At 39.5% G+C, this 72,089-nt stretch overlaps 1 long non-coding RNA gene across 2 annotated transcripts; it reads left to right on the forward strand.

The window, feature by feature from the left end:
- The first annotated feature begins 27,850 nt into the window (after window positions 1-27,850).
- On the forward strand, window positions 27,851-33,477 carry LOC135443273 (uncharacterized). 2 transcript variants are annotated; one of them, XR_010438937.1, is made up of 4 exons: window positions 27,851-27,977; window positions 28,097-28,153; window positions 30,738-30,856; window positions 32,503-33,477. It is a non-coding gene; the product is annotated as an uncharacterized LOC135443273 (long non-coding RNA). The 2 variants fall into 2 exon arrangements; XR_010438936.1 differs by lacking the exon at window positions 32,503-33,477 and adding an exon at window positions 31,436-32,297.
- The last annotated feature ends 38,612 nt before the right edge of the window (window positions 33,478-72,089 follow it).

Genomic DNA, 72,089 nt, shown 5'->3' on the forward strand with positions numbered 1-72,089 from the left:
CATAGCAAGAATTTTGCAAATTAAATAAAACCTTCCTTGAACCTCTGTGGAAAGCTTTTTTAGCTTCTTTCTTTACCTATTTGGGCATTTGAGAAGTAGGAACTCTGCCTTACTTGTGCTTAAAAGATTTCCTGTGTTGTTTTTCCCTTTCTTCAAGTCTTTTCAGATTGTTTCACAAGACCTTTTGTGGAACAAGACGTTGCAGATAAATATTCTCCAAGGTGTCTGTACCTGGGCAATTTCCTGGTGCTAATTAGACCCGTGTGCCTTTTTGCTGCTGTTGTGGAGCACACACATGTACTGCAGCCCTTGTGAAGTCAAGCTGCAGTGCTCATAGGATTAATCACATCTAACATTCACCAGTCCAGGACAGAAATTATTGCAACAAATGCCTGTTAATATGCAAATGAGGCCTCTCTTGCTTCAAGCATCATCCTGTAATTACTCAGCTGTTTCTCAAGTGTGGTCTATTGAATCAGCAATTTATGAAGATGGAATGGCATAACTTAATTTACTTGTGTAGCTTCATTAATGGTTAAGGGGTAGAAATAGGCATTGTGTCACTATTCACAAGTAGTATTTGTTAGCACTAGAAGTTGATATGGGTCATTTAATTTGTCTATGCAAATTCACTTGCAGTGTATTCTGAAATCAACAGCTCCTCAACAAGCTTGTCTCTCAAATGCTTCCTGCAGCAGAGGCAAAATTACACATTCCCGCTCATGGCTTGAGCATCTAAGTTTAAAGACAAGTTCTGAGAAAACAGCAACAGCTGGTGCTAAACAAAAATTAAATAGTTAGATTAATTGAGTAATAGCAATATTTGGTATGTCGTGAGGATCTTTCTGCATTCCTTGTTATTGTGTCACTGCTGAACGCAAAGTTAAATGAAAACTGTATGTATTTTAGAGGTTGAAACAACATATGTAGTCATCAAAATAAATGTGCGCTGTAATTTCATTCATGACTAATAGTATGTTAGGAATCTGAGTGCTGAAGACAATAATTGATAATGTAAATCACTAAAGGAGATATAATATATACAGGTTTAATTATTTTCTTTCAGTTACTTTGCACTGCTGAATATCTCAGCTATATAGGAATGGTGGGGAATGCAAATTAAACTGAAAAGTCATGTTCTAGAAACACTGATGTTTTATATCACAGATACTGTATTTTCATGAGATTATTCTGTGTTTGAACCACACTGCAGTGTTCCATTTCTGCTCTAGATCTCATCATTTTTTTTTAATATAGTTTTTCTGTTTACCACTTTCTTCAATTTCTTTTAAGATAATTTTGGCAACATTGTCTTGGTTTCTTTTTTGTGGTGAGGGTTTGGAAAGTATGTCTGTAAATTAAATTCTTCAGGCAAAGTGAAGGACAGCCTCAGAGTATACTCTTCTGGTATTAATAACCCCTTTGCACAGGAAAGGCAGATCTTCTAGAGATAATATATGGGTGTGTTGTGTTTTTCTGCCCAATATTTTTGGAACAAAAGCCTTCAAGTTTGTCTAAAAGTGATAGGGCACAGAAAGCAGAAGCAACTTACTTGAACTTAAAGGAATTTTTCCTTGTTAAACCTACATATACAGGATTAAGCTCTGAAAAAAATTTCTTCATGATTTCCCCCATCAATTACTTCTTCATTCCAAGAACTGGGCCTTTGATTTACATAATGTCAGATCTAGCTTTGAAGGTTATTCAACAGGAAAAAAAAGTGGAATCGGGCTTTAATTTAACTATAAATATTTTAAATATATTTTAAGAAGGTATAAAGAAAAGTGAGCCTGGTAATTAATCCCTGTTCTTGCTAAAGACAATATCAAGTTTTAAAAAGATACTTGAAATCCAGAGAACTAAGTAATAACCAACATTTCAGATCTCAGATCAGGGGAATGATTATTCTTTTCTTTCTGGTAAAGTCTTTAAAGCATCTGACTTTGTACTGGCAGTAGAAACACTCATTATTACATATGACAAAGAACTCTTTCTTTCAAAACATCTTATTAAACTGCCAGCTGAGTCTGGTACCAAGTTTGAGAGTGTGGGAATAATGACAGCCAACTGCTCAGCCATGTGCAGTGGGTGCTATCCCCATGAGAAAGGTCAGGGGAAGATGACAGGATGCCAGTTAATAACACACATCTGAAGCAATGATCCTCACAGGACCATCAAAACTGCAATGGATGTGGACAATTGTGTTTTGTCTTCTAAACCGAGCACTGGCACTCAGGTTTGTATCATCACAAAAGAGTAATATGAGATGGCATCAGAAAGAGAGGTCTTCTGTTTTGCTTGTTTTAATTACTGTCCAAGGAGAAAATGGCCTTTACTGATGTCTTAAACAATAAGTGTTCTGGTTTTCATAAAGGGTGACAGTGAAAAATGAGGGACAAGGAATTTGCACAGAATTTTTTTCATTAGAAAGACTTTTTCCTTGGTTGGACTGAATGTGGAGCTCTGACAACCACAACTATACATATCTCTTCATTATATGATGCTTTGTAGTAGCACTACAATATTTTTATTGCCAGCACTGAGGAAGGTGGGAAGTAGAAGAGAAATAGAGTTGTGCTGGGGAAGCTGGGAAATTGTGTAATGGGCCACAGGGTCTCAGGGGTATATGAAGTGTTGATTTGAGACTGAAACTGAGATAGGAAATCCCCCAGTGTGTTTTTAAAAACCTTCACTCCCCTCTTCTTTATTCCTCTTTCCCATCACTCCTCTGGCTATTTTCTTCTGTCCCTTCCTGAAGATGAGGACAGAGTTAGATCAGATCTTAGATATCAAGGAATGAAGATCCCTAGCAGGCTTCTTGGTCCCATACATCTCACCACATTCTCTACTTGTTGCACGTGTGACACTTTGCCAAATACAGTGACAGAAAGAGTGAAATGTCTGGCCTACCTGAGCTTGATTTAGTTAAGAAACAATGCTGCTTGAAAATTTACCAGACCAGATCCTAAAAGCAGAGAGGTGCCAGCCAGGCCATTACAATTCCCTTCACAAGGGGTCAGTGGGCAGGAGAGGGTTGGCTATAAGTGAAGATGTATTTTGTTCAGTCTTTTCTCATTGTAGTTATGAGGATGATTTGATTTTGTTGGGTGCCTGTACTGACCTCTGAGGCACTTGTTTTTGAGTGGAAACCATCAGAGAGCAAAATGGTGCTGAAATGCCCACCAGTTCCAATATCCCCTGTTTAGCTGCCTCCTTCCCCAAGGATCCACCAGCACTCACATGTCCAAGTACCTGGACCCTGATTCAGCACTGGCAGGAGGAGGGAAACAGCACCAATTGCAAGGACACAGTTCCAGACACTGCTTCAGCATCCTCCTGCCCTAGGAGCTGCAGGACAACAGCCATAGGGCTCACAGTGCTATGTGTTGATATGCATAGTGTCACCATCTAATAATTTTGTCATCCTAAAGTATAGTGGACAATTCAAATTGTGATATTCCTAGAATTCTTACAGTGCCATTGTCTATTATTATGCTTTTCCTAGCTTTGGCACTGACTTGCCTGGGGAAAATTACATAATCTTTATGCTTCATTTTCCTCCATCAGGAAGCTAATATAATTGCAGAATTACATTATGTTACAGTGCTATGGGGACATAATATGTCAAGTCTTGAAGCAGAACACCTGCCTCTGAGCAGAATAGTGCTGCATATCATAATCTCTTTCTCCTAGTGTTTACTGCCTCAGACACATTGCCCCTCCCACATAGCTTCTCTGCTACAGGACATACCAAGCTAGCTTGGATGTCTCTTTCCCTACAGTCATCAGACTTCCAACAGTTTTCATGGAATCGCAGAATATTCTGAGTTGGAAGGGATCCATAAGGATCATGGACAACAATTCTAAAACAAATGGCTCATACAGGGATCTAGCCTATGACCATGGATGACAATGTTAGAACCATCCTTTAACTGGCTGAGCTACTGGCTGAGTTGATTTCCAAGCAGATTGAATTGAGTGTTCAGTTGTGCAGAGATGGTTGGGCACTAAGAGGCATAACACTATACTCATGAACAACAGAGGCATCCAGACCTGCAATTCTCTCTTTCCAGATCTGTGTACTCACACAAACCTACACAAAACCAACAGCAGTGTTGTGCTACAATCAAAAGAAGGCTTTATTGCAGATAAACAGATAACAACTAACCTATGACCATAGGATATTGATATCCATTGCTGAGATTATAACATCCAGGTCAACACTGCTTGCATTGTAGTCTCACCTCCGTCTCCTCTAAACCATCATCTCAGCTTTTTCACAAAATTTCACTGAATTACTGCTACCTTGACCTACACAGAAAGATAGAAGGTTCATCTCATCACCTTCACAATAGGGGTGAGGTGTTAAATTTCTTTAAGCTGCCTCATCAGAAAGAACAACACTGGACAGTACCAATTTTACCATTATGGCTCTAAATGTCCTATATGCAAAACTGAGATGTCCTTGCCTTCCAGTGTTCTATAAAATGTAGCAGATGTACCACAGGTATGAAGGCAGCTATCTCTTTAGGAAACCAGTGGTAAAAAAATTTGTCTTCCACCATAATACCTGTGGGCCACTCATCCTTATGAAATCAACTGAATGGGTCTCCAGTTCTCCTAAACAATTTGGCTGTAACTTGGGACTACTTGAAATACACAAAAAATATGTCTGTTGACAGCTGAAAACTTTACTCAAAAAGACTCCTTTGGCATTGTATTGGGTTTGCACAGCCAGGTTTTGGTAGCAGGGGGGCTACAGAAGTGGCTTCTGTAAGAAGTTACTTGAAGTTTATTCCATGTCCAGAAGGGCCAATGTCCAAGGCAGCTCCAAGATGGACATTCCACTGGCCAAGGCTGAGCCAATCAGAACGTTGGCAACACCTCTGGGAAAACATATTTAAGGAAATAAAAATATCACCGTGCAGATGAAATTTCGGCCAGAGAAGGGTGAGAATATGTGAGAAGAACAACTCTGCTGACACCAAAGTCTGTGGAGATGGAGGGGGAGGAGGTGTTCCAGGTGACAGAGCGGAGGCTGCCCTGCAGCCTATGGTGCAGACCATGGAGAGGCAGCTGCATCCCTGAGCAGCCCATGGAGGAGCACAGGGATGCAGAGCTCCACCTCCCTGTAGAGGAGATCCACTCCAGAGCATGTGGATCCACCTCAGAGGAGGCTCTGACCCCATGGGAAACCTGTGCTAGAGAGCCTCCTATCAGGGACCTGTGGACCTGTGCAGAGAGGAGCCCACACTGGAGCAAGTTTCCTGGTAGGACTAGTGACCCCATGGGGGACCCACATTGGAGCAGGCTGTGCCTGAAGGACTGCGCTCCATGTAAGAGTGACCCACATTCCAGCAGTCTGTGGAGGACGGTTCCCTGTGGAATGGACTTACATTGGAGAAGTTCGCAGAATTCACAGAATTCACAGAATGACTAGGTTCGAAGAGACCTTAAGGATCATTGAGTCCAATCCATGCCCTAACACCTCAACTAAACCATGGCACCGAGTGCCATATCCTGTCTTTTTTTAAACGTGTCCAGGGATGGTGACTCCACTACCTCCCCAGGCAGACCATCCCAGAATGTTATGACTCTTTCCATGAAAAACCTTTTCCTTACATCCAACCTATATTTCCCTTGACACAGCTTAAGACTGTGTCCTCTGGTCTGTCAGTTGCTGCCTGGAGAAAGAGACCAACCCCCACCTGACTACAGACACCTTTCAGAGAGTTGTAGAGAGGGATAAGGTCATGGAGGACTGTCACCTTTAGGAGAGACCTCACTCTGGAGCAGGGGAGGGATTCCTCTTCCTGAGCAGTGGGAGAAGCAACGGGTGATGAACTGATCATAACCCTCACTCCCGGTCTCCCTTTGCTGCTGGAGGGGGATAGGTAGAACTAGGAGGGAGGGAGAACTGGGGAGAGGTATATATGAGTTCTGTTTTTACTTCTCATTTTCCTGCTCTGATTTTGCCAGTAATAAATTCAACTACCATCCCCAATTCAAGTCTGTTTTGCCTATTTTGCTACTTGGTGAGTGATACCTCCCAGTCCTTATCTCAAGTCATGAACCCTTCATTATGTTTTCTCCCCTCTGTTGTCACCAGAAGTGATGGAAAGGCTTTGGTGGGTGCCTGGTGTCCAGCCAGCATATACACACTTCATGCATGGATCCAACTCTGATTTTGGTCACAGACAGTAAAAATCTGAAGACACATCACCAGTGTTACTCTAGGGATGTTGTCTCATACTTCTTTGCAACTAAGAAATGTTTTGGCTTTGTGTTCTGTTCAGTCAGATATCTCATATCCTATTATTCTGCTATCAGTACGCAGGAAGAATTAGAGAAGTAAAAGAATACCTGTGAATTCATCATTCCTAAGGGAAACCCTTTTGTTTTATTTTAGATATTATTCAGATCTGTCATGGGATCAACGTCCTATACAGATGTACTGTGCTAGTATGATACAGAGCATATCTTGAAAAATCTCTGGTAAAGAGAGCTCTTAAATCCTCCAAATTAGACTCAGATATGCAGCCTGCCACAAATGGCAAATTAAGAAAAAAAGTGTAATACAACATCCAACTAATGAGAGCCCTAGAGTAGTGAGTACAACCAATTTAAACCAAGGGGTCAATGGCAGTCACAGCTTTAATAATTCTAGAGACATTTAATACTGCACAGGGATAGAAAACATCTTCAGGAACTTGTCTTTTATCAAAAAGAAAATTAAAAATCCAGCATAACTCCCAGAAACAGTGAAAGCCAAAGAAAAAGCCTACTTTTTTCGGTAACAAGGAGAAGTAATGAGAACCCATTCCACTTCTAAAACTAATATAATGGGGAACTTTGACAACTTGACTTCAGAAACAAGGTATTACAGAAAACTGTGCTACATTACATCATCACACATGAACCAGGGCCAAAACCATAACCTAGAAGAAAAATAGAGAGTGTTCTTCTCAAACAGTCTCAGAAATGATTCCTTGTCTTTCCAAGGTCAGCTTTGAGGAATGAAAGCAGAATAGGGAAAAGAAAAAGTAGAATGAGGAAATCTACCACATGCCCCACACTTTGTACATCCCTTGCAGATATGTGGGGTACCTGGAAGATGGCACCACTTTGAACTCAGCATCTTTCAACCCTACTAGGCTGAATACTAAGCTGTGCAATAGAATTCTCAGAGGATCCTCCTCTCAAGAGGATCTCTTGCTAGATCCAGAATTATTAGTACATTATTAGTTACTATATAAATAGTAATCACAAGATACCAAATACATAAGTAAAGGAAACTAAAATTGAAACCTTTGATGGATCCTTTCCCATTTTACCCATCCTCTTTTTTCTCATTATCATATTTCAAACTGTATAAATTTTTGATTGCTGTGATATAAATAAAACATAGCTTTATGCCAGAGATAATTCTAGTGCTGACTTCAAGTTCCCCCCTTCAGAGATCTAGTACTATCTCTGAAAGTTAACAGAGAATTGTAGAAGTTGAAATCTTAGTTTCACTTAAATGTAAGATTCAAAACAAACAGCAGGATTAAAGAAAAAAATTTCCATGTGTCTCCTTAAACATCCAAGTACTCCCTTTTGCTAATTTTAAATATTGGTTTTTGGAATCAAGCAGCAAAAGTGTAGTGCCTTCAGATTTCTTGTTAAATTTTGGCAGTCTGCTATCTCCACATGAGCATATTTCACAAAAACAAAACCCTGAATTATTATCTATCCATTGAGTACAAAGAGTTTATATAAAATCAGTATAACATATAATAATTATAGTATAATTTATATATCACCCTATTTTGTGCAGGCTTTTTTCCCCCTGGTTTATTATTCTGTCTAAATTTGGTCCTTAAATCAACCCTGTTTAATTTGTTTCCTTTCTTCATTAGCTGTCTAGAGCTTTTACAGTGTGTGAAATTCTTCTGGAGTTATTAAGTTACATATTTGCTTGAGACAAAATTGCCCTTCTGCTTTCAGGGGAAAAGAAATATAAGTTTCTACTTTAACCACCCTGAGATTTTTTTACTGCTGTTAATCAGACTGAGTGCATGGTTTCCTACAGAGCTGAACTGAGTCAGTCTACCTGAGTTTGCCCTCACAAAAAAGCCTCTTTATTTATGTGAATCACAGAAGCAGTGACGTAAAGAACTTTTCTTTGTCATTCTGCACAGTTTTCAGAATATCCTGTTGTGAACTGAAAATGAGCTGTTTAAAACAAATCACAATTTAGTCTCTATTATACCACTGTTATAAATTGGTCACACTTACCTAAAAACTAACATAATTCTCTTTCTTTGCCAAATGTTCCATGATTAAAGCAAAGATTTAAAACTAGAAATTTTCAAGATTAATTTTTAAAAGAAAAAGAAATTTATTTTTCAAATAAAAATATTTCAGTTATGACAATATTAGAAATCTATCCCCTCCCAATTAATTTTTTTAATTGATTGTTCTGTACTAAAGTACTGTAATCCAAGAATCAAGAGGATTTAACCTTCAAGACAGTAACTTGTTTCTACATTTTTGATGCACAATCTTAAGCAGCAGAAAGTAAAGCTTGTTGGTGTTTGCTACCACTCTTGGGGACACTTTAGGAACATTCCTTCTGCTAATCCAGACTTTGCAATTTTTACTTGTACAGATGAGGATATTCAGAATATTAAGTACATCTCTAGTTACATAACATTGTAGATATGAGTTACTCATATTTGACCCAAGGCCAGTATTCATATTTTATATTTGACAGGAAGAGGATTGTTAGCAGAGATGGTGAATCAAGCACACTTTCTCTAAATCAAGTAGGAAAAAGAGTGGCAAGGTTCTTTTCTTAGTGTAGCCATGGTCATTTTGAAGTTTACCCCAAAAATTGTTAAAATTAAAGTGAATCCATGCTGTCCTGGTGTTTGAAGCACCAAAGCACCACATTTACTTTCCCTCATAATAACCATACTATTTATCCTATTTACTTCTCTATGCTTATTTCAAGTGCATTTGATCATCTGCTTTGAAGATCCTCTATAGACTTCCTAGAAGATCCCTCCATTACCCACTTCCCTTATTTTAGTTAAGTAATTGTTACCCATCAGTATAAGATTCTGAAAGAGTGAATTAGAGATAAAAACAGAATTGAGAATTATGTTCTCATAACACAGAAAAAATTCCTTTTTGAAGGGAAGGAAGCTCCTCCAAAGGGAGCTCAAGACCTCCCTATGACAGATGTGGTTACTGCTCTTCACAGCCTGCACAGAGAGATTATCTGAAAACATCTTGTATATAGTCAGGATAAAAAAATGACACCAGACAAAATCACCATGCTCCTCATCTTTCCCTGCAACCAAGCATCTCTTTCCACTCTTCAACCCAAAAGTAGGCCTGATTCCTCAGGGGATGTCCCTTCCTTGCCAGGGCTGTGTAAGGAACTTGCAGAGGGCAGAGGGCTGTGATCACCTCAACATGCAAAATCTGAAAAATCTTTTCAGGTTTACCCAGAATGAGCCTAGGTGTGATCACAGCTACCATCCTTCCCTCAGGAGGAGGGAAAAGGGAAGGGGAGGATGATACCTGCCTGGGGCTTGCTCCAGCAAAAAGTAGAGGGTTGCGGCTTCATGCATCAGCCCTGTAAGCCCTGTAAATGAGACAATATGGCTGACACTGTCCCTTCTTTGTCCCTTGCTTTCTCTTCCTCACATCCATTATGTGTGCTTGCAAATAAGATCCTAAGAGTTGACAGTCTGGGATTTACAATGATCACTGAAGGAGTTTATTCATTCCTGTGCATGTCACATACCCTTATAATGGGTCATAAAAATACCACATTTATATTTTATAAAACTTTAAGCAGGGTCTAGCCCTGTTCCTCCAGGAGTAAAATATTAATTAAATGAGAGTTTTTACTTGATGTGTCATCATTGCTGATAAGGAAAAATGAAAAATAATCATTAAAGTTAAAAGTGTATTTAATTTTTAAGTATTTCAAGTATTTTTCAATTTTTTTATATTCAGGTATTTTGTATTTTAAAAGTTCATTTCCTTGCTTAAATCTGTTATGAACATTTAACCCTACTGATATATATTAACATCTGACCATTTTATCCTTATTTCTGTGATAAAATATATTTAAAATATAATTTTATTTAATAAGTTGGGTTTGTTCAGATGGTTTCAATGGTAATCTATCTTAAGGATACTGAGAAAATACAGACCATATACTTGAAGGACAAAACTGAGTTGATGTTTTTGCTGGCAACTTTACAGGAGGAGAGAAATTCCAGCCTCTTTAAATTTTATCTACAGGTTTTCATATTTACTACATATTTACTTGCAAAGAGTGCAAGCATGTGGGCAGATAAAGGGGTTCTCAGAAAGGAATTTTCATTAAAACCAAAACGGGAAATTACTGACATTTGTAACCGAAAGCCATTCTCTGCTGACATTTCCACTGTAACTGTGGTGTGCTCTGATGTTTTCTTCTAGTGCTGTTCTCCTTGTTGTGCTAATATTGAGAATCAGAGGGGAGCTGGTATGGCTTTGGCTATGTAAAAAGAGGGCACCAGAACTTATATAATGTTCCCTCTCCCCCACAACATATCATGAAGGATGTAACATGTGTGAGAAGCAAAGAGCCTGAAGCATCCTTTATATAAAATTAATTGAAAGAAAGGTGCAGTAAAGAAAAAAACCTCTGCTGTTATCTCCTAGTAAAAGGATGCAGATATTAACAATTTAGAGCAAGTGATTACAGCAAGAACTTCAAGATTATCCTGTGCTTAATAAATCATGCTTTCATCTCCCTGTACGATATGGCACCAGTACATATTGCAGCATATTATAAGACATATGAATGCAGATGAAAACCACAATACAAGTGAAGGGCAAGTTTCTTGACGATCAAGGTGTTTGTGAATTACAGCACAGGCATGCATTAGTATGAAGCCCACAAGTCCTCCTTCAGTGCTCATTCTTCATCTCTCACGCCTTGCTTTCCTCCCTGCTCAGTTATTTCATGTCCAGTCTGGATAAGCCTCTGTTTTTTATGCAGTCACATACAGAGATGGTAGGACTGCTGTCTGATTTGGGTCAGAGAAGGCTGAGCTGGACACAGATATTTGGTAGTTTCATTGTTCTGTTCCTATTCCTCCTATTAACCCTACAGTCTGATTTTTCACCGCAGACACGGTACTTATCCTGCGTGTATTCTCCTGTTATCATCTGCATTGCTGAAAACTGGGATCACAGGCGAATTGAGGAAGCTGGAGCCTGACAAACTGCTGTCAATCTCAGCTGTACACATATGGTTCAAGTGGCATGAGGCTGGACCACCCTTTCTGCAGCTAGCATCCTTCCCAGATTCAAGTGACACCTTCTGTGTGTCTCTCCTGACCACTCCTTCTGCTTCACTCTTCCTTCACGAACTCATCCCACTTCAGCAGACACAGTGTTTTCTTCTGGTGAAAGTTTAAAACCTCTTCTCTCTGAATTACAGGTCATGATTCTACCCCTTTCAGCTACTGTTCCTGTATTCATGTATTGATTAAACATATAGCCATGACATTTATGTAGCTAGTGTAAACCCTGGTAGTTATCAAGGTTTTCTCCTAATAGAGAAAATTATTTTAAATTTTTTTTAATATTCTAAGTCAAGCATCACTGTCATTCAGTGATAACTTCACAGGTTTGGAGGTGTTTTGCCTGAACAATGTGGGGATATTTTGGTTTTATGGATGGTAACTGCTAAAATAGTAACTTTGGCTGGCAGTGACTGAGATAAGAATCTACAGTAAATGAAATATGTGATTTTAATTTCAAGCATAACTTGCATATTCTCCTCTGTTTTATAAAATGTATGAGACATTAATGACTTGTGAATGCAAGCAAAAATGATAGTATAGAAGCATCCTTTCCCTACACATAACTGCCAAGAAATGCAAAGTACTTTACAAATTAATGACTGAATATGTAAAATTTCTAACCTCCCCACAGTGTATAGGTGGTAAAAATGATCACCAGATAAGTCAGAAAATTCCGCAAAAAGCTTATGTATTGTAGGCACACAAGTCACGGACCAAATTCACATATTTTCCTCAGCTATTCAGGTGAGGAATTTGCTGCCTGTTCTGTAAGGAAGACATCTGATTAGGACAGTAGAACAAATAAAGCTCTCCCTTTACAAAAGATCATTGCTTCTTACACAGATACTCATTAAGTCATTAAGGATTCCCTTTTTCAGTGGGTTTTTGGGGATTTTTTGCAAGGAGTCAGCATGCTGTCATTTTGAAATACACTGACAAGATAATTGTAAATCCTAAGCCTGAAAGAGAATACTGAATGTGAGCCCAGCATTAAATCACTGTATATCCTAGGCTGCTAACAAGCTCTATAGCATCGTGACAAGTATAGATGAAACATGCAACATCTAATTCATCGCTTCAGTACTTACAATAAATATGCCTGTAATTTTAAACTGTTTGTAGCAAACACATAATGTGACAAATAATGCTATAAACTTTTATCTCCTGGGAGGATACAGATTTCAGACAAAGTTTGCAAAGAAAATCCATGTATTAAAACATCTTTTGTAGAAAACACACTAATCACATAACAGAAAAGAAAAAGAGGTGTCCTGGTATTTGGTGATGTTATTTCTGAATGCCAGGATATTTATCAGAGAACCCAACACAGGGTTTCATGTCTGTTTAGGGCCTCAGTGAAATTCGTGGTGTTGTTCATGTACCCTTAAGGTCCATGCAAAATCCTAGAGCTATGCAAATTGCAGAATTCATGTTTATGGATTAGTCTCTGGGAGAGACTGAAATTTTATTCTTAACGGCTTAAACATTGTTAAAATCACCGAAGGGTTTTTGTCCACTGTAGCAAACTGTGCAAAGAGGTAACTGCTCATCAGTGACCACCAAAGCCCATCCCTCCCTGAGTATGCTTTCTGAAGGGAGCTGGGCTGTGAGCTAAGCCAACTGATGGGAACTTGAGATATGATAAAATAAAGGTGGAACTGTTGTCCAAATATCTCAGGTCTAAGGAGAAGTAAGCAGGCCTGGGGGGAGTAGAATGCATCCACAAAGGAAACCATTCTCAGTAGATGTGTTGAAAATCAGCTCTAGCTGGAGAGAGGCCATAGCCCCCAGACCCATTTGCTGAGGCCAGGTTTGAATTCCCAGGAGGAGGTGTTTGAGTGTGTAATGGCAAACCTCTGCCCTGAGGACTGTCACCACCTGGAGGCTACAAGCCAGGGACTGAGGTTGATGGAGGCAAATTCTGCAGGGTGGGCTGGTGCTTTTTTCACAGTAATTGCCCTTCCTTACAAAACTCACTCAGGTGTAAAACTCCCTTTCCCCCTGGGAAGGTTGTATGGGGCATCACTGGCTCAACTGTGCTGACATCAGAGGCAACTCTCTTGTCTTAGAGGTGCCCAAAACCATCAAATGGCCTTTTCCCATTATAACCCATCAGACCTCATGTTTTGTGGGTTTTTCCCTGCCCCAGGCAGATAGACAGCAATCATCACTTCTATCCATGGACACCCAAACTGCAACAATCAAGCCTCATGTAGGTCCATGGCTGGTGATCCATGTATCATTCTATTCTTATCCTTTCTTTTTATTTCTTTCTTTTTCTTATACATTTTCTCAAGTAATACCTTTATGCTTTCATATGCCATAGTAATATGGCATATGAAAGCATAAAGGTATTACTTAAGACTTAATAACAAAAATGGGCGCATATCTGCTTTGCATTGCAATCACATTGTTCTGAAATGAACCCTTCATATGCATATTCACAAACACCCATCATTCAATGTCTTTCACTCTAATCTGCCCCAAGAGATCTATTAACAAGAACCTGGGTAGCTCTTGCTGTCGTGGGGGCGGGTCGTAACAGTCTTCACTTCCACATATCACTGACATTGTTATATTTTATAGGTAGACATGAAACATCTGTTTGGGTGCCACTAGGTGTCCCTTCATAGATGAGTAAGTTTATCTGCATGAATAGTAAAGTGATACGTAGGAAAAAAACCCAAGAAATGAAATGTCACGAATAATTGCATTTTAGTTTATTCATTTTAACTTAGAGCTATTATACAGTAACATGCAGATGTTTTCTGCTATTATCTGGCTTTTGGAATGGAAATAAAATTCTCTTTTTTTATAACTTTATGGTGTTCCTTGTTTTATGTATTTGAAGTTATCCCAGTAATTAAATGAAATTAATTAAATGAAACAATGCAGTTAAGGGGAAGGAGATGCTATAGAGTAAGGTCTCCTTAAGGGAACACAGTTAGGGAGGATTCACTGATGAGTTTTTTCTTTTTTTTTGCCCGGCTTTACTCAACCTGACAGGAGACCCTGGGATCAAAGGCAATACTAAATATTAATGAATGCAGAAGCCTCAGAAAAGGAGGTAAGAGAGACTGATTGTCAGAAGCTGAAGACAGAAATTAATTCAAAAGGGAGCTGAAGACATGCACACAACAGGAGACTGACTTTTTCTCAAGCCCAGAAAGAAAAGGAAACGGGGATGATGGGAGTGGACCAGGACTTGCAAATAAGAGCAAGAGTTAAGACAGATGTGAATATATAAACATTTTTATCATTTTTCTATGTGTAAAATGTATTTTTGAATGAATAAAAATTATAGGAAGATATTGGCAATGGTGTGAATAAACACACGTGAGTGAATAAAGCAAAACTTCATTATGAAAAAGCCAGAGAGATTCAGGTAATAGAGACTCAAATCATGGTTTGTCCTATAATCTGGATAAGGAAACTGGAGGTGAAGCTGAAGGAAGTACATTTAACCAAAAAGGAAAAATTTAAAGAGAAAGATATGTTTATAAAAGCCTAAATAAAAATGAAAATAAAGACTTCAGCAGAAAGAAAGCAGCCAGAATTGAAGAAGTTGGCTTACCAAAAGTTTCAGGAACTACAATAAAGTCAAACTAAAATAAAGAAAAGAAAGTGGTTAGTAAGTAAAGCTAGCAGAGGAAAATAGCAACCAGTTGTAGGTGGCCGTGCTTGAGCAGGGGGATTGTCTTGGATGATCTCCAGAAAACCCTTTCAACCTCAGCCATTCTGAATTTCTGTGATATGGTCAGTTTGACTCCTTACTGTAAGGAGTCAAACTTCCATTCTCAAAACCCTTCCACATTAGGAAACATAAGAAGAAATCTGAACAGCACAGTGGCTCACAAGAACCGAGGTTGCTGGGGAAAGTAAGTTGTTTCCAAGGCCAGGAGCAGCAATGACAGCCTTTTACAGTGCAACACTTCCACAAGGATTTCACAATCAGCTTTTGTGTCTTTGCTGGGGTAGACATAGCAGTACACCCTAAAACCTTTCACCCAGGTCTGTGGATATAAAGAAGCATTTAACATGCAGCAGATGAAATTTTCTAACCTGATGGTGTTTGAAATGTGTTTGTCATAGGAAACAATCAGGGCCAGTTAGCTTCAAAACCAGGTTATTTCTTCAGGGCCAACAGCAGTATCCTGACAGCGGCACTGGAAACATGGAATGCCAGGCGCACTCGCTGGTGCAACTGCATGCATTGGCAGTTGTAGCTATGTGCTTTATTTCACTTTTTGGCTTGCAGAGGTTCACTTAAGGAATGATATCTCCAAAGTAAACACGTTGCCTAGAATACAAGTTTTAGATGGCAGCTCAGTAGCCCACCAGCATTGTATTTGCTGGGTCCCCCGTGGCAGAAAGGAATGATGAATCTGACTCCATGTTCTCAGAAGGCTAATTTATTATGTTATGATACTATATTATAATAAATACTATACTAAGGAATACAGAAAGGATACTAACAGAAGGCTAGGAAGATAATAATGAAAACTCGTGACTCCTTCCAGAGTCCCAGCGCAGCTTGACCCTGATTGGCCAATAAGTCAAAACTATTCACAGCAGAAACCAATGAAACAGTCATCTGCTGGTAAACAATCTCCAAACTCATTCCACATATGAGCACAACACAGGAGAAGCAAATGAGATAAGAATTTGTTTTCCTTTTTCTCTGAGGCTTCTCAGCTTCCCAGGATCAAAGTCCTGGGCAAAGGGATTTTTCAGAAAATATGAATGTGACACACCAACACCCACCTTTTGTCTTGTGCAGGGTACATCTGTTACACACCCATTGAACAGCACATTGTGCTGCCAAGCCTGTTTTATGTATCTCTGAAGGTCTGAGGTATCTCCAGCACACTGGAGGTACTGAATTGTGTCACCTACGCTGATGTTTGCCACACAGCTGGTGTGTGTTCATTCACACAGGAGACAGCTGGGGGCTGAATCACAAGTACCCTCCAGCCATGGATAGCTCGGTGCAGCAATTAAACCAGGAGTTTATTTATGTGGTTCTGAGATCATCAGCCTTAATCTACCATACCTGACAGTAATCACAGATCCCATGACAAATGTTGCCCAAGTACAACTCTGTAAACAAAGTTACAAATAAGGCTTCAATTCTCATTAACTTGTTTTTCTCAGAAAGAATTTCACAATTTCTGATTCCCTCAGATAATACATACAAACTCTAACCAGATTTTGTGAATAGATGCATAATTTACAACTAAATTATAGTTAAGGGAGATAGGACTCATCTGACAAGAATGAATTTACAGAAATGAAAATATAATTTTATCAAGTATACACAGTCACAAAGCCTCTTCCAGTTACCCATATGAGTCAGATGTTGACACAGATTATATTTTCATTCATTACCATTACACCTTCTTTCTCTCTTGAATCCCTTTGTCTGGTTCCTAAGCAACCACAAAAAGGCTCCTCTTCAGAGAGAACCTATAGTGCTGACCCCAGAATGGGATTCCTTTAGGTAGATCGGCAATGGTCCTAGGAATTTCAAATGCCTGACACAGAATCCCACAAGGAACGAAGCACCTTGCATTAAAAGCATAAACCAGAGACACCAACAGTCAGAAAGAAACTAAATCCAGAGCCCTTTCCTAAATTATGCAGCTGAAATAATTGGATAGGTTGCTGTCTCATGTATTTAACTTTGTGATCTTCCAGACTACAAATGTCAACTCATTTCTTTGTCGTTTACTTAAGAGATGTGATCAGCAAGTGACTATTCAATTGAAGGCTAGCTATAATTTTTTATAATTATCTATAGAAAGATAATTATTTCAGTGATTGTTGGGAAGGCAAATTATTGAAGATTATTAAAATCTTAACCCAAAGCTGTCAATGGCCGCCAGTTATGATTTGGAATAGTTACTTCCATTCTTCATGTCTCAGTTTGCTATCTAAAAGAAAAATACAAAATTTTCCTTCTTCATAAGGATTTTATTAATAGCTGTCCTTAAAATCCTTGAAGTTTCCTATACAAAGAACAAGATGCATATGAAAACTTACAAATGAGAAATGTTAGCAATATGACAACACTTGGTCTTTTTTATTTTTATTTAATGCACAGATCTCATGTTAAGCAAGACAGACTAATTTAGTCTTCTTTCTCTAACAATGAAATTAAATTCATTTTGTTTTGAAATTTGGTAAACAAAGTACTATTGACCATGATGAGAGAAGACTAGCCTAGCCTTCACAGACTTTTTTTCTTCAAAAGTGTTCTATAGACTAAATGCCAAAATCACTGTTAGCACCTGTAAGTGTCAACTTAAATCAATAAATGATTACTGATTGCAGGTTCTTCCTTCCTTCTGGAATCAGAAGAGTTGTCATAATTCCACTTTGAAAGGGGAAAAACATTTTCTGTTTCCAAGCATATTACCAAAGCCTATACCTGATGTCTTCAGAAACAGCTCACACCACTAAGGCCCTGTACCATGATTAGTTATGTGTCGGATCTCAATATCTCAGTCCTGAGATGCTGAGCCTCCGAGACCCTGGGGGGCTCGGGACTCCTGGAATGTTGCCAGAAGTGTCTGGTAGCTGGACTTTAACCCTACACAGGAGACGACAAGGATGAGGGCTTCACCGGGTGAATGGTGAAGGGATTAGTTAATTAGAGAGTGAGACACAAGGTTTAGGATTTCTGTACAGGGGGGTTTGGAGGAGTAAGATGGAGGAATTGGGGTGTGTCCTGTCCTCCTTCTTCCTCCTCTTCTCCTCCATCTTCTTTGGCCACGGTGGCACCTTTCTATTGGTTATTACTAAGAGTACACCGAGTTATAACAATAGATGGTATTGGGGAAAAATGATAAATATTGTATACGTAGCAAAGGGTATAAAGATAGGTGCCTGCCCCGGAGAGAGACGCAGTGTGCCCATGGCTGACTGCTGAGCAGATCTCTGCTGGCTGAAAGAACATCTTTTAGATAAACAATTAATAAACATAAAACCAGAAAGAAGAACTGAAGCCTCTTCTCGTCCTTCGATACGCGGGCTGCCCCAAGGCCACCTCCGGGCCTCCCAGGCCCCTCAAACAGCCGAGATAAACCGGACATTTGGCTTCCACTGGGTGAGCTCTGACCACCACAACCTTTCGGGGGGGCCACCACCACCTTCAAAGCCCTGAAGAAAAAGAGAGAAGAAGAGAAAAAAAGCCAGCAGAGACTGCAAAAAACCAGCAGTCACTGAGAATTCCACCTCTCAGTTTCTGCCGAAGAAAATTCGTAGCAGAACAGCCCGGACTGGAACCAGAAGGCGCCCTGGGTCCACCTCTCGTGATCTGCTGGACAGATCGAGACGTCCAGACTGCTCTGGCGACAGATTTGGTAAGAAAGCCTGAAAATAAGAACATGGGGGGCACACCTTCCCAGGAACAACGGGAAATTTTGTCCACCTTATAAGGTGTGACACAAACATACAAAAAAAAAAAAATTAGCTCTGGCCTTAAAAGGCCAGGAAGAAATAACCCCGAGACGCAGCAGACGTCCGGGGGGGGACTCTCTGAAAGAGAGAGGGGAGCAAGGCTCCAGGAAAAGATTAGCTCTGGCCTTAAGAAGCCAGGGGGAAATGCTCTTGGAGAAAAAAGAGCAAGAAATATTATTAAAACACCCGGTCCCAAAACCCAGAAACCCTGGGAAACTCCCAAAAAGCGTCCAGAAAGCCCAGAGAGCATGGAGGACTCAGGACCGAGGGGGAGAGCAGGGGGGGAAGAAAAAGGGATCGGGGAGGCGCTTTCTCGCGGCGGCGGAGCAGGCGGGGAGCGCGGCTGAAGAAAAAACAAAAGACGCGTGTTCAGATACGGCTTTGCTAAGCTCAGGGCCGGGGGGTGCAGCGGCCCCGGGGGCCGGCAAGGTAGCAGAAACGCGCGCGGCAGGCAAAACTCGCAAGAACCCGGGGCAGAAGTCACATGCCAGCGCAGCAGGGGCGTCCGACATGGGCAGCGGCATGGGGGAAATTGCGCAATCTCAGAAAGGCTGCCGGGAGACGCAGGGGGCGCGCGGTTGTGACGCAAAAAACCCGGGACGCAGATCGGAGCGAGTCGCGGCAGAGCGCGGGTGCAGGCGGGAGCGGCCGGCACACACTGACGAAAGGCCACACACACACAGCGTCGGAGGAGGCAGAGACAGTTAGGGGCAGACCGAGGGGGGAAAATTCAGAGGCGGAATAAAAAGGGAGAGGAAAAAATTACCTCGGGAGAGACAGGGAGCGGCTCGGAAAGCACGCATGCGCAGAGCGCGGGCGGGGGCGGGCCAGACCCACGGTGACGTCTCAGGCGAGGAGGGGCCCTCTCCAGACTTGGTGCCTTTGGTAAAAACCCTCGGGGTCCTAAGCCTCTCCCTTCCCGGGGAGGCTTGTGTGTTTTCTAACCCTATTGTCAGTTGAATCAAAAACTAGGTAACCCTGAGTGAGCTTGCAGACAGCAACAATCGCGGAACAAAGAGGCAGTTGTCAGCAGAGCTACAGCATCATTTCGTAACATGCCGGATGCAACTATGCAGCGATTTTCCTCAACAAGATATAAGAAGAAACGAATACTCAGACAAAAGTCGGGACTCAGACTGCAAAGGACAACTCAGAAGAGAAACAAGAGAAACGAAAGACTCTGGGGGGTTTTTCTCTTTGGGGTCTTGAATATTTCTGTATAAGAACGAAAGACTGGGAGGTTTTCTCCTTGGGGTCTTGAATTGCAATAAGCAATGGGGTAAATTTACCTATTACAGGGGAAACTGACAAAGGATCATATATTGATCAGCTGGTAGATTTCTTTGACATTTCTCCCATTTGGAGAGGAATTTTAAGGGCAGATTTCTTTGACATTTCTCCCATTTGGAGAAGAATTTTAAGGGTAGGATTTTATGTTTTAATAGTTTAAGGTTTTATATTGTAATAGTTCTTCTAGTCCTCATCCATGTCGTCCCAGATGCCATGAATCAGATTGTAAAAGAGGTTTTCTTAGGGCAAACAGAAGGGGGAGATGTCGGATCTCAATATCTCAGTCCTGAGATGCTGAGCCTCCGAGACCCTGGGGGGGCTCGGGACTCCTGGAATGTTGCCAGAAGTGTCTGGTAGCTGGACTTTAACCCTACACAGGAGACGACAAGGATGAGGGCTTCACCGGGTGAATGGTGAAGGGATTAGTTAATTAGAGAGTGAGACACAAGGTTTAGGATTTATGTACAGGGGGGTTTAGAGGAGTAAGATGGAGGAATTGGGGTGTGTCCTGTCCTCCTTCTTCCTCCTCTTCTCCTCCATCTTCTTTGGCCACGGTGGCACCTTTCTATTGGTTATTACTAAGAGTACACCGAGTTATAAGAATAGATGGTATTGGGGAAAAATGATAAATATTGTATACGTAGCAAAGGGTATAAAGATAGGTGCCTGCCCCGGAGAGAGAGTGTGCCCATGGCTGACTGCTGAGCAGATCTCTGCTGGCTGAAAGAACATCTTTTAGATAAACAATTAATAAACATAAAACCAGAAAGAAGAACTGAAGCCTCTTCTCGTCCTTCGATACACGGGCTGCCCCAAGGCCACCTCGGGCCTTTCCAGGCCCCTCAAACAGCCGAGATAAACCGGACAGTTATGTCCCTGTGCATTCCTGCTAAGTTTGTCTGACCTTAGTAAATCTTCTAAGGTTTCAATAGTTTCACTAAGAGAAAAACATTGCAAAGATTTTGACAAACCTCCTGCAGCAGACTACTAGAACAACATTTGGTCTTAGCAACCAGCACTGTTCAGCAACATGGTCTCAGACAAACAAGGAACTTGCCACGACAAAGAATTCTTTCCAAATTTTGGAAAGAATTAACTTCTTATCAATCTTATAAATGGCATTTCAGGAAAAAAAACCCAAAGAAAGATTACACCACATACTGGATTTTTCTTTTCCCTTCTTTTCCTGGAATGAGACACTCCATGTGATTTTGGATTGAGTAGTGGTAGTAAATGTAATTTTATCTAATAATGTGTGGCACTGTAGCCCTTTAGAATAACAAAGCAATAAGTAGAAAGTGTTTATCATCTTTATATTACAATAAAGTTTCTTGATGCTTTGCTGTCAGTCTGGCTTTCAGATTGGTGGTGGGTGTGTAATTGCTGAAATATTACATTACATTACATTTCTATAATATTAGTTTAAAGAGAGATAGAAAGCCATTTTAGGCTCTGAAGTTTCAATTTAAAGTAATTTTCTTCCTTTTGTCTTGGTCCTCAATCTGTGCATTAAATATTTTTTCTTTAATTTTTTCATTTCATAGCCCTGGTTGTTTTGATTTTTTAAAACTAGAAATCATCATGGATAATATTTCACTTTACTAATGGGGCTTCCACTTTGGGGCCTCATCCAAATTTCTCTTTCTCTTATTCTGTGATCTAATATTTCCTTCATTAGTCAACTGAGGTTGATGCTTCTGCGAATGGAAGTCTATACAGCTTTCTGTGGCTAGACAATTCAGCAAATTTCCGTTTGTAACCAATCTTTTCCCACTGCAGCCAGGAGAATTTTTCTGTTGTTTACATAAGAAACAGCTTTCAGACATTTACTTTTATTTCAGAATCATCTATGTCCACTCATATTTTAGTACTGTATGTCGGGTAGGAGAACCTTGAATTCAAATGCATCACCTTGTAAGAGACTTCAAAAGCATAATTGTCGTAAACACTCTTAGGATCACCAAAGGAAGACCAGAGGAAGAGGACCAATAGGATGTCATCAGAATTTATGGAGTGGTGATATCTTTCTATCTAGTCTGTCTCTCTCACTATTTTTCTGTCCCTTTCCTCTCTTTCCTCTCTCTTCCTCTCTCTCTAGCTCACACTTACTGTTAAACAAAATCTATACTATTGACTTCAGCATATGGTTTTGATTGTACCTTAATTCACATAGAGGCATCTCTCTAATAATCATAATAACTGGGTCTTAGCACACCTCTGAGTTTCTATGACATCCACCCTATTGACTTTTGTTTTGAAAATGGCATTCTCTATTTCTTTGGTATTTTGCCTTTTCTGAAATATCCAAATCTCTTTAGCAGTGGATCATCTGCTTTTGAGGTATTTGGCTACCACATTGGAGGAGTTAAGACTGATCCTATCACTTATGCTTCTTTTAGGCACTTGTTTTCATTATTACTCTTCACATCACAGTGAGCTGTCTAAGGAAAAATGTGAATCAATCTGTGTGCCGTACCAAACAAAACCAGCAAGATTGGTTCAGCAAGCCAAGCTATTTATGAAATCCCTACACAACGTTATATTATGCCCACACTGACATTTTCCCATATATCCAAATGCAACAAAAGAACCCTTTTTTTGAGACAGTTCTTGAATCAAACTCATGCCATGACCAAAAATGAAAGCATTCCAAGGAACCAGATCCCCTGAGCTTATACATGATATATAACACCCCGCTTTGAACCTCAGGAACTAAAATACATATTCATTTATCCTTATATACACATGCTGGCTTCAGCTGGGATAGACTTAATTTTCTTTCTGGCACCTGGACGAGTGATGTATTTGAGAATTGGCATGACAGCAATGTTCATAATGCTTTAGTTGTTGCTGACTAGTTCCTACACTAAGTCAAGGACTTTTCAGTTTCTCTTGCTGACCCATCAGCGAGGAGGTTGGGGCTCTCAACTCTCTTTGGGAGAGTTGAGATGGGGCAGAGATGAAAGAGGTGACCCTTAGCAGCCAAAGGGATGTTCCATACAATATGGTGATTAGCTGCCTGCCAGGTTAAGCCACAGCAGGTCACCACCAAGTCTCGTTGTGCTGCTTTATACTTATGTGTCTCTTACATGAATATTTAATGTTATTTATTTATTTGACAAAAAAAGGTTACCTTTTATTACAGTATTCACACCCCGAGAGATTTGACAGCTCTGGTATTATTTAATTTGTTTGTTATACTCCAGAAAATGTCACAATAGCCTTCAAAATTACCTAGACTAAGACAGTAACAGAGAGATGGGAAATTTGAAATCCAGGTGCTGGATCATTTTAAATACTCATCTCCCCTGAACCATGCTGCTTTCTCTAGCTATGCAACTATTATAAGCATAACCATGCACTATCAGTATTTGGTTAATTAGGACAAATTCAGCTTTCATAGCAAAGAAGGGACAGTCAAGAAAAGATTTTTCTAGAGGCACAATGATGGGCAGTGATACTAGGCTTTGTGATGACCAGGCATGTCACCTTGCAACTAAAATAGAATATAAAGATGTAAATGAAATTATGCAATGTGTGTTTATTGGAGGAAATCCTGGCATATTCAATTATCATGCAGCCTACCAAATTAGCTAAAGTTCATGTTGGAGTTTCCACTACAACAATTTTTCCCAATACGACAGACATCCATGGCATGGTTGATCACCCTTGTACTTCCCAGTTTCCACTGGTTACTGGAAAAGGTAGAACACATAGCAAATTTTAGTGAAATTTTCCCTGGTTTTAGCAGGTTGTTATGTCTACATGTTAAATAGTAATCAAAGTCATACTTTGCTGATAAATACATATCATGATACTAACCATGATATTCTGAGATACCTGCAAGGGCCTCTTAGTTGATGTGAAATGACTATTCCAAGTGAATTCAATGGCATTTCCCATATTGTCTATACCTCACATAGAGGAGGTGCATAGATATTTACTTCTAAAAATGCAACTCCAGAAAAAGTGTTCAAGATATATCATTTTGCAAATATAATTGTGATTTCATAACCTCTTAGCCCCAGAGAAGTAGAAAACAAATTTCAAATAAAAACAATGCCTTCTTCCAAATAGGGGAAAAATAATATATATTATGTTCTTTATTATTTATTTACCAAAATTAAAACTTCAATTTTTGGAGGACTGGGTGAGTAAAATATTTATGAGAATGATTTTCTATTGGGATTATAGCATCCAAGTCAAGATCTGTTCATTTTTATGGAGTTTGAAACTGGATGAAATTTAGCTAATAAATGTAGGGGTCTAACAGTGCCTACACCTGAGAAGGAAATTAAAAAACCTAATCAATCTTAGACTGTATTTTTTACTTACTAAAAACCAGTCCTAGCTCCTCAGAAGCTCAGATTTTGTTATATCAGACATACAATACCTTTTTCAACAGTCTAGAGAGGAGAAACAGTGTGACTTGGCCTGTTTCACTACTTCCCTTTATTAGCAGTTTGACTCCTCCTACACTGCCAGCACAATGCATTTTCTCCCTTTGTTTCATTGCTTGAAACAAGTGGAAAATTTACTTTGTCCAAGCATGAACTAACTGAATACCATGTTTTGCTTTTTACAAAGTGCAACTTACAAAATTCCCATACCTATTCATGCAACCCAGCAAAACAATCCTTAAAGATATAGATTACTTATTAACATTAAGATCACCCTTAATTTCTTCAGTCAGATTTTAAAAACCCAGGCTGGAAGAAATAAAAGAGATATTTTTCTTTTGATTCTCTTCCCCAATAAATAAAAAGTATTAAAATCCATAAAAATGATTGTTTTAAAATGTAGAAACACTCACCCCCCAGTGTTCTCAAATTTCCTAGAAACAGCTGGATTTCTTCTCATTTAACTTGGAATTCCAACTGTGTAGCTTCACTGAATTTAGCAGATTTATGCTACCTGTCAGAGAAAAATGATTCAAGACCAGTTTTTTTGTGTGTAATGCACGCAAATAATACCAACAGTGCAAATTTGTAAATATAAATCTCATTCTTTCCAAAATGCTTTAGTATGAATGAGAATAAGAAAATCATTATCTTATGGATAGGAAAGAAACATGCAAAAGAGGTCACAGAAAATTCTTGGATTTTCATTTTTCAAGGAAAAATCAGGGCAGACATTTTCACAGAAATATTTTTCCTAGTATTTGCTATGCCAACAATCTCTGCTTTGAAATCTGACCACAATAATTTGCACTGAAATGTTCACTATGCAGGTTTGGCAAACATTGCTGCCTTTCTGACTTCACTAGGAAAGAAAAAGATTATATAGTCTTGGAGAAATTTGTTATCATGAAAAATCTTACTCGTTTAAAATCACCAGTGTCTCCTTAAATTAGTAGTAATTTCTAGATGCAATTTCTAGGCTTGTACAATCTGCAGAGGTTTTGAGAGACATAACTGGAAGCTTAATGACTGACAGGAAATCAATGAGAGTTAAGAACAAACAGAATTGGGCAAAGAGAATGAGTGTGTGCTGGGGGAGGGAGGGGTTGCACTGTTGACAACTCCAAGAACAAGAACAGGACAATCATGACTTATTGAAAAAACATTTCTTTGCTTGACCTTTTATATTATTTAGTACATTTACAAAAGTAGTTAATTTTTGAGTAAAAATCTATGTTGTTGTTGTTGCTGAGGCATTGCCACATTCTGTCCTCAGCACACTTAAAAGCCAGAAAGTTTATGTGCCTTCTGTTTAAGATCTGATTATGTGACATTAATAGTGTTGAAGGCAATTGTGATGTTTAAGTCTCCTACACCTTCAGAAGCCCAAACACATAACCACAACACAGTAAGTAACTCCAAAGGCCAAACCTGAGAAGGTCCAGAACAAGGCAAAGCTTGCAACACATGGGATACGTGTTTTGCCTTCACCCTGGGAGCAATGAAAGCTGATCTCAGCCTGGATGGTTGCTTGCATTTGCTACACAAGGCTGATAAGGTAGTATATGTTCCTAAAAGTTCCACAAGATATTGGTGGCTTGCTAAGTGACTGCAGGATGAAATACCTTGATTTGTGCTGTGCAAGACAACAGACTAGAGGATCACAATGATTGCTTCTGGTCATAAAATGTAAAAATATTTTTAACAAAGTAACTTAGATAAATGTGAGATGAGGGAAAATCTTTCTGTCTGACTTAGCTTAATGACTCTATTGTCTTAGCTACTTCAGGGAAATTAAATAAGTGGAGTACAGTGACTAAACCAAATCACTGATGCAACTTTTACAATATCTGTATAGAAAACAATGCATACTGTCAGTTTTGCTACTGTTTGAAGGCATCAGTAGGAATAGATGCACATCTTGGTGCACTCATTTGTTTTCTTCATAAAATAATGTTAAACGAGAAAAGCAGATAGATAAAAATACCATTGAAACCTCATTAAAATTTGAAAAAAGTGCTTAACACTGAACATTTTTCCTTGACTATTCTACAGTGCAAAAGATCAAATTCTATATTGTGTATGTTATTTCAAGGAGGTGATATGGCAGTTGCCACGGCAACAAGACTTTTTAAAAAGCTAAAATAAAGGATGTTGCTGACATGACCCATTGTAACAGTAACTCACATGACCATGAGATTCAGGAAGATAAGATAACCTAGGGGGAAAAAAAGAAAAGAAAAAACCCTAGAATTGTATCTTATCTTTTAAAAACTTTTTTTTTTCTCTTTTCCATAAATACAAATAAGCACATTTTGCAAATACCTTCCAGATTTGGAAGCAAATACATATATCTGAAACTCTTATTTTAATGATAATAAGTAACCAAATACCATGACATGTTCATTTAGTTTGGGTGGGGATCCATCCTGTATTCACAGAAGAGTGGATTTTTTTGTATAGGAGCGAAGTCTGAGGGACAAGCAGAGCACTGTGAGGGGATATGGGTCTGCAAGGGTGTGTGTGCCTTGATAACACAGGAGCCTGCCATGTGCTGCAAGACACGAGAGAGCTTTTGATGTGTGAGGCTACAGCAATGGCACCAAGCTCTGTGGCTGAGCAGAAAGCACTCACCTTTGAGCATGAGGCCCTGGTGCACAGGAGCACAAACATCCTTTCCCCGTGCCCAGCCCCCAGCCTGAGGGCTGTGTTTGGTACTGGGGAAACAGTACCAAACTCTGCTGCTGATGGATGATTGATCTCATTTCCCGCTCTTTCTTCCCTAGCTGAACTTTTACCTGAAGGCCTGCTCTGCCACTGCTCATGAAGAATTTAAGTAAGCAACCTGTAGCTGTTGCAAGAAAACTATAGTCAAAAAGGTACATCATGAAATACAGCAAAAAGCACAATCTAGTCATCAATAAAAAGTTATGAAGTCCACACATCTAAAGATCACCTATGATAACAAACAGCAGTTGCACAAAGCATTCATCCTGACCCATAGAAATAATATGTCATCAAAATTCCATAGGCCTGTATCAATTCAGGGAGCCCCCAACATGGTGAATAATGTGCTCTGACTCCACAATTCAGAAGGCTGAACAAATGATTTATTAAGTTATATTACACTAATACTATACTAAATTATATACTAAAGAGATACTATACTGTAAAGAATACTAAAGAAAAAACACTGACTGTCTGAGACAGCCAGGACACAGCTTTGACCCAACTGGTCAATCAATCCAAACAACCCTCAGCAGAATCCAATTGATAAATCACTTTGGGTGAACAATCTCCATAACACATTCCACATGTGCAAAACAACAGGCGCAGCAAGTAGAGATAAGAATTGTTTTCTCTTCTTCTCTGAGCTTCTCCTGAAAAAATCCTGGGAGAGAAAATTATGCCTCTCTCTGTCTAGAGAATGTGAATGCCACAAGCCTGTTATGGATGCAGAGATTGGGTAACAGATTGGGACTGTCTGTATGATCAGACAGCAAACATGCTGACCCTCACCCCTCAGCCTCACCAGGACAGCCTGCATCCCTTTGTTCTGACTCAGGCACCTTTCCTTTGCTGCAGGAACCATCAACAAGGTTTGTTGGCAATCCCAAAAGTTTTGCTGCTTTGATGGATAGGGTACGTAGAGTTTTCTTCCAGGTTTCTTTCTCTTTGATTAATTTCAATGAGGGATATTTCTTCACAATTGACATTTCAGACCCTGTTTGACATATGATGGCAGTGGAGTTCTTAAAAATGCATTTAAATATATATGTGCAGATATGTACACACATGCATATTTATATGCAAGCATGCATCAAGAGACATTTTTTTCATTCATTCATTCGTTCATTCATTCATTCATTCATTTTCATATTATAAGAAAGGGATCTGTGATCTGTCAAATGGAAGTTTCCCAAACAACCTTCCAATATTGTAAAATTTGATACATATTTTCTCTGTTATTGTGACTGGATGGTAAAAAGAAAACTGGATGATCATGTTAATTTTAATGCTTTGTACTCTAATGTTGAGGTGTTTTTTTTTCAAACACCAGATCAAATTAATTACTGTTTATAATTTCTTGAATATTAAGCAATTTAAATCCCTAGATAAGCCAGCTGCCCATTAAAAAAAATATATTTGACATATGTTTGACTGAGTTCATAGAATCATAAAATGTCCTGAGTTGGGAGGAGTTCCCCAGGACCATCAAGTCCAATTCCTGGCCCAGCACAGGCCAGCCCCAACAATCACACCATATGCCTGAGAGCATTTTCCAAATGTTTCTTGAACTCTGGCAGGCTGGTGCTGTGACCACTTCCTTGGGGAGCCTGCTCCAGTTACTAAAATTAATGTGACTAAAACAACAATACAATTAAAGAAGAGGCAGTCTGTAGTTCACGTAAAAAGAATAAAAAGCTTAGATACCTTGAAAAAAGTTGTCACATGCTAGGGTTTTCATACTATACAAGTTAAGACATACTATGGTTTTCATGCTGTAAGTGCAAAAATATAAAACTGAATTTCATATTCAGAAGGAGACTGGGATGCTGAGAGACATTTCTCATGAGAGCAAGGTTTTGGATGCTGAGACGTTTCTCATGAGAGCAAGGTTTAGAAGCAAGTGACCACAGCCAGGTGCTCAGCCATAGCAATATCTCTCTTTACAAATGTCTCTCTCACCCTTCTTCAAGTGGGAGGAGAGCCATGATGGAGCCTGGGTTTCCTTTTCGCTGATGAAGTTAGCACAGAATCTGCAAAAGGACAAAGCTGAGATTTTGTCTAAGCATCTAACTGGGACATTGGTTTTGAGTCTGCCCATTTGGGACTGAAAACAGGAATTGAGCCAGAAATAACCAGAACTCTCAGTAGAGAATATTCATTAGTCATCGTCCCTAAAAGCAATTACAGACCATTTCCAGCCTAGACTACACAGATATTAGCCTTTTAATGAAATTTTGCTGTAAATTCTTCTTTCCAGGTACCCAAACTGTAAGTTCTTCTTTACACTTGCTGTTATTTTTGCAAGCATTTCTATTTCTGTTGGAAGGGATCAAGAGGGTGAAATATTCAAATTTTATTTTACTGCTATGGAGTCTTTAGAACGAAAAAAGAAAAGAGCAAACATGAAAACCCAAAAGCACTCAGAAACACCTAAATTTCTCTAATTCAAACTAAACCCCCCCAAAAAAAGTAACAAAACAACACCACAAAAGTCGACAAAACTAGTTTTTTCTTGATTTTCAGAAAAAGCTGTCTGAGATAAAAAGGTTTCATAGGGCTTACTTTATATTCTCTAATTTTTTTTGTTTTTACTATCACCTTTTTTTTACTCTCTCTGTCTGGTTACTGAGGTCAACTGACTTATTGTATGGCAAACATTAAGTGATGCCAAATGTAGAGCTCTGATTTGAAATACAGATATATCTGGTTCTGCCTGTCATCCTCTCCCGACTAACACATAAAGAAATCCTGTATACTTGGGAGAGCAAGTTAGTTATTGCCATAACTAAATACTTTAAATATTTTGCTGAAAAAAAAAAAAGTTGACATTCATTCAATTATTAAATCAGTCTGAATTAATAAATACTGCTAAAGGAATGACACAAATAATGAGAAAACATAATGGAGTTTGTTGACAGTAATTTTTATTCCATATTCCTGCCAGGTAGGGAATAAAAATCTTTTTTTCTATATTAATTGTTTCAGTTAGAATGATAGAGAATGGAAATGAAATACTTAAGATATCTGTTCTGATTAAGATCTTACAGAAAACTGTGGCAAAAACTTATGCAGTTCTGTAGCTGAAAAAAATATTAAATACTGGTTTTCTTATGTAAATTTAAACCAGATATAATTTCTAACTTGTTTAAAATTTTATTTATGGATGTTTCTAAATTTAAAAAATTCCAATATTTATTCTCTGTCAATACTTTTCAGAAAAAAAAAACCCAAACAATGAAAAACACTTTTTGTTATAACATTACTTTTGAAAAAATACTATTATAGAATTTTAATAATTTCACATTCTACATGCAAGTGCATTTTATCTCATTCTGGTGCACACTGATATGTTGGTTTAGTGTCTTCAGTGTGCTTTCATGGAAACAAATTATAAAGTTAAACAACTTCATTTGACTGAATGTCAAACACTGCCAGAAAGTTGGTTAATTTCAGCCAGAAGAAGGAACTAACTGAAAATTATGGGTTTAATTATAAGCAAGAAGACTGATCATCAAAGAAATAACAACCTACAAAAAACAGAGCTGGGAAGATCTATGAAATTCTGAAAATGTAAAAAGCCACGAAAGGTAATGAGGACTGTCCCCTGACACTGAGGTAAGTATAAAGAAGGGATAAAAACACGAAACAAAATTTCCCCAGAAGTGTCTCCTGGTCTTCTGTGGTTCTTGATTGAGCCATAGGGGATTATTTATGTAGGAGAAGCTCAAAGGGGTTTTTGTTAACAATAATTTCTCTGCTTCCTTTTATGTCAACCATATCATGCAGCACAGAGTCCCAAGCTTACCTGTGAGCTGTGCCACAGGCTGCACCCATCTGTTGGTTTGGAACACAACAACTGCTAATTATATGGGATTCTCTCTCTCATTTTCATGCAGAGAGGGCAGGAAACTGTTCTGCTCCTTGTCTCACCCTCTGTGATACAGGTTTGATAAATGTGCATTGCATTTCTTTTCCTCTTTTTTCTGATTGGCAAACTCCATTTTGGTTAACTCTTCATGAGTGCCATCCCATACCTCTATCCACCCTTGTCCCTCTTCTAAACATCTCCCAGGCCTACCATATATTTATTGAGGCGGGGGTGCAGGACTGTGTGCATCATTTCAGAAGCTGATGTGCTGTGGACCTAATTGATGGATTAACAATGCAACCATGTTTCTCCCTGCTCCTTTCTAGGTTCTTATGTTGGACTAATATGATGAAAGGATGGCACTACACAATAGGTGTCTCTTCCAGTTTAAATTCAATGAAAGGAGAGCAGCCACTTGGATATAAACCCTACCCATTGCATTTACAAAAATCATTGTGGCCAACACATTGCCCTATTTCCTTCTGATTCACAAACACTGGCTTCATTTCATCATTTTGGCCAACACATTGCCATGTTTCCTTCTGATTCACAAACACTGGCTTCATTTCATCATTTTGGGCACAGCTCCTGATTAGCTTAATTAATACTTCCCATAAAGCAAGTCAGCAGAAAGACCTGAGATGAGGACGGCTGACAGAGTCAACATAGCTATGACATAGTGCATTTTAACAGAAAAATACATTTGATTATTCTGAGTTTTATCCTCTGTGTTTAAAGGAGACCATATAGGAGGAGAAATATTGCAGTTACTCGGAAGTTTGCTTAAGGTATTTGTCTTCATATATCTACTGAAAGGAAAGAAAAAGGCTCATTTCCCACAAGCTTTACTTGTTTCTTTGATAGTGAATAATATATTCTTCTTACCAGAATAAGAGCCAAATTAATGCAGTCTATTTTTCTGTCCAGTCATTTTAAACAAAAGTTATCCTTGATTCTTTCTCCCCTGCATGTGCTGCAATCTGCCTTAGTGGTTCTGGAAATCACTGCTACTGCAGCTCTCCTCAAACACCTTGAAGTTCTGGACTTTTCTGAGCTCAGAGAATTTATATCTATGGACAATTTGAAGAAAAGCACAGAATCACAAGGAGATGAAAAGGATAAAGAAATTCTTAGAAATAAATAAATAAATAAATGCTGCTTTCTGATTTTTGGAGAATTTTGTTTCTCACATAAAAAAACCATCAAAGCTGTAGGCTACAGTTTTTAGAAATACAAGCAAATGTGGAAATGGAAATGTAGTTCCTAGAAATTAAAGTAAGTGTGGATCTAATGTTCCCTGTTCTAGAGAAAGTCCTATCAGTCTGTTCAGACTCTAACAATAACAAACTAAAGAAGCTGCATGAATATTAAACTCTTGAACAATTGCCCACAGGCGATATTTGCTGATGGTGAAATTGAGACATGAGGAGGTGGAAAAGGAGTAGGCGTAAAGGATTTAAGAGGAATAGAGAGAAGACAGAACAGCGGACACAGTGGAGGATGGAGAATTGACAGTAATATTCAGCGTCTAAATTCGCTATTAGCTTGCAAGGAAATGAAGTAATACCATTTAAATATAGCAAGGTGGGTTGCTGAGATACATGCAGAAAATAGAGACTTCAAGAATTTTCAAAGAAAACATAAATTATATTTTGATGATTGATCTGTCCCACAGTCTTCCCATTCTCTTAGTGCACAGAGCTGGCTGCATGAATGAAGAGCCAGAGATAAGTACACAGCTTCAAATTCAACTGCGTTTTCTTCTGAGTATAAAATCATAGTTTTACAAAAAAGCACAAGCTCTCATGACCTTGCTCAACTATTTTTGTGTTCTAATTCCAGCCAGGATCTAGATTCTGGTGTTTTTCTGAGTATTTTACAAACCTTCAAAAATGGTAGCCCACCCATTCATGTGCTATCTGAGCCTCAGGGAGCTGAAAAGAAAACTACAGTAGTGGATGGTTCTGAATTTGAATTATCATCTCTTAGGGCTTTGCTGTGATAACTTTTCATAGCCACAGAGATTCTGAAAGCAACTACATGTGCTTACACTAGCCACTAGCTCATGGAACAGACTTGATTTTTTTGCATTCTATTATCCTCTTTTGTGAGCCCTCCAGTTCTGTTTGTCAGAACTTTCTGAATCAGACTGAAAAGATAAGGAAATTTTCATAGACAATGAAAATGTGACATGGTAGAATGCAACAGCCTATGAAAAATTATGCAAAAATTACAGTAAACCACAAAGATGATGTATATAGCTTTTGACCTTTTTTGTTTATATTCAAAGAACAAGATGACAACAAAAGGTTCATTCTTTGAAAAGGGGAGGAAAATATTAGTACTTTAAAATTAATATTGTGACTTCCAAGAAAGTGTGATTCTCAGTAAATATAATGTAATCAACATATGCATTTTTAGATAGGCATTGACATTGTGAGTTGAGGCTGTGTGACCCAGGAATCAGTTGCTCAATGCACAGTCTTCCTTTTCCTGAGTGACCTTCAGGGCTAGAGAAATACAGATTTCTTTAAACTGATTTACCCAGTGCCCAAAATGTTGGTGATGATTCCTTGTGAAATTTTGCTGATGCTTTGACAGATACATAGGTGGATAAATTGGGCCATTTATGGTAATGTTTTGCTTTCCTGGGTTTTTTCCCCCAAGATTAAATGGCAGGTGGGAGCATATTCCGTGGAATAATGGCAGAGTTTATTTTCTTCAAGGGAATGTATTAGTTTTCCTCTTCCAAGTAACATGGTTATATGGAAAAGGAAGGAGGGTCCATTAGAGCAAACCTGAAGCTCCAACATTTAGTCATCAAGGAAATCTGAAAATGTAGCATAGTGGTAATTTTGTCCAATTGCTTCTGAAAAATGAAAAGCTATCAAAATACAGACAGGCATAAGCTGCCCAATATAAACTTGAGCAGCAAGGTTCTTTCAATCATTTGGAAGGAAGTCTGACATCCTTAAAATATATCTTTCCTTCTGCACATGCTTTGAAGAGAGTGGGATAGAATTATTCCTTCACTAAAAAAAAATTGCATGAGAGAATTCTTTTCAGGGTTTCAGAGTTTTCTGACTTCTGATTTAAAAAAAAAATACTTCACTCTCAGACACCAAAAGAAATGTGATTTTAAATGACAGGGGAATTTTTAATAGAATTTCGTATTTCATCAGCAGACATTTTATTTTGGAACTGGTGAAAAAATCTATTTCTGATGTTTAGCTATCCTGTTGAATGGAGCTAAGCTCTTATATAAAGTCTCAGTACATTATGGTCTACTCCTTAAATACAAGGCTCAAAAAGTGCAGCATCTGTCTAATTGAAATACTGTCAAATCCATCAGTAGCCATTTCTCAAATCCCACTGATAGAAATCATATGTATACAGGATCAGATAGTTATCTGCAGGAATTATCTATTGTTTGTCTAAAATCTGTAAAGAGACAGGAACTGATTAAAACTGTATGTATGAACATATATGCAAAATACATTTAAAACCAAGCAAATATTGAGGATATAAAATCTAACACCTGGAAAAAACACTGTGCCTAAAGAGCATTTCTAGTGGATCTGCAGAGAGGGTCCTAGTGTAATTTTGACTGCAGGAAATTTTATAGTGACAAATTTTCTTTAACTCCAAATGGAAATTAAAATAAAAAGAAAGATGGGAAACTTGATATGTTTAAAATCATGCCAGTTATCACGGCACAGAGAAACTTTGAGTGGAAGGTTTCCATTTCTCTCTTCTTCTAGTAATCTATGGAGGTGGTCGGCATCTCCACTTCATTGGTCCCAAGCATCCAGAAAGGAGGGTAAAAGTCCTGTGAAAAATGTGAGTTCATGGAGGAGGGCAGGAAAAAAATCAGTGGCCACTGCAGGGTTCTTTAATAGCATCAGGTACAAGGCTGTGTTTCCCTTCCCAGCAGCAATTCACTAAACTGTCTAGCTCCTCAGATGAATGGAGTAGGTGCATTACCAGCGAGTCTCATTCATTACACCAGTCTGACTCACTCCAGGGAAAAAAAGAAAACAGATTTCTGAACAAGACAGATTTCTATGGGAAAAACTATGTAGTTGTACATTACAGTAAAACTTTCATTTTCCTTTCCTATATGTAAGCTAAATAGGGGAAAGCACTCAAATAAGGATCACTAGGCACATTTAAATGAAGTACTAACATTAGTGAAAGACCAGGGTCGTACAAACAAGAATATTTAAACATCTCAAATTTTTCCAGTAAATAAAAAAGAAGCCTTAATTAGAAGACTGCTTAATCATTTTTGGTGCTTTGAGCACTGTGGAGCATAGACAAAATAATAAGAGGCAAAGAAGAAGGAGAAAACTTTCCAGTCAGGAAGGGACATCCTGTGAGCCATAGGACACCAAATCTATGCAGATTGTAAATTCTCCTTCTCCAAAGGCATTTTAGGAAGAGGATTTGCATGCATAGGTCAGAAAAAGCACAAATACACTTGGTGAACCTGAAGTACAGACTAAAGAATCATTTCCTACCTCTTCCAAGATAATTTTTCCATCTCCAATTTATTAGTGAAAACATCTATGATATATTATAAAGCATCATACCATTTGGTTTTGCAAGACAAAGTAGGTTCCCTGAAGTCAGTAGTGGTCATTAGATTTCTGACACATGAAGAATTGGTTGGAAGAACCTCTACCTAGTACAAAAATACCAAACAAATTAAAAAACAACCCACCACAACCAAAACTAAGTAGAAAAGTATTTCTGACTAACTGTCAAAGAACACAAAACAACTTTTCAACTAAGGCAAAAGAAGAGATACACAACAGAAGAGCTCTGTTTCAAAGGCTGCCTATGGCATTCCTGGCAGCACAGAGGAAATATTCTAAGGTACCCAAATTGCACCACAGATGGCAAGGGTAACTATCCATAAGTATTTTCTTTGACATGATTTATACTAGCAGTAGTAACTTCTTAGAAAGACCTGTTATCTAAGTACCAATTCACCCAAAAACATTGAAGCCTCAAACATCTTGAATTTATGTAACATGTTTGGACCTCAGCAAAGCCTTCCATACTATTTCACACAGTGTCCTTCTGGACAAAATGTCCAGCATTCAGCTGGATAAACACCTCATGCCCCTGGCTCAGGGGTTGGGCACAAGGAGTTACAGTGAATGGGGTGACATCAAGCTGGCCACCTATCGCTAGTGGGGCTCTGTAGGGCTCTGTCCTCATCCCTGCACACTTCAACATCTTTCTTAATGAGCTTTGTTAATGACACAGGACTGAAATCAATATTAAGTTTGCCTGGGCCACTAAACTGGGAGGAGCTGTTGATTCCCTCAACATTTGTTGATGTCTCTCTGTAGAGAGACATCAACAAATTGGAGACATGGGGAATCACCAACCATGTGAAGCTGAACAAGGGCAGGTGCCAGAATCTGCACCTGCAACAAGCAGGGACAGCCCTGGATGTGTGAACAGACTGAGGAACAGGAGACTGGAGAGCAGAGCTCTGGGAAGGGACCTGGGGCTCCTGGTCAATGGCAAGTCTGAGTCAGGAGTGCCCTGGCAGCCAGGGGAGCCAACTGTGTCCTGGGGGGCATCAGGAACAGCCTCTCCAGGTAGGGAGTCCTGCACAGAGCCAGGAGCTAGACTCAATGACCCCGGTGGGTCCCTTCCAGCTCAGGATATTCTGTGAAGTTACATTTTAGGGGAATGTTCAAATTTGTAATGCCTGCAAAAAATTATTTTATAGCTCAACTCCTGAACAGAGTGACCTCTTATTTCTCTCTTACACATCTAAAAATCTTCACCATAAAAATAATTTTTAAAATTCTCTCATCATCCCTTTTCAGAATGAAAAATGACAATGTGAGGTGCTAGATTGTGTAAATACATCCCAGGAATTTTTCATTTTAATGGCTTTCCATGGATTGGATATTTTTTACCTTCTCATTTTCTTCTGGAATCTAAATGTGAAATTCTTATGAAACTGATGTCAAGCTGCTCATGTAATATAGTTATTTTCCTACCATCACTGAACTTCTCATTAAGTTTTTTTCAGCCTAACAATGCCCATGAGGCCATAAAAATTTAAATAAGTTGCAGGTTATTAATCAAGGAAGACTTTTATAGAAATCAACACAAATTGAAAGCCATAGCTGTTTTTAGGAACGGCAGTAATTAATGAAGGAAATAATGCAGGTCAATATAGCAAGATAACTATTGGAAATTAGGCATTGGAAAACATTATGGTATTACAGGAAATTTGGGTCTGACAAGATTTTTAATAAACAATGACTAAAAAATGCAGATAATCTATTTGAAAAAAGATAAAAGAGTATCACTAACATTTTTAGAACAGGGATAATTTTAACATTGAGCTTGTAACCAGAAGATGGAAAGCTGTGAAAAGATTTTCAGGCAGCTTCTGAATTTGTTTGTCTGGGCCCAACTTTGCTTTTATAGACAGCAATGCATGGCAGAATCTGTCTGGGATATAAAACAGAATAAAGAACAGAAGAAGGCCAGTCTTGGAGCCTGAGTTCATTGGCATGTGGAGCTCACTCATTTTCATTAGTGGGTTGCTCAAACGCACAGATGTTTGCACCCCAAATTATCTGCTTTAATGGATAAGTGGCCTACAAATTCAACACTGTATTTAACTGGTAAGATCTTTAAGAGCTTTAGCCCAAGAAATTCAGAAACAAAAGGGGGAAAGGGTGTTAAAGTTAACTGAAGTATAGTCTAGACACATAACCTGTTAATAAATTGCACAAATAGGGAGCTCTGTCTTGTAAATTTTGGGGAGAAAACAGTGTAAGTTAAAACAATGTAAAACAGGAAATCAGAGTGAGTCACCACTTAAAAGGACGCAAGAAAGGCAAGACTTGCTCTAAAAATATACAGGAAAAAAAACGAAACAAATGCAACTATTGAAAGTTTTATTTACAGGATAAATTGTTACTTAAAAATGGCAAGAATGAGATGAGTACTTATGGCTTATCTTGCTTTGCTTCTTAAAGACACAAATATATTCCTGCCCTGTGGTAATAATGTACTTACAATAATAGCCAAGGAAGGTGGTAAGCCAGAGACGAGAATAGAAACCTAAATGGAGTATGGAAAATTGGGTCTAAAATTTGCTTCTCAGCTCAATTATTAACAATTTGTGTTGAATGTACTACCTGAAAAAGGTCATGTTTAAAGATGAAGGCAGCCAGGGAAGCACTGCTCAGTACAGTTTATTACAGCTAAGCAGGAAGCTCCTGGCAGAACACAACAGAGCCTGACTGAGCTGCTGCACACCCTGGCCAGCCAGGGGGAGGCTGGAATGAATGCCAGCAGAGAAAATCAAATGTAATGGGATTGCACATGAGCAGTGTCACCAGGAAAAAAGAGTGGTGGACTCTGACCAACTCCTGCTCTTCTGTTGTGCCCCTCCTGTGGCACACAGGCCACAGTTCTTGCAAAGCAAGGACAACTTCTTATCTGCTTTGCCAGAATTTCCCTGGCAGAAAGGATACGGAGTATGTAATGTGTTTGGCTTTGGGCTCATATCCTTCTTCCCTCCTAAAAGTAATGAGAGAGCAGAATCCTCTCAGCTAACTACCCTGCCACCTCTAGAGACTTGCAGTGCCCCTCACCACCTGCAAACTTTTGGATTGTGGTATATCCATCCCAGAATGCACAAGGATTGATCTCTTGCCTTTTTCCCTTCTGTGTGTAGAAGTCTGGGAGAAGCTTGCTAACAGAAGCTAATGAGGAAATTCAGTTAAAAGGTGATTCAACACTGATTGGAAGAAAACCGGAAAGCAGGAAGAATGGAGCCACTTAGAAGAAAAGAAGCATAAATGTCAGTAATGCAGAAGGACGCAGCTAGTGAGAGCAAAACTGGGGAACTCTGAAAGAAACAACTGGAGGCACTTTAGTATCATGCTGTTAATGAGTAGTGTCCAGAGTTAACAAAAAGCGGTTGGAATTTTACCTTCTTACAGCAAATAACTGCATCTGTTATGTCTTTTTCTGAGCATAACACTTACTGTGTCCCCTGTCTGGAGAGGACAGCATGGCCTACCAGGGCTGTATGACCCGAGTGCATTGAAACAGTGAGGGAAATTTTTGATAAAAGCAAAAAATCCTCCTCTTGTCTGAGCAGTCTGTTTCCACAAATCATGCTTTAGAGAGTCATTCATCCTTTAAGACGAGCTCAGATTTTAGGTGGTTGTTTGACTTTCCCTGTGGTCATTGCACAGGCTTCTCTGAGATTGCAGAGACCATTTAGGGACCTTGTCCATCCAAAGGGAGTGAACACTAGTTGGAATGCAAATCCAGCTGTACAATCTTAAAGATTGTGCAATATATATATTGTACAAAAAATATAAAGATTCAGACAGAACAAGTTCAGGTGAAGGTAAGACCCAGGTATTCCTGGCTTTTGAGCACTGATGGATTTTGTTCCCTAAATAGGCACTGAAACAATAGGAAGGGATATTGCTGTGCAACCAGAGAATGACAAATTTAGTAGCTATATTTAAGAATAGGCAATGTTTCAGACAACCATAAGCCCATTAGTCTGACCCCTGTGTTACACAGGGCTCTAGATCAAACTGTGAAGGAAAGAGTAAAGAATGGAAAGGAAAGGTGAAAAAGCAAAAACTCTAGCAGACTAAACGAGGTCGATTTCATCTCTGTACAGAACAGGTAATTAAAGATCCAGAGTAAGCAGGCAGAACTATCCAATCTATGTGAACTTCAGTGAGACATTTAAAGCAGAACACACTGGAGAAGACAGGAGTTATTTAAATCACAGAGAAAATAAAGAACTGGCTAATGCAAAGGAGTGTCAGGTGACATGTATTTTGAGGCACTGCCAATACCTGAGGAAGATCAGAATATTTTATGGGAATAACTGAATGATCACAAGGCTTGGGAAAATAGAAATAGTTTAAATTTAAGAGTGCAATGTGCAAAAGTGCAAATCATGCCTCAGTAAAAAGATAGCAAAAACGACTGCTCCAAGCTGACTCATCATCAGCTGAGAGCTAAAAATGATAAAAATGTCTGGGCAAAGCAAAGCATTGTTAGGAGAGCTACAGTCTACCAATGTGTTGCAACAGAACAATTAAAAAAAAAAAAAACAAAAAAAACCCTCCAAGAACTTATCAGTTGCACCATTTCTAGAGGAGATAAAGGTATGTTGATGCACTTTAAAAATCATTGTGGAAATTCCAACCATTAATGCATGCATAATTCCAATCACTCACACTCAAAAAAGACAAAGTCAGACTGGAATGGAGGAAAGGAATAATGAGACTGAAACAGCCTTCTCTATTTAGCTTAGTAAAATGAAGCTCGAAATCAAACACATTTTTGTAAACAAGGGGTAAACACCATGATAAAAACCTGCTACAGTGGTAGCAGAGTCAGGGGTATGAAAAAAAACAAATGCCAAATACTTTTAACCAGCAGATAGGGAGTAGTTATGTCATAAAATGAATAAAGAAGGGGTTAATGGAAAATAGAAGAATGAGATAATGAAATTTTCTGAAGATACAAATTTTGAGGTAAGTCAATAAAATGGAGTGTTGGAATAGACTTCTGAAATTAGGTTACAGTAATAAAAAGAATCAAAATTAAAACACCTAATATATTTAAAATATAATTGCCTTGGTTCTAGAAAGAAATATTGATACATTTAACAGAGCTAGCAGGAGACTGGACTGGATGACCCTTGTAGTTAAACATTCTCACTTCTTCAGAAATACGTAACCTTATGTCAGAGCCTTCAAAAAGCCATGAGCTGCATCGAATTTTTAGAAACACCTGACCACCCCAGATGTTTCTTTTCTAAAAAAAGCAACTAAGCCCTCAAAGCTCATAGACAAATTTAGAAACCACTCCATTGTGAGCAAATATATCCATCTTCACTCCATCTTTTAACAGTTATGAAACAGAGCTAAGGAGGAAAACTAACTTCTTAGCCACTCTCCATTCTTGACATGTAGGCCACAAGGAATTAGATAATCTCCCTTCTCATTGTTAAGTGTGCAACACAGCCCTGTGTTTTGTGCCCTCTAAAGGGGATTCTACAATGAAGGCCATTATGTGCACTTAACATGCAATTAATGCATGTTTCAAATTGTGGGTTTTATTATTAATGCTCCGCTGTTATGCTTATCTGATGTTTCTTTATATGAAACAATGCAACAAAATAAACGGACCCCAGTTCAGCAGGAGCTGTCAAATTAGAAACGGTTACAAAGTAATAATTAGGGAAAATGGATCACAGTGTTCAGGCTTCAGCAATGATTGTCCCTCTGTGGGCCATTAACAAAATCTCGTCATTGGATCTGCATGAAATTTTAATGAAGCCGCAAGTAAACAAACTGCAAAACGTTGTGCGCTGCAGTTCCCTTGCTTTATGATGAAGATTTTCATATGATACTGGGCTTCTTCTCCCTCTTTTCCCACCTTTTCTTCCTCATACCAGTGATTTTGGTTAGGGAGGATCCATTTAAGATCCTCTCACACTGTGGTATTTAAAAAATGGTGGTGTCTTTTGACCACTATAGTACATAGGTCAGCTGCAATTTTATCAGCGGGACAGGCTGCATTTTATTTATTTATTGATTTACTCAGGAAAACTCAGGAATCTTAAGCATGATTTGGAGATGCTGTCACAAACCCACAAGACACCAGCTGGAGCGCAGGGCTCAGGGGTGGCGCAGTTTGACACCGAACACCAGCGAGGGCCGAGTCGCCCTTCCAGAAAGGTTTGCACCGATTCCTTCTCTCCCGACCGGCGCCCAAGAAGGAACCGCGGCTGTTTCACCTTCCCGAGCCGGCAGGAGGACGGGAGCAGCGCGCTCCTTCCCGGCTTTCAAGGAGCGCTCCCGGCAGCCGCGGCAGGCCCGGGGCTGAGGCCGGGCCGGGCCGGGCCTGGCGGGCAGCGGGGCCTCGCTGCCCCATCTGGCGGCCACGGCCGGACTAGAGAGGCGCCGGGAAGGAGGGAAGGAGCAGCGGATAGCGGGGAGCGGCGGGGAGGACACGGTCTCCCGGGGCCTCTTGTTGTTTTAACACTTCTCCCCCAGATTGGTTTAGATGAGGTCAAAGGGGCTGCGGTGCTTTCGCTTGCCTTCGGCGCTCTTGATAGTGCTGGACGGAACTAGTGATGATATTTATTAGGTTCATTTATTTTCTTGTAAGCATCTAAAAAGAGAGATGAAGCCGCTGGTTTCTTAAACGGCAATACCATTGCTTTCTATATCTCTGACACTCCTTTGAAGATTCATAAGCTGTTTCTGTCTTCCCAAAAAATTCCCTTTGGGGAATCTGCTGACAGATGTAAACTGGCCTCTCCATTCAGCCTGGGGAGTCCTGCTGCTTCAGATTTGTTCATGAAATGTCTGAAATTGAAAAGTGTGCTCTGGAAAATATTTTTATAGGTTACAACAAAAGGAATTTGAGTCCTAAAAATATTTAACATACAGAGAACTTTGAGGAAGATATTCCAGTTACCAGGTCTCCTGTCCATCAGTCATTTTTGGCAATGAGTGAGCTGGATAGGCCACTCAGCAGCTCCAGTGTTTTCTCCCTGGGGCATCCTCAAACCACTACAGAGTTTGCAAAGCTGTCACAGGCAGGGCCAAGCATTCATTCTGAGCCCTCTGGGTAAAGGCTGCCATGCAGAGAACTCACTTCCCCCTGGATACATTCAGCAAGGTCTGTAAGGGTAGAAGTGGCTGAAATTAGGCAGCCCAGGGGTCACATGCAGAGAAACCTATTCATTATCGTTGCATTGATCAGCCTATAAATACCTGCAAAGGCAATGAGCCAGTCAGAGGAGCCATTGCAATGAGAGGGTTACTGCTGTGGAATTGCAGGGATATGGGGACTTTTTTCCAGTTGCAGTGATCTATGTCCCTGGGACACTGCAATGTGTGTTGGCGAGTCACAGCTGCCCTAGCAGAGCAGCAAGTTGCAAAGCTCTGGAGGTGTTGCACAGGAAATAACTGGGAATGGATTGACTTTGAGTCCCGCACTGCTACAGCAGGTATTATTGCAAGGCATGTAGCAAATACTGAAGTATGAGGGGTATGATCACTGGCACTTGCCCTAAGCCATCCAGTTTGAGAACTTATTCAATTCCCTTTTTTTTTTTTTTCTACTTTTTTCTGATGTTTTTGAAAAGTTTTAGGCACTGTCTGAGGCACTGTCACCTGTAGATACACTGGATGAAAAGTATATTCTCTTGTGTCAGGCATCCAAATCTTGGGAGGCAAATGCCTGACAAGAAAAGAAAATGCTTCACCTCTGCTTGATTGCATTTCCACAACAATTACCTGGGAAAATGGCATACAGAGCTCAAACTCACATTGTTCTGGGCACTGCACGTACATCATTCACCTGTAAAGCCCAGCTGCAGTTCAGCCCATACCCCCAAAGCCTCCAGATCTAGCAACACATTACATATTTCCCTGGATCCCTCTGAATGTTCTCTCATGCCATATGACATGGCCAGTGCTGGTGGCTGATCGCTATTTGGATGAGGTGTCTCAAAATCAGATTTGATAAATTATGACAAGTAAAAGCATAACTGGACAAAAATAGGCTCAATCTGAAATTCCATTATCAAATTCAAACTATGAAACTGACAGATAGTTGAAAGTTGGTCTGTGAATTCTCCACACATAGCACAAAATTACTTTTATTGATTTATTTCCTCCAACTTCAATTAAGCTATTTCTCCTTATTTTGGAAGTCTGGAGTTATTTGCCTGTCCTTTCCTGCTGACTGGTTATTCAATTTTTGATTTGTTTTTTTGAAAATAATTCTACTCTGAGATAAACCTGAAGATCTCAATGCAAGGCTGACCTCAGAGCAATGAAGTAGTTTGACAGAAACTTCCTTGATCCATTCCTCCTGAAAGTAAAATGTACAAGCATTGAGAAAGACATTGGCTTTGCCAACAAGATGTAGATATCAAAAAATCCAAGAGGGAAATCAAAATGACATTCTTCTTCCCTTACTTTTCTCTTTACCGCCTGTCAAGAGCTTAGGTTAATGGAAAGCTCCATCTCAGAGTTTTTTACAGGCTTTTTTCCTGCATTTCAACATTAACAAACTGCCAAAAATGAAAGGATAGAATGAGGTGATTCATTAAAATATATTCTATACCCAAATAACCATAAAGATATACAGTCATCCCATATCACTGCATGTCAAATCTGGACAATTCCAAGCTTTGGGACAAGCCATCTCCTCATCCTAACCTTGCAGCAAGATCTAGCTCTGCACCAGGACACTCAGTGCCTCTCTTTCCTCCTTCTTTTTTGCACTTAGTCAGAAGGAGTTTGGCCAGGGGAGATAGGAGCTGTAACCAGCTCCACTTGCAGACTGTGGGCTTGTAGCAAGCTGCAGTGCCCTGCCAGCTTGTACAGCCCTCCATGCTTGTACAGCCACCAGGTTCTTCTTCAGGATTAAAAGCACTCAGCCCTGTCCTGAGATATGATGTGCCTTGGCTGAACTCCCTGTCAGACCACTTGCTTCATGAGAAGAAATATAAAAGCACGTCTTGCTTTATTTCAGTATCACTGGGTGATTTAATTCCCACCATAAGGAAAGCAATGCCCTTCTGCTGGTGAAGATGGTTTTCAGTATTCTATCAATACTGTATTTTCTAGAATAAACTGATTTAAGAAGTCAAGTAAATGTGCCTGCACCTGGCATCATACTCAGAAATTCAACCACAGGAAACTTGTGCATATTTTTATTAAATTCCCTTTAACCATCAGGGATCTCTGCATGTACAGAGAAGGACTAGCTGCTGAAAGAAAATGGAAAAACCTTATCACCTTTCAGCTTCCACTTCTAGTATGCCATGCGACCTACTATAAAGACAAAGAATGAAAAGATTCAACAGTCTCTATGTCAGCTCTGTGAGCAGCTTCTCTCTTTTGCCATAACTTTGTTATTTTCTCACTTACCATTACTAGTAGATAAAAAGATGTTGCTTCTAAACACATTTTCCTTCACTTCATTTTTAAAGGAAAACAAGCTGGAATGATTCCTGTGTCATGGGCCTGTACTGATTCATTCACTGTATCATTAAAGGTTTGTTTTTGTCTCGTTGGACTGCTGTGAGAAAACAAACATAAGGAAAGGCAGCATGGCAAAATTCTGGTTCCTTTTTCAAATCTACTTTGCCTTTGTCTATAATCCACAGTCTCTGGTGGCAACACAAGCCACTGCTCCCTGCAGGAAATGTAGAACAAAAGCAAGGGTCTTGAATAAAATATTCCATGGTATTTTTCTCTGTTGCTTCCTAGTGGAGATAACTCTGCACTTTCCAAGTAATATGAAAGCAAACTCTTCTTAAATATGTCACTGTAGGCTGCCTGATTGCTTTCACCAAGAATTCTGTTCTTGTAACTGACAACTAAATAAACCATTTGATATCACTGTTACCTTAAAGCCTGGTGCTGATCACCTAGCAGAAAAAAAGTCAAATTCCACTTGCTTTGGTTTTTAAAGTGAGAATTTCCAGCTGCATTTCTTCATACAACACTCTTTTGACAACATATACCCACAGACTACCAGCTTAGATACCACTTTTTCTGCTACTAGTTAACTCTTTCTTGGGCTACATTACTTGTAGAATGCTGTGTTTAAATGGACTTCATTCATGACTGAATTCCAACTAAAATGGAAGAATAGAGGATATGAAAAGTGAGATTAATATATGACACACAGACAATTTGCTGACAACCTGATGGATGACTTGATTGCTGCTTTGGAGAAAATAACGTTATAGGACTAAATTCAGAATGTAAGTAAGCCTGGAGGCTGTCTAATTCACTGTGGCTTGCATCAATTCTAAGTAAAGACTGGAGGTACTGTGCATATGTCAAACACATCTAGATCTTCCAAAAACTGTCTGTTCTTAGTTTCCTTTAACTCTACCTGAAATTTCCTTAGAGGTGAGGGCTATGTGCACCTACCTTTTTCTAAATTTACTGAATTACCTAATTTCTTGTCCCTGTGGGGCGGCAAATTTATGAAAAGCTTATAAACCAAACCCAGAGGGAAGAATTACACAGGAAATTGTAAGAATTACAAAACTGTTATTGTTAATAAATGTGTTTTAATGAATTTTATCATGCCAAGAACTATAGAGGAGGAGCAGTTTGATCAGAAACACTTGATCTGAAAATGGGAGCTGTACCAGAACAGGTGCTCTACAAAAAGAAGCACAGAGATTTGGCTATATTAGTGATGAAGCTGTTGGTCTTTTGCAAGCTTTGACAAGTCTGAAGCCTTGGTAAATGGCAGGTCATCATGGTATTATATGGCTTAAAACTTTCCAAGGCCCAGGTACCATATATGCGTGGATTTGTGCAGTGCATTCACAAATGCAGGAGATGCTGGGTTGGTCTTCCTCAGAGCAGACAGAGAAGCTCTGTTCTTGCACAGCAGACAATATCCGCCCTTTCTCTCCCTTTGCAAAAGCTTGGAATTGCACACTCTGCCCTCACAGAGAGCTTAAAAACAGGAATTAAGAGGAAGAGTGTTTTTGTCTGAAGCAAAATCCCAAATCTGAAATATTTGGACATCTAAACACAATTACCCTATCCTCAGGGTTAATGAAAGTCAAGCCTGGGTGCAAATTCTCCCCCATGCAAACCAGACTTCTGTAACCATAAAACCCTGAATTATGTCCCTGAAACACGAGGTCTGAGTCATCTATGCTCTTATCCATTCAGGAACAGAAAAAAGAAAATGTTCCTTAAAAAATATTCATCACCCCCAATGAATTGGTGTGTTTGCGTTGCCAAGCAACTGTGCTGCATCTCTGCACCTCCGAGACCCATGGGTCAAAACCCAATGTCAACATAAAAGTTTGAAAGTCCAGTCAGGATTATGGCATATAAATATTGATGAGGAAAAAGGCAGAAGAGGGTGTATATCTTCAGCCCTGTTTTTAGAAGTAATGTGGGTCCCATTTATGCTACCAGTATAATAGCCAGGTGATTTTCAAAATCACAAGACAAGTAGTTTTCATACTGCATAGACTTGGTTATTCAAGAAGATATTTTGTAAGGATGTTGAAACACCTATGGGAACCCCAAAAAGTTGGGTCCTGGCCCCCATTGACTTATTTCAGATGGAAGCAGAGCTGATTTTCACCAGTAAGGGAAGATATATTCCATTGTCTTCCCATGTATATGCATTTTCTTCATGTCCTCTTGCTGAATGCTGTAGTGGCATGGATGTAGTGATGCACTTCACTCATTAGAGAGAAGTATCAATATGTTTATTGAGACACACCAGTGATTTAGCAAAGTTTGGTAATAAATCTTACAGTGGTTTTACAGCATTCCATGGCATGGTACTACACAGCAGACAAGGTCAGCCAAACCTTTAGGGAGACCCTCCTGTTGAGCCATGAGATTCAGAAATCCCTTGCATTCTAAACTCTTTCTCAGAGAGGAATTGATGTACCTCTGGATCCAGACTTAGTCCCAGATATGGTTTATGTCTAAAGGATTATTTATGCATAAGCAATGCTTTATAGCACTTAGTTAAGATTTTAAAGCTTAGCACACTGATAATTACTTACCAAGAATCTATTGCAGCAAGGAATCTCTCACCCTTAAGGAATAACCTTGAAAGGCATCCTTCCTCAAAGGGGGATTCTGGCATGCAGCCCACTGCCATGCAAGAAGCACAATAGACCCTGTACTGTCCACTATTTAAGGAGGTAGATAATTGACTCATAGGTATATATGCATATCCTGTCCAGATGGTAGTTTCTTCCAAAATTGTCTTGAGCAGCACTATGTTTAAGTGAGCATGTTGCCCAAATAAGTCCTGGGCTGTTGTCTTATCTGTTTCCCCTGAGTCCCCTATGAGTCAGATGCAGCCATCACAACCAGACACACCCACTATGACCAGCCCTGGGGGTCAACACTTGAGGGTTCCAGGAAAAAAAAAAAACAGGCTGGCAGAAAAGAGAATATGTTACATTTGGTTAGGGACGTGTTGTCCTAGAATGTCAATTTTTTCTGAGAAGAGATAGCCTGGAGTGAATTATGCAATTTCTCTGCACCTTTCTTGGATGGCACTCAGATCCAAGGCTGAGCAAAACTGAAAGAAGAGATAGATAGAGATGGGCTTGCCTGCTGATCCATGCCTCTGCCATGGCATTCATCAGAGAAGCAGTGGCAGCCTGGAGAGACACCAATGGCTGGGGGACAGGTTATGGTAAGGGGGTATAAACCTGGTACCATTTCAATAACCAGTTTAATTGGTCTGTCTTCCAGAACAGGCCTTGAAGGGGTTAAATGGAAAGAAGGACTGCAGTGGGAAATCCATGTGAAAACAGGGAATTTTTAGCTAATAATTAAACACAAGGAGATTAGAAAGTCAGATCATTTAAGAGAAGAGCGAGGGAGGGGAAAGTAGACTAACATGTTCCTGCACTCACGATGTTTGCTCATCACCCTTAGGAGCAGCATACTGAACTTCACCAAGGAAAAGAATCACAACGGTTTATCAGGCAGATCTGTTGCCTTTTTTGCATAACCTCACCAGCAAGACAAAAGTGCATCATGGATAGAGCAGTCAGATAGCACAGCAACATCATCTCTGTCAGCAGCAGAGCAGGATTAACCAGAGGCGTGAAGATTTGTAGCAGGGATCACCATGCGGCTGGTACAGCGTTTGCTGTGAATGCAGAGCAGAAGCAATGTGGAAGCCAGCAGAATTGTTCAAAGAATGATGTGACCAATGCTCACAGATCTCTGAAATAACAAAAAGAGAGAACAAAATGAAAGTCATGCAGAAGGCAGAGACAATTCTTGAGGTGGAGATAGCCAACACGGAGGAGAAGATGCTAGTCTCAGGGTCAAAGAGATAGATGTTGCATTTCATTTTGCAAATTATATATAAAAATCTGTTATCAAGAAATGAAGTAAAGCTTTTAAATAGTATGTTTGCAAGTTCAAGCATGATCAAACACATCTTTGGTTAAAATCTAAATTACTAAAAAGGTGATTTGAAATAATCATGCAAGCACGAGAAGGCTATTAAGTCCTTGATAGCTCTGACAAAGAGGGCAATAAGGGCATATCCAATTTGGATTAAAAACAATGAGAACCATTCTATTTTCAACTGCATTATGCATTGCCCATGGAGTGATTTATTTCATTGAGGGGTTTTAGCAAGTGAGATTGTAGCAGTACAGGGTACCACTCTCCAGAAAAGGCTGTTGCTCTGGTGAGTGTCACACCATGTCTGCATATTTCTTGTGCTTCCTTATCAATAACTTCTTGTGTAATTAACCAAAACTAGTGAGGCATGTGCTCAAATTAGACAGCTTCAAAGGCAAAAAGATTTGCTTTGGTTAGTGGTTCCTCACCAGTGATCTCTCCAGTGAAGTGAAAGCACTCAACAGCTGAGAGGCAGCAGCTGAAAAGAGGTGTCATGGCTGCTGCCCCCATACCCAAATCCACAAGCTCTTGACTTTAACTGTGAAAGGCCACACAAACAGGCATGCTTCACACTCTGCAATTTTGTGACTCTTCATTTCCTAATTCTCATTCTCCCCCAAATTCTTCTGCCTGAGCAGGGGACCCCAGGAGGCAGGCAGGCAGCATGATCCTGCACACCAGGTTATGCTTGGCAGGGATCCTCCTTGGAGGGGATAGGGGCTCAGAAGGAAATTAATTATGTTCCAGTATTTGACTAGATTGTTGACTAGAGAGCACCTGGTTTTGTCTGCTTTTCCTCTGTCCCTGGCACACATGTGCTCTCTCTTGTTTGCTGCTGAAGAAGTACCCCCCAGTTTGCTGGCAGAGTTTGGCAAAGAGCTTGGTGCATTTGAGGCTCTGTATGATCTTTGAAGAGCTGATGGGCAGTGTAGTTTGGAAAATTATTGATTTGTGGAAAGATAGAAAAATCAGATGATCATCACATTTATACTCAGCTTGCCTGAAAAGGCATGCAATGATTCCCATGGAGATTTCACATAGCCATATCATCCCCTGGAGACACTGCCCAGCAGTAAAATTACATTTTATTAAATGCTTATAGTTACTTGGAGATGAGGGAGGAAAATTAACAGCAGCAAGGTACCAAGACATTGGTGCAGGTAAAGGTCAGATGATTTGTCCATGTCCTGGACAGTGACATTCAGCTCTTAACTGATGAAGAGTCACTGTGATCTCACTGTTAGGAGCTGGCTATGGGGCATTACAACTACAGAGGTGCAGCAGAAGCTGCTCATGCCCCTTGTTCTTCTCCCGCTGATACCTGGGCACAGCTTTCTCCCATCCAAGAGCAGCAGCCAAAGGCCCAGCAGGAGCCCCTGCATGGTGAAACTGTGGCAGAGAGCCACAAGCATCTGGTTACCTTCCCTCTGCAACTCTGAATATCACAGATTAACTGATGAGGAAGACACGTAGGCTGCCCTTTGCAAGAGTCCACCTGCTCTCCAAAGGACCCCATTAGAAATTTCAGCTTTAAAATTTAATAGCTTTTTGTCACTGGAATGACATATGTTGGGCCTCAAGAATGTCAAATCTGGCACAGCTGTAGCAGCAAGCACATTGAGTACAAAGCCAAGCTTACTCACAAGTATGTGATTTTGTTTTACATTTCCATTTCTGTTATAAATTGCAGAAAGAGTGGGTTGTATATAGCTGTAGGGAGCAAGGTCAGCACCAAGGGAATAGACATCAAATATTCAGAATCATGTGGATATGAAATGTGGATATGAAATGTGCCAGCTTGGGATGGAAATTTCTATTTGGGACTATATTAGAAGTAACTCAAAGGCTTTCTGTTTCACCTCCTATGATCCACATATGCTGCCTTTCTTGACATTTTTCTTGCAGTCTGGTGTCCCCTGGAGAGCTTGTTGGGTTTGCTAGATGCAATAGGTCAGACCTGAAAACATGTTGGGGAAGACAGGGTTTCTGCACCTCCCCCTAGAAGCAAGGAGGTGGGAATAGGAGAAACTCTCAATTCACTTACAGAGAAGCTGTTTTCCAGCAAGGAAAGGCAAATCTTGCAAAATATTTAGTCTGACTATTACAACAAATGTTCAAATAATTTACCTCCAACATACTGTCTCTTTTATCTGTTCCCCTTCTGCAAATATTCATAAAACAGAGTTTTTCTGGTACAGCTATTTACAGGAAGAGAATATCAATATAACAAGCATGAATATTCACATAGTGATAAAATTTTACATTTACAAGCACAAGTATGTAGATCAACACATTTATTAAGCCATGTGCAAAAATACTGTCTTGTGACTTATCTGGTCAATTGCAAACAGCTATTGCATCTTAAGTACAGAGTGTTTGAAAGGCACTGCAAGCGAGCAGTCCAAAGAGACAAATCCATTAACATTTGTAGCATGCATGAACTACTGCACAATTTTAATGAAATGGAATTGTAAAGTTATTTTTATTAATGACATTTATGAATTAGAGTGCTTCTGTAAATCCTGTAACAGTAAAGAAAGCTGCTATGCCACATGCAGACTTTGTAGCAATGGAATAAATTCCTGTGTAATACTATCTATATTTTCACTTTCTAGTAGCACCTGTGATTAAATCCTTTCCAATTGTCAACAATGTTTCTTGTCTTCCAGAAGACATAGGTTTCCTCAATCTCGTAAAATATCTGAAACCTCTGATGTATTTTTAATGTGAAGGGTGGCTTTTTTAAAGTTTTTTTTAAAGACATTAACGTGTCTTCACCTTAATCATTACAATATTTTTCTATAGTAAAAATTTTAAAAATGCAAGCAGGAAAAATATTTTTAGCACTTTATCCTTGAAATGTGCATTTCCTTGGAGTAGAACACACAAGGATCACTGTTTGAGAGTCATAAAGAGCTCAGAACAAAGGATGCTGTGATGGGCAAGGAGATTCTGAAGGAATTTTGTATACAACTCTGCTTTCATCCCTTTATTCCTTGATGCCACCTTAATTCCCATCTGAAGTGTAAGAGCCCGATCTAATAAGGGCTTGTAGGGAGGTATTACAGAGATAAAGCTCCAAGGTATTGCTTGTAAAAGACCAGGTTATTGGATGAAAAGTTTTCAGTTGGTTTTTGATGGAAAATTTTGACAGAGGTTCATATAAAGTGAATATATATGAAACCTAGAAGACTTCTGCATATATATTTGAGATAACAAATAGTATTTGTAATACTGTCCATAGTTTTTTTTTTAATGCTCCAAGACAGTAAACCTGCCTATTCTTTGTGCAAACTCTCAGAAAACCCACTTAATATAAACACTTACTTGACAGTTAATAGCTGGTTTCCCTTTAACCAAAGCAAGACTAAATTTGACTTGGAACATGCTGTGGTTTCCCTCCCTGCCCATTTTTGTTCATTAGTTTTCATGCTTCTCTCTCCTGAACAATTGACTGTTTTTCCCAATCCTCAAATCTATTCACTGAGAGCAAGGTTTGTGCGGGATCCCTGTTCCCTTGGCAATCAAAACATACATTCCTTTGAGCTTCATTCAGCAGTGCATGCTGCTGTACAATATTTTTAACTGCAATAATGCTGCATTGGGATGGGGAGGAGAGTTAGAAGAGAAAATGTGAGAAAACTCATGGGCTGAGATAGCAACAGATTAATAGGTAAACTGAAAGACACTCACACAAGTGAAGGAAAACGAAGAATTCACTCATTACTTCCCATAGGCAGGCAGGTGTTCAGCCATCTCCAGGAAAGCCAGGCTCCATTATGTGTAGTGGTTACACAGGATCACAAATGCCATCAGTCCAAACATCCCCCATCTTCTTCTTCTTCCTCCATCTCCATATGCCGAGCGCATTGTGGAATGGTGTGGAATGTCCCTTTACTGAGATGGGATCAGCTGTCCTGGCTGTGTTCTCCCAGCTTCTTAGGCTGCACCTGCAGCCTCTTCACTGATGGGGAGGGGTGAGAGGGAGAAAAGGCCTTCAGTCACTGCTTGTCAGTGACTAAAACATCTCTGTGCTGTTCACACTGTTTTCAGCACAAATCCAAAACAGAGCACCATACTAACTACTTTGAAGAAACTCAAGTCTATACTAGCCAAATCAGCAGGATAAGGAAGGGGGGGAGAGGGATTTTCCAGTAGTTCAACTTTAATTGAAACTTACTGTATGATTTTTTACCCAGTGAATTGGGTTTTTTTGCTTAATGTCTCAATTCAGACAACACAACTAGTGTACTTCTTTTCTTCAGCAGATCAGGTCTTAGTCCCATGGAGTTTTATCAGCACAGTTGTATTTTAAACTTTGGGATAGCTTTGTAACTTCTGAAGAGTACAGCTAGTAGGCAGCTAAGATGACTTACCACCTTTTAGACCAAAAAATACAGAATTACCAGGATTCAAGCTTGTCAAAGAAATACAAATGCCCATCTCTTCTGGTCTTATTTTAGGATGATTTGGAGGAGTTTTTATGTTTAGCTCAGGGACTGGAACAGTATGGAACAAAGCCAACCTTGTATCATATTTAGAGTGCAAGAAAACATACCATTGTGTCCCACCTGAGTCCAGATACTATTTCAGGAATATCACATTGAGCATGCTTTAATTTTTAATTGAGATTTTGAGTTCTGAGGGATCAAATCTCTCAAATAAGTGAGGTCCCCATTACGTCTATAAACAATTACTTCATCAATATTTGCTTTGCCAAAGTTTTACATGTCTCTTAATTTATTTACAATCCTCTGAAAAGTGTCTATAACCTTAAACACTTAGATCCCTGGAGTATGGTGAAAGCAAATTCAATTGGGTAGAACTAAGGCTGTTTGCCAGGGCTCCGTAGAATGGTCTACTGAGGTTATATATTTTGCTCTCCTTAGTCTGTCTGTGATTTAATTTATTCCTGGCTTGTGTAGGCATCCAATATTGTAACAGTGTCTAGCTCCCTGTAATAATGCAGGATCTCACAGTGCTGCCAAACTTTGTGGCTCATACAATGGCGATGAGGGACCCATATAATGGGCAGAATGGAATTCCGCAACCAAGGTGTCAGTCTGTGTTGTCTCCTACATTTTGTTCAAGTCCTTTGTGATGTGTAGACTGGGCGGGATATGTCCTAATTTGCTCCTTACACAGGACTGATTTTTGGAGAACACAGACTTGCAGTGACTCTCATAGTGCTTCCTTCTGCTCTACCAGCAGATTGTAGCACCAGCCACTTCCTTGGTATGGATATTTTTCTGCCAGGTATGGGGGCTTGATGCTATGTAAAAAATATAATGAAATATAATGAGAGACTCATGGGTCGAGGTAAGGAAAAGGAAACATCCCTCAGCAATTACCATCATGGGCAAAATTGCCTTGACCTGGGGAAAATTAATTTTTTACCAATCAAATCAAGATAGGGTAATGAGAAATAAAAGTAAATCTTAAAATGCCTTCCTGCCAGCCCTCCCTTCTTCCCAGACATAATTTCAGTCCTGACTTCTCTTCTTTCCCTGCAGCAGTGCAGAGAGATGGGGAAAGAGTGCTGTGGTTAATTTATCACTTTGTTTCTCCTGGGAGAGGACTCTTCACACTCTTCACCTGGTGCAGTGTGGGACCCTTCCATAGGATGTTGCTCTTCAGGGACAAACAGCTCCAGCCTGGGTTCCTCTCTCAGTGGGTCCACAGGCCCTGGCAGGAGGCTGATCCAGCGTGGACATCCTGGGGGTCACAGCCTCCTTCAAGAAACCACCTATTTCAGCATGGGGTCCACCATGGGCCACAGGAGGATCTCTGCTCCCCCAGGGTCCTCCATGGGCTGCAGAGGCGCAGCTGCCTCACCGTGGTCAGCACCAGCCTGCAGGGGACTGTCTCTTCCTGAGCCCAGAGCACCTCCTTCACCTCCTTCTTCACCCACCTGCCTGTCTCAACTCAACAGCTGAGAAAGAACTCAGGTGTTCTTTCTCTTACATGTCTCACTCTGCTCTTCTACCTGCTGTTCTGCAGCCATTTTAACCCATCCCTTCTTAATTATGTCATCCCCAGGGCACTAACACCATCACTGATGGCCTCAGCTTTGGACAGCCAACTGGCTGGCATAGGAGAAACTTCCAGCAGTTTCTCACAGAAGACATCCATGTGCCCCCTCCCATGGCATTCACATTCTCTGAACAGAGAGATCATTTTCTCTCCCAAGATTTTTCCTGGAGAAGCACTGAGAGAAGAAGAGAAAACAATTCTTATGTCTATTCTCTACTCCTGTTGTTTTATACATGTAGAATGTGTTAGGAAGATAATTTACCTGAAGTGATTTAACAATTAGATTCTACTAAAGATTGTTTTAATCCCTTAACCAATTACTCAAAACTACGTCCTGACTGTCTGGAGACAGTCGTGAGTTTTTATTTAATATGTACCTTTTGTATAGTAAAATATAGTATCTCTTTAATATAGTATAGTATTAACATAACATAATATAACATAACATAACATATAATATAGTTTTAATAAAGCAATTGTTCAGCCTTCTGAACCAATAGAGTCAAATACCAATCCTTCCCTAGTCAGGGGGGCCTGTTTCTACAAAACCCCCCCTGTACCAAAACCTTGCCACACAAACCAAATACACCATGACCGAATGGGACACACAGTGGAACCCTCTGAATGAAAACTCGCTTTTCAAACTACAGCAGTCCTACTGCTGTGAAGATTTATAACATTTTTATCACAGTTTTGGACCTTCTGGCCAATTTTTTATGTACATGATACATAAGCAATATTTCTTATATGCCCAGCTGAAAGAAGGTTTCTCAGAATAGTCTGCAACTTGTTTGTGCACAAGAAAGAAAAATACATTGTTTTCCTTCTTCATAACAGGATTCATTGAAACAAGGAAGACAATGGATTCCACAATTCAATAACACATTACAGTTTCAGGCAAAAGGAATCTAGTTGTCTCTTGCTCTTTTCTTACAGTATTCCTATCTCTTCCTTACTTCTAAGAAAGAAGCCATGTAACATGAGATATTTAGTGATTTCCTTACAGTGTACAGCACCTTTTTGTTCTGGTTTTGTTTCTTTTCTTCTGTAGTATTTTTTTTCTTTCTTTGAAGGCTGACAGATCTTCTTTCTTTATTCTTTCAGTGTTTGAGAGAAACAATTTCAGCAGGGTCTGTCCTGTATGTCTTTGTATACTCAGTGACATTTAATATTTTGGTCCTATTCATTGCACACAATGAAGTACCATATAATTCCTGTCCCTAAACAGTCTCTCAGAACATGCCAGATCCTGTTAGCATTATTCTTATTCCAAGCCATAAAGTAGGAAATATTCCTGGAAAACTTAAGGAGAGTTCTTGATCTTATGGAGGGTAAAATATTAGCATCAAATCCCATTACCAGTGTTGCTCCACATGCATTTCTTCCTGTCCCTGGTGTAGTGAATATCAAAAAGTTACAATGTAACTTGACATGAATCTCATTGTGGACTGTCACTGTTACATCAGCTTCAATTCAGCAACGACAAATTGTCCAAAAGACCCTGGGAAACCTGACTTCAGTCTCTGTGCTGACTTACTGACTGTGATGAATTTGGATAAATACAGAAATTCCTTTTCTGTAAACTTTTCAATTAGCGACTGAAATCAGACTAAATGGGGGGGAAAACCCAAAACCCTGAAGAACAAGGTGTGTGTTTCTTTGCAGTTTTCCCTTCTCATTTAACTGCAACACTATCCTTCCACTCACATCATTTTCTGAGCTGTAGTTTCCTAGGGGAGTAGATTAGAGACCCCCTTGGCACAATCTCAGTACTGTAATATATTTATCTTGACAAAACCCATGTGAGGTCAGGAAATACCTCCTATTCTCTTGGCAGATGCAGGATTGAGACATGGAGAGACAATGCTTTTTCTCAGATAACAAGGAATGTGGTAGAGTGGGACAGAGATCCCTAGATTAATGCCCTTCCCAGTGAAATGCCTTTCATGGGTACCATTTGAGCTGGTAGTGAAATCTGCTTGCTTCTAAAATATGTTGATGGCATAAAAATGATTTCCCTCTGTCACTCATACTGCTGAAAAAGAGAATGGATATTCATGCTGCAGGTATAAAGAGTTTGGAATGACAGTGAGCATCACCTGGGGAGCCAGGACATTGTCATGGCATGCCTGTCAGCCTTGTTCCATGGAGGGCACTCAGGAGGAAAGATTTACAGTTATTTGTACAAGTCAGCCAAGAATTATCTTGCCTCTGGATGCATGAAGTATTAAGACATATCCAAATTCAGTTCTTAAAAACTAATATGAAGAGAAGTGAAAAGTATCAATAGAAATACTGTGAACAGTACACTGAAATCTGTAATTGCTGTGGTCGCTGATATTTGTTATTAAAGTGCCCCCACAAGTCATGTTATTTATTGATAAAAGTAACAGGTTTGTTCTGTGGCATCAGCTCAAAGTGAGGAAAATAATGGATTCTGAATTTAGGCTCCAAATACGTTTATGATGAGGGACTTTCTTTTGCTGCTTCAAATTCTATTTAAAAAATAAAAAAGAGGCCAGTTTAGTACCTGAGGATTTTTCAGTATAGTTATGACGTTTACTACATTCTTTAGATAAGCTGTGAGAGGAATAGACTGTTATAATGGCCTGCCCAAGGCCACAAAATGAATCAGTGAATCAAGCTGGGTTAGGATTTAGGACCTTTTTGATTTCTAATCTATCATACCATTGCCCACAGAAGTGCTGTTTATTTTTGGTGAGATATTGAGAACATCTTAAGATTAGCCATCATCAGTTTTTAAAACCTCTTGAAAATACTGTGCCACGCTAGCACATTAGCATTGTGGTTTCTACCATTTTTTGTAGACCTCTTGCAATATTTTTTGTAGATTAAAGAATTTTTAAAAAATTCTTCAATATTTTTAAGTCTATGAGGAGAAATAGGAATTCATACACCCTATCCTCCCACTAATATGAGCCAAATACACAGAAGTTGAACTATGTCTTTTAAGAAAAAAAATATTGCATTTGTGAAATTCAACCTTCACATTTACCAATGGACACTCAGAACAATGATGCTATCAGTCTTTATTGGGTTTATAAAAGATTATTGGCATTGCAAGACCAAGGTTTTTAAGCTCTTATTGGCTACAGTTGAAGTAAGAGCACTCAGCCTAGTCCAGCAAAGACACTTGGAGGTTTTGTGAAAATCACAGGATGTAGGTCTCAATGCTCTCTTTTTTTTTCTTAAAGTGGATAGGAGGGTACTCACTTTCAGAGTGAGTGTAACATTTTTGACACTTAAATTATATACATCTCTCTCATATATTGCATGTTTTTACAATGTTGAATGATTTCAAGCCACCATTAGACAGACATGTAGTTCTCTCTGATAGCTCTCTCTACAGTAATGTAGTATTATGAAAATAATTTCAAAAGCACGTTCAGCAGCACTATGCATCAAAAATATATTGTGGCAATGCCTAACACTTTCTTAGTAATAAAACCTGAAACACTATTTTTCAATAACAATAGCTTTCCAATAATTATTGTAATGATCTATATATTTTATGTGCTCTGTTCAGAAGCATTCTTTTTTCAACTTTTCTTTAGTCAAGAACTCACAAAAATGAGGGAGTTTTATTTTCCCTTGTTTTTTTCTACTTATCAAAGGAAAAATGAGGGAAAGGAAATAGTGAAACTAGATGAAGTTCTAAAACACTCACAGAATAGACATCTTCCTTTTCAAAACCTAAAAATATAATTTATACTTTTATTCTGTTTCTTTCTAAAATATTTTTTCATGCTACCCATCACATGTTTTTATAATTTACATCTTATTTTTGATGAAAAGCTGTTTTTTCTTGAAAGCAGAATTTTATTTGTTCTTTCAAGGTCAATAAATAAAAAAAGCAATGAGATCAGTTTTGAGGCAACAATTGCTTATTCAATTCAGAAAATAATAACTAAAGACAGGATGAGAGGACATAGTGTCAAGCTGTGCTAGGGGAGGTTTAGGTTGGGCATTAGGAGGAATTTCTTCACAGAAAGGGTTGTTAAGCATTGAAATGGGCTGCCCAGAGAGGTGGCTGAGTCACCATCCCTGGAGGTATTTAAGGAAAGACTGGAGATAACTCTCTGTGCCCTGCTCTAGTTGACGTGGCAGTGTTCAGTCAAAGGTTGGACTCAACAATGGCAGAGGCCTTTTCCCACCAAATTGAATCTGTGAACTACTGAAGCAAAAACCCAAAACACCTCTAGGAGGGATTTTAAGACAGACGTGCCAGAGGGCACTGCAATCTTTCTTATACTATCAATTATGGGCTCTTCTGGTGACTTTACCATGACCTGTGCAGTGGAATGGGCCATCCAGAGGGTGGATTGTTAATCAGTGCTGAACCTTGCACTTGTTGCAATATCTACTGTGCAAACCCCAGTGGGAGATGTGCTCTGTCAATTGGAGAAAAAACCCTCCATAAAACTGGCAGCAGGTGCTTTTTTCCATTGCCCCACAGGGATGGAATGATCAGATCATGGCCCTGCACATCCCCCAGAAGATTTAAATTGGGTGGGGTCCAAGAAAGGGCATTGCCTAAATGCTGATGACCCACTTCTTACTGTTGGGTGTTGCAGCATTTCCCACAGAAAAGTGCTGCAACATTTTCCCAGAGCAAACCAATTCTGTTTCTATTTTAAGATGCACACTGCAACCCTCTAAGCCTTGTTGGATCCAAGGTGGAAGGACAAAGTGAAATCTTTCTAGCTTTACAAGGTGTCACACATGGCTGATGAATGAGATTTAGCATCCAACATCCCTCCTGTGTTTGATCTACTGCAGGTACAGCCCAGCTAACTGATCCATCATTTTCTGAGTCATAAGTGGTTGTTGGCTCATGCAGCTCGTGCTTGAAGGAAGGTTTCCCAGTGAGTGGTGACACTTGCTGAGCTCATGTCTGGGGAGATGCTGAAGGCAACAGTCTGAGACTGACATTTAATAATGAGCTGCAAATTACAGGTGAGGGAAGACCACCCATTTAGGTGATCTGTCACTGTAAATGCACTGTTTACCATTGAAGGCTGAAGGTGCTCTTTTTTTCCATCTCAGTTTTAAAGAAAAAGGGTTATTTTCTGTTCCCATTTTAACAGGGGCTTTTTCCTGCTATTTATAATGTAAAAAGCCACTATTTTTCTTTTGTTTTCGCTGTTCTATTGTCTTATGATGGCATTCAATAATAGAGACTACCAGGAGCTTTTTTTAATACAAGCCCTGCTTTGATTTATAGCACAAGAATATGTCCATAGGCAGCTGAGGGTAAGTCAATCTGTAAGCACAGCAATTCTGGAGGAAAGCAACATGAGTAACTTGAGAAGGCTGAAATCTTTTTGATACTAACATAATTGACAACACCTCAGAAAGAGAAAATGGAAACATTTTGCACAACCTATTTTGGGAAATCTGTCCTTTCCCTCCCTCCATGCTCACACTAGGTTTATTTTTAAATCTGCAGGCACAGTAGTGCAATTTTCATCACTGTGATAGTCAGTGGCTGTGGAATGGCAATTTACATCACACTGGTATTTTGTCTGGAGCAAACGCAAGTCTCCTTTACAAGGAACTTGCTCAATTAGCAAGCTCATATTTAATAACGTCCCTGCCTATATTAACTGGTGTATTTGAGATTTAATGCAATTCCTGTTGCAGTACAACCTATGCATTTAATTTACAACCAGTCTGGATACATAAATTACAGAAATCTTAGAGGCACTAATTTTCAACTGCAAACACTATGTTTAGAGAGCATCTTAAGGGCTTTCTTTTGAAGCAGATCTCAGAAACAACAAGATGCATGAAAAGATTCAACAGGAATTGTGCCTTCAGTGATAATTTTATTTCGTCTATTCTTTACAATTTCACTGTAAAGCCTAATATAATAGACACATTTCTCTCTTACAACCTTGAGATGAAAAAGGGATTCTGACCTCTGAGGTCGTCCCTGTGTGATCCAGACTAATAGAGGGAGGCCATTACCATGGATACTTGATCCTTGGTGATTGGGGAAGGAGAACAACAGTCAACAGGCACATTTAAAGCTAATTTTAAAGGAATGTGGAAACCAAGGAAATCTGCTGCAAGTAAGAATTCACTATTTCGAGCAGACCTTTTTATGATAAGCAAGGGGAGGAGATGCCAAGAAAGCTTGCTGACCTATGCACCAGGCTCCCCAGCTATGAGGAAAGTGTCCTGGCAGGTGTTTGTTTGTAGTGTCCCTGTTCAGCCAGATGCTGCCCTGCTAGTGAGCATCATCACTGGCACGTCAGTATCCAGCACATCAGCACATCCAGGTGAAAGTCAGCCAGAGGAAAGCAGCCAGTGCCAAGCTCCACTCAGGCACCATCACTGTAACAGGAACAGAGCAAAACTGAATGAATGAGCCTGAAGTAGATGTAAAACTGTGTGAGAAATCAAATCCATTTTTCAAAACAATTTTTCTCTGTCATGTTGCTTTCACTCACCAATCACAATGACTTTGTTATTCTAGGTTTAAACTTTCACTCTTCATACTGCATTTATTAAAAAAAAAAAAAAACAACAAACAAAAAGAACAACAACAACAACAAAAAAACCCAAACAAAACAACTGAAAAAACCTATCCCCCTCTCCGCCCCAGCTGTTCTATAGAAATAGATAAAATCTTTATGGGAAACAATAGTCTGTTCCATCACCTCCCCCACTTCTCTTTGTGGTAGGCAACACACATGGGTGATTAGTTATATTCATGTAGCAAAATATCATGAGAAACTTAACAGTTTACAAGTGATCTGTAAGATGCTACAGCCATCCCTGTGTAAAAAATTTGCCTGTATTCTAGCAATACTGACATTGTCTCACACAAGATAACCAATATTTTTATCTGTTAAATGTGTATTTAAGAAAGTGGAGGGAGGGAGAAGAAGGCAAACCTTTTTATATGAGTACAAGTAAGGAGACTAATGATGATGAAAAGTTACTTCCAAGAAGATTTGTTTGATGTGAGAGTGTGGTGCTCTGCTACTGAGATAAAAGTAAGATGATCATCTGGGTAAAAATGTATGTGAAAAATGTATGAAGGTCTTACATTAAATTAGTGAACTACACCAAAGTACAGACACAGCCCTTTCAGGATACTATCAAAGTCAGTAGGGAGGATTTAAATCAGGGCCAAAAGGATCCATATCTCTGTTGCCTTCAGCTTTCACTCCGCCATCAAAAGAGGGCACCCTGTGGTTCACTTTCAAGGGAAACACACAGCAATGTTGTGCATTTTATTCCTTTTTGTTCCCTTTACAGTAACATTAAAAATAATGTTTATTATAAAAAATGAAGCTGGAAATCCTGAGTGATACTTTGAATAGGATTGTTATTTGTAAATAGTGGACCAAATCCTTATTTACTATTGAGCATTTACTACTGCTCTAGCAATACAAAGGGGTTGGCATCTTGGTTTAATGTACATTTGTAATCACTTTCATCCTCTGCTTTCCATAGGGAGAAACTCCTTGGAATGAACAGTAGGGGTCCTAATCTACTTTCCAACAATTAGTGGTTCTTGAATTGAACATGCCATTAAAAAAATCCCACTTGTAATAAAAAACATTAAAAACCTCTGAGTCTCAGCTTCCACATTTGCACACACAAAAAAGCCCTCAAAGCCAGCCTTGAAAATAAGGGAGATTACCTTCAAAGTTAAGCTAAATACTAAAAGTTCAAACTAATATTGATTGTTTAAATACAGACACTTAGGCAGTGTGGAGCAGAAAGGTTCTTGAATTGTTACTTCTTTTAGGGTTACATTTTGGTGGGGTTTGGACATTTTGGAGTTTTGTTTTGCTTGTTTGTCCAGTTGTTTTTTTCTTTTAAATAAGAAGTATGGAGATAAAATACTTACTATACCTTTGCTGTGAACACAAAACTTTGAGTTTTGTTAATAAATGTGTAACAAGGCCCACAGGAAAAGAATGCATACATGCTTGCATAGAATTATACAAATCACTCAGTTTTCATTAAAAAAATCCCAACCACTGAACATCTGAGGATATTCTAAAGCCAAAGATGATGCGTGCTGCAGTGTGCTTCTGCAGCTTCCTCTGTGTAGAGCAGCCGTGTAGCTTTCAATCCAGAATAGAGCTCTCTCTTCCCAGCTTGCCAATGATCCTTAGGCCATGCCACCTATTATTTTCATTACTGATGAAATAACAAGTGCTTGTAGCAAGAATCTATCAAACATGTAACATGCACCACCATCATGAGAGCATGTACAACTTCACTTGCCTCCTTTTCCTGTTTCTGTGTGGTGTAGATGAGGTCTATAGATAGAGTTTGCTATTTTGCAACATAGTGTCTGAAATTAATTAAAGGTTTGGCACTTTTCATGTGTTATGCAGATATATTTCCCCTGTTACTACATTCTTCACCACACATTAGGTGTTAGAATGCACAGCACATTGCAGGCGAGATGGATGTTGTTTCTACAAGAATAAAAACTGTGAAATGGAGATTTTTTTAATGATTTAGAACAAAGCATATTTTTGGATCATACAGCTAATCTATGAGACTCTCTTAAGAGTAAAAAAAGCAACAAGTTATGCCTTATTTTTCTACTTATGCTGTAATGATTTAGATTTCTCAAAGCATATGGTGAGAATCAGAATTATCCCTTCTCCACCTACTACTCACAATTTCTTGCCTACTGATTTCAGCACCTAATCTATGGTGCTAAAACCAATTAGTGATACATCAAAGGTTTTTACAGTTGTAAGTTTTGGACCACTACAGAACATTAGCACACGAGCTTCTCATTATAGGCAAAGATATATGTGATCTTTGATCATGTGATAAAAGATACATTCAAAATATGTTTTCTTTGGCAAACTCACAATCTCCTAATTGAGGATAAAAAGCTAATTATATAGTTCTTTGAAAGGCTGGAATCTGCTGGAATAAGGATTGTACACAAAAAACAAGTTGTAAATGAGAAAGACTAATTTCGCTTTTTTCTTTTTCTGAAATTTTTTGCTTTCAAAAGTTGTAGAAGGTTGGTTTTTCACAAATCATATGCTCTGGAGAGTGGTTTGAGGTTTCAAGGGTGTTTCTGGAGTAGTACTCTGACGAAATCTCAGTCCCACGGATGTGCTTAGCTTTTGGCACAGAGCAGCCTGATCCAAGTCAATGAAACTGTGTCATGCCTGCTAAAATTAAGTATCAAAGAATAAATTAATAGATGCCATGTTCTCCTGGTGACTGGCTCCCAGTATGCCTCTCCTGTTTGAATGAAGTGTGTGAACCCAAAGCAAGTGATGAAATCAATGGTGAAGCAGCACATTGCTTTAGAGCTTTGACTACTTGACAGGCTATTCATTTACTCCTGCCATTCCCCATCCCTCCACAAAGTCCTCCAATTGTCAGATTTGAAAATAACAAATGGAACCTTGCCATTTGATATTAGATCCTCAGGAACACTTATTTATAGTTCTTTTCTTCCCCGGAGAGGTATTTTCCATCCTTTGGAAGCTGTGCCCAAGCCTGGCACATATCAGCCTGTGTTATGTTTGGCAGAGCATCAGAAGAGGAATAAAAACTGCTTGGAGCTACAGGGAGGATGGGATGGACTGGGCACATTTAGTGTGAGCTGTGGCAATCACACTCCAAAGTAAGCTGAGAGGGATGGGGAGGCTGACGGGTCTGACCTTTGCTTCCTCCCTTTCCTTTGAACAAATTGGGTTTGTCTTAAGACATAAAAAACCAAAAAAGGTGAAGGGAGAGGAAGGGAGGGACAAGTGAGAGGAGGAAGGGGAAGGAAAGAAAGAAGAGAGGGAGGGAGGCAGAGATAAGGAGACAATCTTTTTTTTTGCCCATGAAATCTCTTAGTCTCAGACCAGGCTACTTAGATCGGCCACTGAGATAAACATTTCAATTTCATGGTCATGGAATCACACTGAGATTTCCAGTATAAGTAAAGCAGTATCCAACATGGAAAGATTCAAAGAGAAGCCCTTTTGTTACAACCGTAACACTTTGCTGCAACAATTACAGAAATTTGTTGGAGAATGTTTCACTCTTGAGAAAAGTTTTCCAAACACTATTTGTAGGAGGTTACTCCTTATATTTTAGTTTCTTTGGGATGGACAGTGCAGAGACTTCTCTGAACAGGTCAACTTGGATTCTCATTTTTAAAACTGTGTATTTCACTGAGGAAGGGACGACACCAGGAAAAAAAAAAGGATAAATTTTAAATTTACTGAAACTCTTTTTCTTAGCTTGTGCTCTCATAAGGTAAATTCTCTTTTTCAGGTTTCAAACTATAATAGTACTCTTGAAAGTATTTTTTGGGATACCACAACTTTGGGTCTTTCACAAAGTCTTTGGGTATTTGACAACTCCTTTTCCTAACTACATCTCCCACACACTAATTAGCAACACAGGATGCCTTTCACATAGTATAATTTATGTACCAGGGTTCTTCGGGTCTCAGTAATTTCCAGAAAAGACTCTTCCTGATATAACGAGGGTCACCACACTTTGAACATCACTGGTATATGCTGGTGAAGACTGCAAGTGAGTCAATATTGGGATCTTTTTCCTGGATTTTTTCTTCCTACCTATTGAAACCCCATAACATGACTTCTGAAATATCTGCACTAAAGCACAATTAAATAATCTAATCTTTTCCTCCATCTATAGTCCTGAATGGCAGAAAATAAATCTAATTCAAAAATTATTTTTATGGTTCAGAGGCAGACACACAGATTTTTATATTCCTCCTCCTTTTTCAAGACACCCACTTCCTTAAGATTTCATTTTCTCTCCATGCAATAAAAAAAAATGAAATAACATAGGGGTTATTTTTTAACTTTAACTCCTTTTGTTCTTAGTGTGCTTATATGACTTGACAATGAATAACAGCACATACATAACACCTCTGTATTGATTTACCGAATTATTTCTCTTTACTCAAAGCAAAGTTGTTTGCTTCAACATGGCTGGCAAGCCAGAGTGGTTTGTGCACTTGTTTTACCTTTCCCTTCTGTGTTGTTAATTATGTCTTAGATGAGAGCAGGCTGAAGGGTGTCCACAGAGCACACATGTATGCTCCTCATATGGAGGAAGGTGCTCTCTTGGAGTAGGTTCTACAAACTGAACTGACCTGGAACTTGGCTGTAAGCCTAGACAGCCAAGTGCAGCTGAGCACCCAAGGACCAGGATGCTTGCTGGCTGGCTGTAGCTGAGGAAAAGGTAAAAAAAATAATACAGCATTTTTCTTTGGAGTCCAAATCTCTTTCAACCCTGAAACACTGCCCTAATCACTCTGTTATAAAATGCTTTGGTTTTCTACTGTTGAAGAAGGCTAGTTGCCGTCACTAATGTATGAGGCAAGACCTTGTTGGCACCTTTAAATCTCCAGTGGGGCAAACGAGCAGGATAGTTGCATATCCAGAGTGAGCAGAGCATCCCGATCCATGAGGGAGCATTACACAGCAGACAGGGATCCTACCAGAGCACAGTAGGGTAGTCTCCCATCCAAAGGGGAACCATGACTTCCAGCTCTGTTAACAAAAAAATGCTTTGTGGAGAATTTGCTGTGTGGGTGGAGGGAGCATGTGACAGATGAGTTTGGGCACTGCAGCCGAGGCTGTGCCTTGGGTGAATGACCCTGTGTGGTACCTTCGAGACAAGCAAAGGCAATTTACATCTAGTTTTTGGATTTTCAACTCCAAAAAGGCCAAGAGGCAAAAAAGGCCACTCCCAGGAATCTGATCTGTTGCTGTCAGCTGGAATTTTCACAGCCACAGCAAAAGACAGTGACAGATCAGGATGCTCAGGTGCTTCCATCTTTCCCTCAGTCACTCTCCACTGCCCAGTAGCATTTCATGCTTCTAACATCATGGGATGTCGCTGTTGTTTGCCTGGGGACCTTTTAGGATGAGATGACCCAACACAGCAGATAGTAGTTACACTACCGTGTTATTTAACTTCTTTATTTGGCAAATAGTGCAATGTAGCTGTCAGGTGAATTCCTTGCCATGAAAACAACTAAGAAATGGGATCTTAAAGGCTCAAAATCACTTCTAAATTGAAGTGTTTGTCTCTTTTCAAACCATCTGCCTCATATATTCAGTTTCTGTTTGCTCAGTCGTATAGGAGGAAAAGAAAGGAGAGAAATTCAATGACATGAACCACTCATGACCACTGTGATGAGGCAGCGTTTAACCAGATCATAAATTTGAATACAGCATAGCATTTGAATACTGCATTGAAGTTCATTATAAAGCTATAGTTTGCAAACTTGGAATTTATCCAGACTAGTCTTATGTCCTCACGTGAGAAATTGAAATAAAACTGTAACACACACTCACACACACATATCTCCAAAAAGGATATTCTCCACAAGACATATTCTAAATCTATCTTGTTGATACTAGTTAAACATAAAACATTAAAATTTTGAAAGGATTGTGGTGTTATTTATCACATCACTTAATTTCTAGCAGATTTCCAACACAGCACTTTCCTGCTAATAGGATATACTTATATATAGATTTCCTCCTCCTGTACAAATTGCCTCTTTGCATTCCATTGGTTTCCATATGGTAACAATTGTCTTTATGTGGATCTCATACATTACTTTTTCCTGGTTTAATGACAGAGACTTTGAAGGCAGATATTGGATATTAATTTGTTTTCATTAAATAAATGGGAGAAAAACAGGCTAAATACATTCAAATCATAAGCATGGCAAATCCATAATCTTGGCAGCTAAAATTAAAGATAACTCTAAACTCAATAAAAACAAAAAACAAAACAAAAAAAAACCAAAACAAAACAAAAGAAAAAAACCCTAATGTTTGGTTACACTGAAAGGAGATTTAAGCTTGTGCAAAAGAGAAGAAATAAGCAAAGCTTATTATTTCAGGAAACAATGCATTCAGACCAGTTACAAGAACAGGTCTGTTCATTTTCATACAGAGTATCACAGCACACTTTTTTTTCAAACTATAGCCGTCTTTCTGTGATGCCATACCAATGCTTTTATTTTGTTTGCTTTTTGAATCAGGTGCAGATGAGCCTATTTAAACTCAATCATGTCCACAGAAAAATCTAGAAACACCCCATTTGGAGATCCCACCTGGAATACCTGCTGGGGTTTATCTTCTCAGTGTGCTCTCTGTGACACTCTGGCTCAGCCAGAACCACGGGGCAGAGCCAGGCTTGCAGCAATGTCACCAAGAGAGTGAGGCCATGGGGACATCAAAGGGACGCTGGCCACCTCAGCCTCCTGCTGGGGCCTGAGCTCACTTGTCCTTATTCTCCCCCCTCACAGATTGGGCACCACTGTCATCCCCTCTCTACGAGGAGTTATTTGTGATTTCCCCTGGTGTAACAGAGCCATCAGTCCCTATGCCTGCTGTGGCAAGGACAATTTATTATGATGGACATTTCAATGCTCTCAGCAATGTTTCTCAGAATTTTCCAGGGTGCCTTTAAAATAGGATGCAGCTAGGCTTTCCACCAGCACATGGAAGCTTTATTTAATAAAGCTGAACAAATTAATTACAGACAGAACAAAGAAAAACAAGAAAATTTTATATGCATCAACATCTTTCCCTGATCCCAAATTTTCCCAAATTTACTGTTATTTAAAATTCCTCAATATGTGTTTCTGTAAACAGACCAGCCTGTAATTTGCACAGGGAAGACTTGTTCTATTTTTTATCATTATTCTTATTATTTTTATCCACAATTTACTATCTGTGTGGTGGTTCTGATGCTCGAAATCACATGGCTGTCCTTCTGCTCGAGACTCCCTGACTTGCAGCAGGGCTTTCAGATCATCACAGAACAATGTTGCCATCCATGTTTATGTAAATAGATGTTCTCACATTTTTTGCACCACTCCTTCAGTGCACATATTTAGAGAAAAAGTCATGCCTTGAAATGGTTACAATAAGATAATAGGAGAAGGTTACAAGTGTTGCTAATTAGGGTAAAATAAATATATCCAGTGGAAATAAGTTGGAATTTTACCAAATTTTACCAAATTTTACCAAATTTACCAAAATTTACAGAATTCCTCCAGAAATCGTAGAGGGTTGGGAGAACTCAAATGGCCCACTTCAGGTTATGAATCCCCTCTTTTTCCCTTTTCCTTCCCAGCTTGCCAAGGAGGCTCCAGCATCCCGTGTGGGTCACTCAGAGGCTGCAGGTCTTGCGAAAGCCATGGCTCAGTGAGGAGCAGGGAGCTCTGGAGCGGCAGCTCCCGCCCTTGGCAGCTGAGCGGCATTCGGAGGGGAAGAGCCCTGCAGCTCAGCGCAAGTTTGAGTTGGTGGGAAGCCCTGAGCCCGGAGAGAGGGGCGGAGGATGAGCCGGGAGAGAGGGGCAGAGGATGAGCTGTGGCCGCCAGATGAGCACGCCCCAAGCGCTGGAGGAGAAGGCTGCTCTGGAAATCATTTCTGTAGCCGCAGGCAGCCTGCAGTCGAGTCCGGAGCTGTTCACCTTGTGTGCCTGCCGCGCTCCATGGGCTGCTCCCGTGCTTGAGGACAGCTCCCGGGACCGGGCTCCGCTCGCCCGCACCGCTAGAGGGCTGGGGCCGGCGCCGGAAAACGGGGAAAAGCCGCGAAATTCCTCTCCTGGAACTCACCTACGTGCATACCGACATAAAGCGAGACTTAAGAGGCACTGCTAGGTTTTCTTCTATTTGATATAAATTTGCCTGAGTATTTTTCTCACTATAGTCGGCATATCAACCCCGTATAGTTGCACACCCAAATTCTGGGGAGAGGTCTCTGCATCTTCAAAGGGGCCTGTCAAATACGACCAATACCCATAGAGTTCTTACATCTGTGATTATCACTGGGATTTTGCAATTTTAGAAGCGGAGATTTTGTGGGTTTATCATTCCTGCTATACTTTATAAGATTAGGAAGTCTTGATTAAGTTGGCTCACTCCTGGAGAAAGAAAAATCCGATATAAAAATAAAAGCAAGCCATAATTCTGATTCTAAAACTAATTCTCCTACTGCTTGTGCACAGAGTCACAAAGACCATGAGTTCACCTGCCTCAATTAAATTTGGCGTTAATATTGCCAAACAAGTGTACCTGTAGTTGTACCTCTTACATGTTAGCCATCTAAGCATGTGCTTCAGTCCCATTGTTCTATAAACACAAGGTTTCTTCTCCTGAAATATCTCTACACTCAAAATAGAAGTGACCATTATCAAATGGGCTTTAAAAAAAAAAAAGCAAAAATATTTAAATCTCTTAATACATATGTTAAGGGACTATTTTCTTCATACAGCAGTTAGGGAGCTAATGCTGCTTACAGCATTATTCCAATTCAAAGAAAAACCATGTATTATAAGGATGAATTCTAATGAAAGATGAAAGTGACAAAAGCACTACTGGGAGGTTAAGGGCTTAGATCAAAAAGCAAAGCAAGCTAAAATCTATTTGTGACTGTCTTTTTGACCACAGCTTCTCTCTGGTATTTATTTCTGTGTCCTTCACACTTAGTCTCCTCCAGTCCCTGCTGCTACTTCCTTTTATTCCAAGCCCAATTGGGACCCAAAACCACCCAAGCTGCTCATCCTAGGCTGTCTGCTCAGGCACTGGCAGCCTCTGTCTTCCCCTTCATCCTAATTTTCTAGCACATGAATATGGCTTCATAGCCACTTCTTCCATATAGAGGGGCAGCCACTGAGTCCTTCTTGGTCTTAGATCTGCTCAGCCCATGAGTCTTCCCTGCCTCAAAGTCACAGTGCTCAGAGTCCTTGCAAACCTTTCAATCTTTAGCTCTTTGTGGCTTTCTGAAAATCCCCATATCCATAGGTCTTGTGCTCATTTTCCCTCCAAATCTTTCAAAACAGGTTATTAGAAACTTCTCCTCCCCCAACATACACCTTACCTGAGCCTGGAATTGTGTTTCTTTTCTCCTTTTCTACCTTGTCCTGCTGTGGGGACATAATTTTGCTGTCTAAATCCTGGTTACCAATGGAAGAGCCCTAGACTATGCAAAAAAAAAACCCCACTTTCTCCCAGTCCTGGCTCTAATCATTAAGAGTTGGGGGCTGAAAATGAAAAATGACTTGCAGGTTTTTTCAAAATTTATTGAAGATGAACAGATTTTTAATAGAATGGCAAAGTGTACAAGACTAACAAATATCTTGCAAAGAGAGCACAGAAGGTCTCCTGCTTCTCAAAAGCAAATACACAAGATTTTAATGAGGAAAAATGATCCTTGTTTTTGCCTTGTTTTTGGAAAGGCTAATCAATCTGGCCTATTATTTCTAATTAGACAAGCCGACTTAGTAAGAAACAATCCAATCAGTTTCTCCAGAAACATAGACTTGCAAGGGTATGTACGCATGCTTGGGCAATATTCTGCTCAGAGATGGGCTTTTTTTTTTTTTTGTACACTGCTTCTGATGTTCGGGCTCTGCCTTGCCATCTCCCTTTCTGTCTTTCCTCTTCCACTGCATCAGTTTGCTTTGCTGTTATCTTTCCCTCTTCCTGAAACAGGTGACTGTCTGCCAGTCCTGTCAGGCATTCTCACTTTCTCCTTTCAAACTGCTACTCTTCTTTCACCTTCCTGTCCAATGCAGGTTCCTTTGGCTCCTGGTTTTGCAGCCCCCTCTTCCCTTTCCTCAAAGGATACAGGCAGCCATGATTTTCCCAAAACAGAGTATCCTGCACAGAACTGTAGCAGTCCAGCAGACTGAGGAAGTTGGATTGTGAGCTCTTGAGGACAAGGACTGTACTTATGTTTCCCTGATATATTGAAATTACTTTTCCATGTACATAATGGTTAATAAAATGAGCAGGGGTGTCAATACACCTTCCCTTTGCTCCCTTTTCTGAAAGCTATTGTTGCTTATATTACATTGCTAACATCAACTTTACAGCATCATTCCTGTCTTTATTGGATTGAGACTCATGACTTTTGCAACACCATTCATATAAATGTTT

This window comes from Zonotrichia leucophrys, chromosome 2 (genome assembly GCF_028769735.1).
Source record: "Zonotrichia leucophrys gambelii isolate GWCS_2022_RI chromosome 2, RI_Zleu_2.0, whole genome shotgun sequence".
In the NCBI taxonomy this organism is placed as follows: Eukaryota; Metazoa; Chordata; class Aves; order Passeriformes; family Passerellidae; genus Zonotrichia; species Zonotrichia leucophrys.